Source organism: Diadema antillarum, unplaced genomic scaffold (genome assembly GCF_040938485.1).
Source record: "Diadema antillarum isolate AM-2024a unplaced genomic scaffold, OU_Dant_1.0 scf00000163, whole genome shotgun sequence".
Lineage (NCBI taxonomy): Eukaryota > Metazoa > Echinodermata > Echinoidea > Diadematoida > Diadematidae > Diadema > Diadema antillarum.
In genome coordinates, this window is record NW_027271052.1 from 1486277 (window position 1) to 1558365 (window position 72089).

Genomic DNA, 72089 nt, shown 5'->3' on the forward strand with positions numbered 1-72089 from the left:
GTGGATTACTGATGTACAATCGACTAACTGATGTTTTCAATAAAATATTTTAATCTCTATAAGATGTCCGTGTGAAATTTATGACTGCTCTCTGTTGCAGTGCATTTTAGGAAAATGCTGTCTTTGAAGGGAAGTTTAGGAGTAGAGATTATTTTGAAAAACTTGATCATTTGTTTTGGCATGAGAATACATTAATCCCAAAGGTCTTCCTCACAGAGCAAAGGGGAAACAAGTTCTCAAAGATTATAAACTCCAAGAGATACGAAACATCAGCAATCATAATCTCATAATTCCACAACCATGTATGTCTTCATCAACGTCTAACAGCGATTAATAATATTGCTAAATTCATGTAACACATGTAATACACGTACATGTATATGGCTGACATTTGCATGAGGCGATAGATTTTCTCTCCCTCTATGTAGCAAGGTTAACTGCGTGTGGAATGTTCATCATTTGATTATTAGCTTTTATGAAATTGTGGCGATGTACCCAGCACCAAAGAGTTTATTGCACAAGTTTTCTTTGCAACTGATTGACGTCGATGTAGGGCATTTTGTCAATCAGCTGCAATGAAAACATGTCGACGGAAGAATTTCATGAATTTTAATGAATTTGAACAAGTTTTCTTGTTATTACTGGGGGGGGGGGGGGATTGAGATATACATGTATGCACAGAGTAGCCACAACTCTGCATGATGGTCTCTTTACTTTGACTATTCTGATCAAAATTAATATGTGTAGTATTCTCATCAAAGTTAATGTCAAAATGTCAAGTTTTTTGTTTTTGTTTTGTTTGTTTTTTAGACGAACTTGTGGTTTTCAGTGTTAATGCAGGTGAACTTTCCACCACAGTCATGGCACAGACATAACATCAAGCCACCCACACTGACTGGCTGGTCTTGAAATCATTAAGCACATCACTGCAGAAATCATTCAACACAACAGCAAAGACCGACACCTGGGCCTTGTTGCATTAAAGGGGCATAGTCCCGGTAGTGTAGATGGCGCTGTTGATGCTACTGCCGATAACCGTTAGCATTGATACGAAGATTGCCGAAATTGAGCTGTCATCAAGAGTAAAGCGCGTAGGTGTTGCTAAGTAACGTTGCCTTCGTTGTCTTCTCCGCGCATCACGCAGTCTGTAGTAATGCCAGGGTGCGTGCATATGTGCTTCTTATTATGACATCACAAAAGAAGTTTGCTAAAAGCCGTCATCCCCCTGAGCCAAATCATGAGCCGAACTGTGATCGGACCACTGACACAGTGGATCGGACTTCTTCGGACTCGGGAAAGTGGGCCAAAGCGTAAGCGCCCAAGAGAAGTCAGTAGCATGGGTCTCTATAGGAAACTTGCGCCGTGCGCCCGCGTACGCATTTGACTAAAACACCGGGACCATGCACCTTTAAAGTCGAGACCTAACATAAGTCAGAAAATCAAGCATAAGTCTCCGAATACTCGATTCTGATTGGCTGATAATGGACTTACATTTGATTTTCTGACTTATGTTTGATTGCAGCTTGTTATGTAACAGGGCCCTGGTTGCATAACGCTTCTACAACATGTACTACGACATTGTAGTTGCAAAAACAGCCACTACCATAAATGCGTCCAATCACCATGAACAATTTGCACTCATTACCATGGCAATTTTTATCATAATTGATAACTATCAGAAGTTCATGACGCAACATAGCTAATAGTAACGAGTTAAAAGACATCGGGGAGCAAAAAAGATAAGGCATTCCTTCAATGTTTTGTTTGGGGATAAATATGTTTAATGTCACAAAGTCTTGTCACAATAAGCGAGAGCTATACAAAATTGTCAAATATAATACATCATTTCTTCAATGGTCTTTCATTCAGTCATAATCTCTGTCACTAGTCCCACATGAGTTGCAAACTAAAAAATTCATATTCTATACATCCCTTGCCTAACACACAAGCAAATTGGCAAATGTTGTGGAAGACAAAACTAAACAAAGACGTTCTACCAACACTTATGACAATAGTGCAGAGATAGATCCTGCTGTACACACATGCATACTAAATCAGTTCCTCTTGGACAGACTGTGGAAAGCCACAAAAATACTGCTTTGTAACATATAAGCCTGCTTTACAATATAGAAAGAAGGTCATTCAAACTCATATGAAACACATATGTAGATATTTTCTACAGGACAAGTTAAACAGTACATCACACTATTTTGGTATACTGCACAAGGGAAATGGCAAAGAATCAAGCAACATCAGTTATATCTTAGCAACTAAGGCAATGACTTTTTCATCTCGAGTCAAAATAAAATTTCATGTTTTCATTCTCCTGTTCCATCCCATTCACACAGACAAATCTGCCTCCAAACAGCAGCACCACTTAAAAACTTGAGATTATTGTTCGTGTCCATATGAGTTGAATGCCTTGAAAATGTTAACAGATTATACAGAGTTGTGTGTTTGCATTGAATGATTTCATGCACAGTGCTGAGGAGGAATCTGTGTGTGTGTGTTTATATATAAATTATATTGTAAATGTACACTATCTGTGGTCTACATTTGGAATACACACCTGCATGCCATAGACACACATTGGCTGTAACCAATGACATTTCTGCAGGTGTAAGAGTCACCATAATGGGATCCTTGTTGTCAGAATCAAACATTGGCCCATAGTTCTAATGTGCAATCATGTAATAGAAACGGGTATGTGTCTATCATGAGTCTCCTCGAAGGAGTCTGGCACCGGAGTCTACACTATGGTCAGGACACACCCAACCCCTACAGGGCATTAAAAGTATGAGAGTTTGTCTTTGTCTGTCTGTCTGTCTGTCTGTATATATGAATGAGTGTGTATGTGTGTGTGTGTGTGTGTGTGTGCATGAAGTAACAGAAAACACCTGTGCTGGAAGATTTGCTGTTCTTCATCAACCATGGAATATGTTTTCTAATAAAATACCCTGCTACATTTCACTCAGACATTCCTGAAAAATAACTAGCATTCCAATTCTAGAAATACAGTAGATGAGCAATGTTTCCATTTAATATCAATTGGCAGGAATCTGGCAAAGTAATCTACATCAAAGAATACACTTGATTTCATATGTCTAATGAGTCATCACATTGGATTACTGTATATATGCTGATTGTACCACAGAATATCATCTACATTGGTACTCCATCTCTAGTGTGTGTATATACCATTGCTTCATTCGGACCCTACGGCAGTCTGCTTACTAGGAAATAAATTTGTAAGTCAGAACTAATCATCATATTGTTGGTAAATATTCTTCACTACTACATCACTCAATCTGATGAAAAGGGGGAGAATGCATCAACTTGCAAGCTTCACATGTATCAAACATTAAAACACAAAAGGAAAATCTTGCAGATTTGCATATGAATTGGGCATACCTGCTATTCTACATATTACAAATAATCAGCCTAAGAAGGCATCAAAACGTCTCATAGCACACATGGAACATCATGACACAAAACTTCACTTCCATACACATTATATATTATTGCACTTGAAAGTTTTGCAAATTTCCTTATTTCATTGTCACCAACTTGGGAGCGTATCGATAAAAAAAAAGAAGAAAAAAAGTGCGTAGGATCAACACACTAACACAGGTGTGATGATACTGCGTAAGTATAGAAGTCAACATATAAGAGAATGTTCAGTTGTATTTTAACCAAAATGTAAAAGGTAAAGGATAAAAATAATCAATTGAAAGCCTCATGATAAGAAAGGAAGTATAAGGAGCCATGGGGTCATTCCTATTCATATTCAAGCATGGAGATAAATCATCTCACACATGCAATTAAAGGCACACATCAAGTTTATTTATAAGCAAATCGCCTTGCGTAATGCTCTTGCAGCTTCACAGAGTTGAGACACAATACTGAATATGGCTCTTTCCTACTCAGTCACTCGAGTTATATCAAGATCACAACAAAGTTACTCACACTGATTATTAATATCATATATTACTATATATATTTTATACATATATGATTCTATACACTGTACATTGAATAACAGTCACTATACATTGTACACACGGTAGAAACTAATATACAGATATTCTATGATAACATATCACAAAGTATGAAGGATGTTTATATTCACTGTCAATACAATCCAAATATTAGGAAAACTCAAAATATTCAAACATATTTTCATCCTCAGAAGAATGCTTCAACAGGCAACTTGAATGATGTAAAATATCTGCTGCAGAAAATCTCACCTTCACGAAAACCAAAACAAGTTAATTTGTTTCTGTCCTTCACTCCTTTAACTATTCATCTTTGAGTCCACTCTTCCCTTCATCAATGGTTCATCACTTCCAAACCTGGCCATACATAAACCACACCTTCCCACCATGCTGTGGGAAACACTCTTGTAGTGTGAGTGGTGTGACATATCATGACGACACAAGGTCACATGTCATCAGAGTCTTGTTGCCAAGCTTTGCTAATTAAAACATGATGAGAATAATCATCTGCTTAGATCTCCCAAATGATCCAGTGAAATTTGTAAGCCCACAGCTGGTTAGATAATGCCTACACAGCTAAAAGTTCAAATATACTGTGAGTTACACATTTGTTAATCAAAGTGGCACAATTGTTCTGGCATAACTTTATGTCCAATTCTCTGTTTTCCACTTAATGCCATGTGCAGAGGATGTATCGGAAATCAAAAAGTAGGGTGATCTAATTGTACAAACAAACAAGTTTTGAGTATCAATAAGATAATTACTATAATGTGTTCATTTGCATTTTTGCTCTAACCCAAAGAAGGCGAGACACTTTATTACATAACATCCATTGTGAGCACAACAGAGTATAGAAGAGCACTAAGGGGCCCACTCTACACCCCCATACTTCCTGGAGTGTACTTCCTGGCAGGTTTGAACTAAACTTCCTGTCATATCATCACAACAGACTAGCTGGAAAAAAAACTTGCTTGTCAAACAAACAGCCTGTAGAAACAATCATGGATGTTTCCCTAATCACAACCCTCCACTGATCTGACCTTGTCAGCCTTCTCTCCCTCCTTCACTGCCAAAATGATTCCCATCTACTTAGACTTCCAAATCTCTCTAACTTCTCCAAATACAGCAGGAAGCTGATAGAATTACTTCCTCTTTAAATGGTGACTGTCTTCATATTACACCCAAAACAGCAAATATTGAACATCCAAAGAGAAATTCATCACTTTCTCTTCATTCACGACTCCATTTTCTGTTAATACTGCAATAAACTAATTGGTCTCAAGAGGGGGCCTTTTAACCTCCTTGAATACAGTTGATTGTCCGCTATTCTTCAAGTACAATTCACTTCATGGTTTAGCATGTTGTAAAGGTGATGAATAATTACCACAGGAGAAAGAATGTAGTCTGTGACAACTATTCTTGAAAATCTTGGCAGCTCTTCATCAACACTAACTGACATTTGCATGCATACCTTCCAAAGACTTTGTATGGACATATCCATGGACATATCCATGTCTTTATGACAGAAAAAAAAAAATCTAGACTTACTGGCTCCCAGAGTCATGACAACTGGTGTGAATTGCTGAAAAAAACCTGCCCAGTGTCTGTATTCAGATGTAGAACTCGATCCTTTACAGAGTGCAATAAATCATGATAGTTTGACTCCTTCTTATCTAAACTGAATCACAACTTGTTCAGTGAACCAGCAGCAACGCCAAAGTTAGCTTTAGCAACATTCAGTCCCTGTTTATAAACCAGGGCTTCATGGTCACCATGAAAGAATTCCTACAACTCCACAGTTTGTTTCTCGTATTAGGCTATTCATCTCTACAGCTATACCTTAGCAATCAAGACAACGTCTGATGCATCTCTTGTGCTAACTTCAAGCTAGCACACTGTAAGCCTTGTTAGCATCATTAAGCTTTGAGAAGCTTCATGCTCAAGTCTGTCCATCGATGGCTTGCATAGACATCCTCACCCTAATAGTCTCCTACTGCAGCCCCTTTGATTACAGACCAGTTCAGCAGGTCAGCCTGTTTGCCACACAAGCACCTCAATGGTTGTAATGATGTCATAGTGTCCTCATACAATAGCGCCCTCTCTACTCAAGGTTGGCTGATAGTTTTGCTATCCCCTTTGCCTCCTCGTCCTCCTTCTCCTTCGTAGAGGGTTTGCGGATTTTTAACTTGACCATCCCTGTAGGGACAGCTTTGAGGAAAGTCCAAGCTTCAAAGTGCGTCAGTCCCAAAAGTTTCTTGCCGTTGACCTCCACAATCTCGTCACCAACATGGAGCAGTCCGCTGCGGTCTGCCACACCTCCCATAAAGATCTTCTTGACAGTGATTGGCAAGTCACCCTTGGGGGAGCCCTTCCCACCTTCCACGCTGAAACCAAGACCTGCTGGACCCTTGGCCATCTCAATGTCCTCTGTATCACCTTCTTCCTCTGTTAAAAAGACACAAGGGCAACAGACATGATTTTTTACTTCCTAAAAAATGATGCATGGGTTACATGCTAAAACTATGGCAGCTATTTATGGGAAATGTGTGTTAGAGCTAAATCAGCTCATCCTCAATGGGTTAAAATTCACAGCCAGATGCACCTGAACTGCTCATAGCATACTACATCACAAAAACATTCAATCTGATATATCACTTGAGCATTACAAGAAAAAACAAAAGAAAAGAAAAGAAATGTTTTTACTAGAACCAAAGCCCATGTTCTTTATGCACTGTACATTTGCAACCTGCAATAATTACAACAACACTGAAATGACCAATCACCTTTTAGTTAATTGTATAGCAATGCTTGGAAGTCATGGATATACCCTGGTACTGCATTTTGTCTATGAAATGGGGACCCTGACAATGCTATGCAGAATACATGCCCCTAATAAAAACAGCTCCCATCCCACCCCACCTCCATCCCTAACAAAATTCCGTCAAGGTCAACTACCTATTATTCTCTGAGACTGAGAAAATCTTTGATGAAGAATTTGAAATAGAAAATGTACAATTCAAACTACTGCTCATCTCATTGTGTTCCTGATGAGATCTCCATGGCAACCCTTCTTACCTGTTTCCTCTAGCTCCAGTGGTCTGGCCACCACCAGGACCACATCTCTCCTCTTGGTCTTAAGCAGGGCCAGGGCCTGGTTGTGGGTCACGTCCTTCAGGACTCTGCCGTTGACTGAGATGAGCCGGTCACCTCGCTGGATTCTACAATCCCTGTCAGCCAGTCCACTGGGAATCACTCTATGCACCTGTCATTCAATTGGCATAAAAATTCATCTTGATATATGGCAACTTGTCTCAAAGTGAACAAGTACAACCAGGTTTTGATAGTCTATTTATATGGGATATCATGCAATCACAAAAGTAGATGCAACAAGTTGATCTTTACATCATATACAAGGAAGTAGCACTTTTATGATAGACAATCAATCCCTAAAATGTTTCATGGTGTGGTCATCTCATTTCAAGGCATTCCTCACAGGCACGTCTTCATCACAAATGTTTATCAATTTAATGATCCTATTACTTGCAATAGTAAACGTATGAAAAAGTATGCAACAAAAGCAGGTATGATATTGAGGTTTGTTGAAAAAATCGGAAATCAAAAATTTCAGGTGATTTTGATACATGGAAAAAGCAAAATGTGTGTAGACTTGACAAAAAAAAATCTGAAATCAGATTTAAATCTATAGAATATCATGCCTAAAAAGTACACGATATCAGTTTTATGCCTGTATTACACCAGTAAGGCCTTTTCAAAACACTGTGGTAATTCGTGCAAATGCCAATATGTTGATTTATTTCATTTTTGCAATGTATTCAACGAGGAGCTGTCATGCAGAAATACAGCGAAACACTCACCGTGATTTCTCGAACCTCCTGGTCGACACCACCAGCCACAGTCAGCCCCAAGCCCTGGTTCTCGTCGTCTTTGTGGAGGACGATGACGGCGATGTCGCTGTCATCTGCCTCATCCAGGGATTGGTTGGCCTCCTCGATGAGTTTCTCCAGCTCTCCGGTTGAGAGGAGGATGGTAGAGTTTGAGCTCTCTGAGAAGGATCTTTCTAGGAGACCTCGCTGGGAGAAACTGGGCTTGGTATCATCTGGTAAGAAACAGAACAATCAAAATGATGTCAAAACTGAACACACTTTTAACAAGTTTGTTTGTTTCATCTCTCAAATCATGAATGTACAACCAATGAATACACTTTCATGGCACTTTATGAACATGAGGGAATTGCTGGGGATGGGGAGGAATTGACCATTTACTTTTTTGTATGACACTCAGTCTTTGTTGCTGTATTTGTGAGGCTGATGCTAAATTTTGGAATAGCTTGCACATCTTGGTTCGATTTATAGTTTGGTTTGCATTGTAAACCTCTATCCCAATAAAATCTAACAAACATTTTCATGAGTAATTTACTGGGGGGGGGGGGGGATTGCATCGACTAAGTTTTTTATGGTTCTTATGTCTCTTTCCATTACAAAATTGAGACAAAAACTTAATGTTCATAAATATACATATTAACATTTCTCTAAAGCTTGATAACGTAAAATCATGGCATGGAAGCATTAAAAAAAAGAATAAGAAGGCAACCAACAGAGACAAGTGCTCGCTGTTTCAACAGTCATCCAATGACATTGAACAGCTGACTGACTACATGTTGATACGAAGGGCTGTTCATCCTATGAGCTCTGTCCTACAATGAAGACTTCCTGTGTTTGTCCCACTACCAAGCTACTGACCAGACAATGGCTGACAGTGTGCCATCTTTCTCATTTCTTCACATTTCCTGTTTACCTACAAGCCACAAAGTTGATTGTTGCCATGGAAACACATCCTGGCAATATCTCAACATTAAATGAGACAGACTTACAAGGTAAGCACAAGCAGACAAACAATCTTCCAGACAATTTGTTCAATGGCAAGAAAAGGAACAAAACAAAAACATCTTCCTATAGACTGACTGTCTTTGGTCAGCAAGACCTACATTGTATTACATGACGTGATGAAATGTGAGTAAGATCTGCCTTACAGAAAAAAAGTTAATTGTCCTTATTGACTGCACACATGATGCATGCTACATGTACACATGGTATATAAACAATAGGAAGTCATGGCAATTGCAGCTACAACCGTGCATCACATTTTGAATCTACGTTAGACACTGCAAAGGTCAAAAGTTAAATTCTGTGATGGATGTAAGATTTGTTCTGCATACAACCTTGTCGCTCTACTCGTCTGAATCCTTTCCACATAAAACTTGGCAAATCAGGTCGACCACAAAGCTACCTTGACATTTAGGTGTCTCTGTCACCATTCAATTAAACATGCATGGCCCTGATGCTGTATCACTGGTTGGATCACGATGACAGGTAGTATTAGTAGTATCAGAGGAAACTTACTGATATGAAAATCCTTTGCATCGACATCTTATCATTACTATCCTCAGCATACTACTGGGTGGCTTTCACAAGATAAATCATGTTTGGGCTTATATAACTTTACATGAGGCAAAGAAGCACAATTTGTTAATGATTCAGCCAATATAAACCATTTCAAAGGATCTCTGTAGAAAATATAAAAATAAATAACAAAATAAATTACTAAATTAAACAAGAGACCCGCGGGTCTAGCGCTCACCTGAGTATCGCAAGTTCACCTTTCACGCAGTCACTAATCTAAATTAAAATTTGACCAGGCATTCTCAAGTAGAAGATGAAAATGTACAATAAGGGCCCAATTTTTTTAAGATTCCTTAATTTGGGGGGATTGGGGCCCCCTGGGGCCCTCTGGGTGGGGCATGGTGCCCATTTTGATAAATTGAGATCCTGACCCCCTAGGGATACTACCTGCCAAGTTTGACAAAAATCCATCATGAGGTTTTCAGGAAGAAGATGAAAATGTACAATTCAGGCCCCCATTTGGACCCTTCCAACCACCCCCCCCCCCCCCCTACCTAAGAGGGGCACCCCTGGATCTCCTATGAACAAACTTGAAACTACAGTCATTAATGTACTCACTCATGATATTATCTCAGCTCTATAACTTCTGATTCTAGAGATTTATAAAGATTCCTTCATTTGGGGGGTTTGGGACCCCTGGGGGCCCCCTGGGTTGGGCATGGTGCCCATTTTAACAAATTGAGATCCTAACCCCCTAGGGATGCTACCTGCCAAGTTTGGTGAAAATGGGTCATGGGGTTTTCAAGAAGAAGATAAAAATGTACAATTTAGGCCCCATTAGGACCCCTCCTCACCCCCTCCCCTGGGTCCCAAGGGGGGCACCCCTGATTCTGCCATGAACAAACTTGAAACTACAGTCATCAATGTACTAACTCATAGTATTAACTTAGCTCTATCACTTCTGGTTCTAGAGAAGAAGATTTTTGCGGATTCCTTAATTTTGGGGGGTTTGGGCCCCCTGGGGGCCCCCTAGGTGGGGCATGGTGCCCATTTTAACAAATTGAGTTCCTAACCCCCTAGGGATGCTACCTGCCAAGTTTGGTGAAAATGGGTCATGGGGTTCTCAAGAAGAAGATGAAAATGTACAATTTAGGCCCCATTAGAACCCTTCCCCACCCCCCTCCCCTGGGTCCCAAGGGGGGCACCCCTGATTCTGCCATGAACAAACTTGAAACTACAGTCATCAATGTACTAACTCATAGTATTAACTTAGCTCTATCACTTCTGGTTCTAGAGAAGAAGATTTTTACAGATTCCTTAATTTTGGGGGGTTTGGGCCCCCCTGGGGGCCCCCTGGGTGGGGCATGGTGTCCATTTTAACAAATTGAGTTCCTAACCCCCTAGGGATGCTACCTGCCAAGTTTGATGAAAATCGGTCTTGGGGTTTTCAAGAAGAAGATGAAAATGTAAAAAGTTTACGCACGACGCACGACGGACGACGGACGACGGACGACGGACGACGGACGACGGACGACGCACGACGCACGACGCACGACGCACGACGGACGCCGGACGAAGGGCGATCGCAATAGCTCACTTGAGCCTTTGGCTCAGGTGAGCTAAAAACAGAAGGGGTAAATAAATAAAAATAAATAACTGAATAAATGAACAAATAAAAATGATTTTATCACTATTGAAAAGCTGGTGTGAATATTGCGCATAGTGGGTGGCACCAAACCCTTTGGGCTTTACTTCCATTTTATCCAAATAAGAGACCTGGAATATGCTTGCTCTAGATACAAAGTGTACCTGCAAACATGCCCAGGATTTCATGTTACCCATGACTTGCCACAAACACCTGATAAAGCAAACACGTTGCAGCAGTGATGTTGTACTAGTCACAGTGGCTGAGCCAGCTGTTGGGATTTCAAGGGCAAAAAAGCTTGCAATTCATAATTTGTCACTTCTTCATACGCCCACACGAAGCTGGGCTATCAGTGATGGAAGATAAAAATGTAAATGATGTATTCGTTCTATTAGTGGTTAGCCCCTCCCTCGTATAGCACTAGAACAGTAACAAAAAAGAAAAGAATCTTAGACAATTGATTTTTTTTTTCTCTGCAGAAAACTTCATTGTGAATCATACTTGAATGCATTTCAAATATTGGACACTGCCCAGTGCACCAACATGAAGAAAGGGAAATCCCTCAAATCTTGCTTTAGACATTGAGAAAAAAAAGGCAACCTGATAAAAGTCTTTTAACCATTTCTGTGCAAGGGACTTTGGACAGAGCATGCAATGATGGGGTTTTCTGTGCTAATCAGCACTCATAGCACCCAGAGGGATAACATTCATCCCTTTTACAGCAAGGTCTCCAGCTTTGTTTTTCTTTAAAATCACATGTTATTGTAACAAAACTCTGACATATCCAACCTCCTCTTTTATTCCTAAACCCCAAAGTCCTGGGAGTATTAAATTCAACCATGTGGTGGTTTACTAGGTGACAGCAAATCTTTCCCACATGCCTGCCTTATCATGTTTCTTTCATGTGAGGTGTGATTACTAAAGTTTTCTACCCCCTCCCCCCCCCCCCCCCCCCATTCTCAGTAAGACAGTCAATGGTCCCCGTGCTGATCTCATGGGAGTTTACCCCTGTTCTTTGGAAATCATTTCAGTGTGAAGTACTGACTCACACAATGGTGGAATCCCTCATGATATCATCCCGCCCCCACATAACATGTGCACAAACTTCTTCCCTTGGAGCAGCCCCACCCATTGGTGGTAGCAATTCTATACGAAACTACTGAATAATTCTGCCCTAACTATGTCCACTGATAGTGGTCAATCTTAATCACATACAAGGCCCACTGGCTATTTGCTTTGTTTGGGCGCATGACTGCCTCGCAAGGTAACACATAATTGCTACTTGATAACAAAAGCTTCGCTAAATGGGCAAAGGTTTCTATTCCTTCTGCTACCCTCTGACTCACTGAGGCATAAAACCAATACCAGGGCGTCTCTAGGATTCGCACTGATGACAATTGGGTAGCATCCACTCATCGTAAGAGCTCTTACTCACAGCATTTCTAGAAGCATGACCTAGTAACTTGGTTTTTGTTTTGTGTGGCATTTTCTTTTAAACATACAGTGATGAATGACTGTTTTCTCATTCTTGTGTCCTTTTATAACTATTTAAAAAGATATTTTATTCGAGACAAATATTCAGTAACTATTTCATTTACAAACATGGGAACCTGTCTATTAAAACAAGTCTACAAAGGAGTGATGAAACATTTCATGAAATTTGTAAGATAAACAGTAGTTTCAGCTGTTGCTTTTGTCTGTGGTGGAATAGGCCTACATAGGGATGCATACATCAATTTAGTACAAATTACAGACGCCAGACTGCAGATGGTGTTGTTGTTACTGTCATTTCATGATCATTAAATCAGGAAAATAAACATAAATATGATGTTGTCTATGAAATGTCACTACTGCACACATTAATAATTCTAAACTGCTGTGATACCAACTGGTATAAAATATGTTCCTGTTATAACCAAACAACCTCAGCAAATGGTAAATATATCTGGAGCATCCTTTGGGCAGTATGTATGTGGCCCATCTATTTCAGTAAGATGGCTGGTTGACTAAAAACAAACAAAAACAAACAAAAAAATAAATGACAGTGAACTTCCTGCCTTACATCCAAGAATACTTTAAGACAAACTTGTTTTGCCTTATTACACCCTGTCACAAGAATCAGACATGGCTACCAAACACTGAAGTCTGAAGGCACAAACACTGTGTCTCTACCCCTCAATGATAATAATAAAATACCGGTATACAAATTTTGAGTGGGATAAAAATATTCATCTAGAGTTACAGGGTTTATTTGGGTTTTTTTCTTCTTCTTACATAGAGAAACTCTAAATAGTTTGAGTTCTATTCAGGGCAATGCTAAATTTATATTTGACTCTCAGGGTCTGTTATTGTTGTTGTTGTTGTTGTTATGGGGGTTTGCCACCCACTTCAAATAACCTACATGGTATATTCTAAAAATGGCAGTAGACAGTGGAGCATGCTGGCTAGTTATTAGTCAGGTGGTCTTCAGAACTTCAATATCACGCTATCAGTTTTATTATAACTGAAACTTTTGAGCTGCCACAAGCTGACCTGGTAGCTTTGGGAGTGGATCAAGGAATCTTGTTTGGAGCTGTCTGTCATCCCTGAGGTATTTATAACACAGCCAGTGACTGAAAGAAGCTTTTAATTGGAAAAAAAATAAAAATATATATGGAAAAGGATTCGGAGTCCCATGGGTTTTCACTTTCATGCATGAACACTTCCATGGTAACCAACTACAAAGCTAAGTTCATGGTGTAGGAGATGTGCAAGACTTATTCAGCTCATCTCATTTTGTATATTTATTTACATGATTATTCACTACATTTGAAAAATCAAAGGTTATTTTAGACTGTCGACTGTTGAATTCATCAATGGTTGAAGTCACCCTATTAAAACATGAAAACATGATTTACTTGGCATTCAGCCTTTGGCTGCCAGACATGATTTCTAATAAAACCTGTTCAATTCAATTCAATTCAAAAATTCTAAAATCTGGAGGCAATATAGTGACTAATTTGTAATAGTTTTTAGTTGTTGTTTTTTTCCCTCACCTACATGTATAGCAATGTTCATTTGACTGCACCACTGCCCATGAAAATTGAAGTCTTAAGGGCATTATTTACCATTTGCAGATGAAACAAAAATCCAGCTCTTGTGTTTCAAAATAGTTTTAAAATGTGAGTTAGGGATAGAAACTACCAATGTACACAATTTAATCTGTATAATCAATGTAAAGTATTATCAAATTTACAAAATGTGAACAACAGCTATGATAAAACTGTTTCTAGACTAAACCAATTGCAGTTATAGTTTACTCAGAAAAATAGTGATATCTCCTTACATTTTAGGCTTCATTGTAAAATTTTTACATGGTAGGATGTTTTGTGATACAACTGACCCACACATTAACATCAAATGTGATAACTCAAATATTTTTTAAATCGCTGCTCCCAAAGTTAAACAGTACCTTAAACATAGCTATGCAGATAACATGACATATCTGGTCTGTAATGGGTTTACAGAGAAACTTGTCTAATCATTATAATGTCTATCATATCATATTCTGTGTGTGTGTGTGTGTGTTTTTTTTTTTTTCAACATGACCAGAAATCTAAATGACTAGTCACAAGATTATGGTCTGTCTTTCTGAGTAAGCTCCTGAATGAACATTTAGCAATAGGCATATTAATAGGGCAAGGATATGAAAGAGGCAACTATTACAAGTTGCACACTGGATAAAGAGGTACTGTATGCTGATATGAGGTACTGGTATTCTTTCCACAAGCTGGAGAATAATGTTACCATGTGATAACTACCGACAGGTACACATGAGTGACATACAAAGTTGACCATTAGTGTCATTATATCTTTAGTCAAGAAGAAGAAGAGACCTATAGTAGCTAACCCTCTTTTGGTATAATTTGATGTCTCAACTGATTCCCTGGGAAACATTTTATGCACTATATCAAGATGAATAAAGAGAAGGCAAGTAGTGCAAGAAAGATTTTTGTAGAGGCAGTCAAAGGAAAATACAGGTAAATTAGAAGAAAGAGAAGCTTACAATAAAAGCCGTAGTCCCACCATGGGTTGATCTGCAGAGTAGCTGTCATGACGTCTTCAGTCAGAGTCCAGCAAATGTTCAGTGGTCAATGATTGCTGGACAACTCCTGGTCAAGCTTGACCAGATTCTTCTGCCACGGTGATATTGGTGTCTTTTAAGTCTCACTTCTTCCAAACAATCACGTAATCCCAATTTGATTTGATTTCTATGACGGTAATAGGTAATAACTTCACACCAGGAGGAACGTCAATTAGCAGGATTCAGCCAAGTTCCGCCAGTCTGGTTTGATCTCTGTCACACACTTTGAGAAGACTGCCACTGAATGGAAAACCTGACACTCTCTACCGGTAGACACTAACAAATCTGTGCTAATGTTGTACACCAGTGAACATTGAATGGGTAAAGAGACGACCTCAGCCAAAAGTAACCCAGGTTGGACAATGAGATGAGCACCCTTCAGCCCTGTGAACCTCCTCTCCCCTTCTCTACTAGCTCTGCATCAAAGCACACCTGTGCAGGCACTACCGGAGCTTCCTGTTCCAGCAACAAATCGGCTTTGAATCCCCCTACCACAGTCACCCTTCTTTATAACCATGGCAAACACGCTCCAATGGCAATCTATCAAAGTTCCTCGGTGTCACGCTTCACACGCTTGTGCTAGTCTCAACTCAAGCCAATCTTCTTACCAGAAGGGGCTCCTCTTCATTAGATGACTTTACAATCAGGCCATAGCAATTTTGTGAAGATATTAATACTCTGTAGTATGCATATTTCACAACTCCTTTTCATGTTTGCTTTTTGTTTTCATTGCCATCCATTATGGAAGAAAAGAGTGCAATTTCTTCTGTCAAAAGCAATCATTGTTATGATGCTGTGAACTTGATACGAATACTCAGTGGAAGAGACATTTTTATCACACACCAAACTAAGAACTACAGTGTATTGCCATGGAGACAGACTTGCATTCTTCAGCATTTTAAGTTTCATACAAAAATATTTTCTGCATGTTATCATTATTAAGTGTGATGTCGTGATATATATGCTATGTGATACATATGCCAAAGAATATTAATGTAAATTACAAACACAGCAAGATGATACATGTTCATGTCTTTAGAATACAAAATCTGTATTTAATTTTTTTTTCTTTTTCAAAGACCATACATGCCCATTATCTATCCATCTTGAATAATCAAACTTTGATCATATCACCTTTCTCTGTTTATTAATATATGTCCTCTGAGCTGCATAATATTTCATATATCATTACAGCCTGGAGATGAGACTAAGTTTCCCCTTCATGAAAATGAAGTACTTGGCAGTGGTAGGTGAATGACGTGGATTCGTTGAACAGACAGGCCCAAAGCACATGTGCTCACAGCCACTGCTGCCTATAACTCAAACAATCTGTCTAGCCAACCAGGTTATGTGCTAATGTTTGCCTTGTGGCTGCACACTTTGGTCACTAATCAGCACTGAACTTATAAGGAAATTCTACACGCAGGCATCACTAGTGTGGGACACATACATTGTACTGCTAATGATGCTCTGGTGGAATAAAGAAAAGAAAGAAAAAATTTGACATAAAAGATTTACCCTGCAGCAAACATATCTACATTTACTGCACAATGCTTCCTGACATTAATGGTAATTCATACTCGTTAGAAAATTCACAGAATTTCATGTCACACCTCAGTGAGTGCAAAGTATAACAACGCAATGGGATAGAAGAAACGGGACAAAACAGCAGACAGGAAAAGAAGAGTTTGACGAAAATAGAATGTACACCTGTACATCCTTTACGTTTTGTGTAGGTCAATTCCTGATTGCCATGAATGCAATTATCAGTGTATTTCACCTGCAGTAAGATGATGAGTAATCAGCAGTGTTTATACAAGTACAACAGAGTTTTTAATTGCTCTCTTCTCCCAATTACAGACTTCAAAGTCATGTTTACCAGGAGGGAAGTGGTCAGACAAGGTGAAGATAGAAGAATACTAAATGCAAATGACCGCTAGTGGTTTGAACTACGATGGACAATTTCCTGCCATGGAAACCAGATAACAAGGTTAACACTTTCTAGAAATTGCGGACAGGCTGAAAAGATAAAATACTGATGTATTTATATACAACGTAAGTTGTAGATATAGAAACAGAAACATGTCAGGACTTTTGACAGGAACTATTCAAATCTTTGTGAAATCTTTAAGGGTTGGATTTTCTTTTATTCTTTTTTTAAATTTCAATTTAGACTGTTGGTTTATTCCCTCCATATTGCATGTAAGTGACATAATTTTTCATCCGAAGACAATATTTCATGGTTTGGACGCTTTCCACTGACTTTGGTTTAAAAAAAAAAGAAGAAGTAACTTGTGCATTGGCTTTGTTTTCAACCTCAATGCTAGGCAAGAGATCAACTTGGCAAGGAGGGATGGACTGCTCTCGGAATTATTCATTTTTTTTTCTTGTAAACATAGTAGCCATAACAATGATAACTGACAATACAATGACCTAAACATTACTAATACATAAGGTATGCACATACCATAGTAGTAATACACAGTGAAGAACTTGAACACTATAAAAATTGAAACAATGACCAACTTATGGATAAACATAATTGCGGCTTCAATGAAACTACACTTTGTAAGTAAACAACAGTGGCCCAAGAGTCATCGACCCGGTTATCCATATAGTCCTGAAAAGAACTAAAAGAATCTGTAGAGTTTATGTTCTAATTGACTTTTGCTGAGAAAGATACGATATGGCATTAGAAAAAAAATAATAATTCAGAAAGAAAGGAAAGATTCAAAATGGCCCCAATCCTATTACTATCAAGAACCTATCTATGAGGGCACCCAAAGGGCATCAATGTAGAGAGAATGGCTATAATAACCTCAACACTCAATGGAATTACATCACCATCTCTAAAACACAGACTAGGTTGAAGGAAAGATATGTCCCATATGACATTGTTTCTAACCACAAACACATAACTTGTAATGTAAATGTATGTGGGTGTGTGTGTACAATTCTACGCTAGTGGTGGACTACACGTCACACAGCTAACCCGTGTGCATGCTGCAATTTCATCAAAAGGGGCAACTTGAGTGATGACATTTTTTTTTTTTCCTCGTAATTCTCTGCTTACTCATTCGTGATTTATGATTACACATACATGTTTGGTTTGTACACTGTAGAAACTATTGTAAAGTTGCGTATTTATAACGCTAAAGCTGACAAGAGGGTTACTGAAGGAATAAGATTAGGCGGTTGTCACACAAAGCAAGGTAAAATGAACGGTGTTATTGTGTCAACAGTCATGATGCTCTGATAGCTACCTAACAATGGCCTCATGTCATACCCCTGCCATCTTATCTCTCATACCCTCCCAATGTTGTGTTGACACTGATTCCAGGAACTACCAACATGTAGCAGGTTGGCACCAGAGCCGTAAAAAAATATAATACCAGTAGGTGTTTGTCTTGTAATTTTGAGGATTTTGACCCATTTGTGTCCATACACTGGTCACATGTCACTGCCCTGCTATTCTAGTATGTGTGTGTATGTGTGTGGGGGGGGGGGGGGGGGGGGGGGGAGATCAATGCCATAAAAAGGGTCCTCTCCATATGTTGAAACTGTCTCCTAACACTGGAGAGGCTAAAAAAAAAAATCATTTTACGAAATCTTGTTGAAAAGCTGTCTCGGATTTCTGCATTTTTATTCTCAAACTATTCTTCCATAAACAAAAATAAGTAAAACTTATGTTACACATAGGCCCTATTTGTCAATAAATAAAACATGACATATAAGGTGACAGTGTAATACACATACTCCATACATGCCACGCACATTAACTGGGTTAACGCAGCCAAAGTTTATGGAACTGACGAAAATGAAGATAAAATATCCTTTTGTGAAGATCATCTCCCTGCCCTATGTTTATGATAGGATGTTTCAGCTAACATAAGATTTTATATTACTCATTCATGTGATGATATCAGTTTATCTACAAAGTCTGAACTTTGACGTTATGCTGTTTTTCTCCCTGGCACTTAAGGAAATAAATTTTCTTTTGTGAAGCCCATCTCCCTGCCTTATATGTTAAGACAGGACGTTAACAGCAAACAAAAATATTTAACCCTAACCAGGCCGGGCTTTTTTGGGTGTTCTGTGGCCGGGAGGGGTTGATTCAACCCCCCCCCCCCCCCAGATCTCGGCCATCGATTGCGCAATCGCCATGAAATTTGGCACGTGCATTACCTGTGGCGTAATCTACCAAGCATACAAAGAGAAATGGAAATTTTCGTCATAATAATTATGCTAATATATGCATAAAATCATATATTTTGCTCTAAATCAGAAATTAAAGCTCCTAGAATCCTAATTTTTGGTGAAAACATTCTTTGTAGCATTCCTAACAATGTACTTGAAAAAAAATTGGTATCAAAATCAATTTCTTATATACTTTATTGTTTGTTAAATTTCTTATGTATTTCTATGTTTTTTCGACCTTTTGTTTTATCATCTTTTTTCCGCAAAATTTATGACAGAACCTATTTCAAGCATAATTATGCTAAAATTAATTAGTTTCAGCCTATAAAAGTGAAAATAATCATATCTCTATGAATAAGAAGAGAAAACTCCATTTGCATGGACTTTATACACAAAATCACGTTTTTGAGCCACTTTCGGTCTGACAGGCTTGTATAAAACGTTATGCAGCATTGTAACAGTATGCACGATTTTCACAAAAATGGTGTCAAAAGATGCGCGAGATTTGAAAGTAAAAAGTCGGCGAACGGCGCGGTCAAAAAATTTCGCGCCGCGGAGAAGTCGCGAAAAAATGTTGAGGGGGGGTTGATTCAACCCCCCCCAGCCTTTTTAGGGTTAATGTTCATTTATTCATGTGATGATATTAGTTTATCTACAAAGTTTGGACTTTGACTTTAAGCTGTTTTTCTCCATGCAAATGACACAGTTACATTTTGATAAGACTGCAAAAACAGAATCAACATAGAACAAGCATAGTCCAGAGTCTGAACACATGACTTAATTGCTTTGCGTCTAGAGACATGGTATGATGTCACAAGTGAGATATGACATAAAGTCTTGTGTCATAGTTCCAGTAACTTCCTCCGGAAGTCTTTTAATTTTAGACATCTGCTCCCACTTGGATCACTACAATGCGCAACACCGCTCTGAGAATGTTCATTGGAGGGTAACCATGACGTCACTTTCTGCCGCAGCAACTCCGTCATCGAAGCGAAACATCAAAGCTGTACTTGTCTCACATTACCTGGAGTCTTTGATGTTCAGCGCGGCAGTCTTTACACTATGGAAATTTGTGCAACTTCACATCAGAGGTTGCCATAGACATGAAATTAATTAGGCTCCTCATTGTTTTCTTTGATGAGTAATGGAGAGAGGGGTTCTATTATTATACACAGTCAACATTACATTGTTACTTCTCTTGAGCATTAGAGAGAAGAAATGACTTCTCAATTAAGAGAGTAACTTTGCTTTGAATTCCAAGAAAAACATTACTAAGTCCAAACTTGTAACATACTCTATTTTATTGTCTGCATTGGCAGACAACTAAGTCTCTTGATAAAACATTGAGATCAATCAATAATTTTCTATCACAGCTGCAAATATTCAAACTAGTTTCTACAAACTGGACTATATTCAGTATGAATAGGAGAACTGGACAGCATTGCTTTCTCAGTTTATTCCTTTGATGCAATACATCAGTCTATTGACAAATGTAATGGCAGTCTCAGATGATGGGAGAATATGGAGACGGGAAATGAGGAATAAAAGGAGAATGATGAGGAGAAAAAAATAGGAGGAGGAAAAGGAGGAGAAGGAAAATGTGGAAATAGAGAGAGAGAATGAGAAGACATATGCGACGTCAGGTGAGAAGTTTTTCTGCCCCATGGATGACTCTAAGCAGGCAGTCAACCATGAAGTCAGCCTTGCAGTGAACCTTCATCATCAATCCTAAACATCTGCCACTCTGAGAATCAATGACATCACACCTGGACACTCCTAGGCCGGACTGGAATTGACACCACAGAGCACAGAGGGAGGGTGGTGGGATGTAGAAGGGAGACCATGAAGGAGACATATGCAGCAGCAGCATCAAATCAATGTAGATCTAGTCTATGTAATACTGTGCATCAAACTTGAAAACTTCAACTCTCTGCACCTTCGTGCTATTCAGATTCAAACATAATCTGCACAAACATGCTGAAGGACCTGTTCTGTAGAAAACACTCATTTGTAAGATTTCTGCTCTGAAGTGAAATCATGGCCCTAATTCACTGTGGATTACAAAAATCTCCTAAGCTGCTTTGAGAAGTGACAAAACAAGAGACTCCTTCATACCACACAACCTTGCAACATGCCAACAACCAGATCCAGCTAGTTCACAGTGGAAACAGTACTATGCCCTGGTCATGTTTGTAATGCTAGGTTCCCACTGCCATACAATCCACTCGGCCATACATGCCACACTTTGCTATTAGTAGGAGATCAGGGAATTTTTGTTAAAATGTCTATCAAAATAAATTTGAGCCAACATTAAAATCGTGGTCTTATTTGTGAAGTAGAGTTGTGGTGATTATATCAGATCCTGAGGTCAGTTGTGGTAATTCAATGATTGTAGACAAGTTTTGAACAGTTCAAAAATAGTCTATGAACCCAATCCCATACTGATTATTGATTGCTAGCCCTGGACATATACGCTTTCTTGCATTAAACCAAATTAAATTTTCACTCAGAAAGACTTCATTAACTTGCCAATAAAGGGGAAATCCTATAAAAAATTCCCCAAAGTTTTACATTTAAGAATTTGGATCTCTATTTCTCTGCTTCTCTCATCAGCTCTTTCTCACAGAACTTGGTGTGATCTTGTGTGATTAGATCAATCTATTGATATGTGCAAAAATAGATTATAGCCTACCACTGGAATTTGAGACAATTCATTTCTCAGCTTTGACATCATGCCAGTGGGAGAAAAGTTGAGTCGCTGTGACTTACCTTTCATATGTCCCAATTTAGTCCTAGGGCTGAGGTTGGACCTGAATCGGAAAGGATCCCCCTCCACACCGTCTTCTGACAGAGTGGGGCTCCTCAGCAAAGGGCTATTGATGCCCGGAGACAGGTTTGCCAGCTTCTTCTTCCTCTTGTTAGAGTTATTGTTCTCTGACATCAAAAGATGTAGTCCATGCTGAGGAGTGGATTGTTTCACGCGAGAGAAACCAGCGCCATCTAATTCATCGGATGATCCGATTGGTGACAGTAGCTGACCGTCAGGGGATGTTGGGGGAATACTGCTGCACTCCAGATCAGAGCTTGCACCTGCTGGTTCCCCATCACTTCCAAAGCCAGCATTGGCTAGCTCCACTGCTAGGTTGTCTACGTAATCCTCCTCCTCCTCCTCCTCCTCCTCACTCTCATCATAGCTCTCCTCCGTCTCTGGCTTCTTGCGTGCCACCACCACATGCACAGTGTTGTTCTCCACTTGTCGTAGTACCTCCATGGCCTGGCCGTGAGTGATGCCTACCATGCAGTTCCCACTGACGTCAAGCAGCTGGTCCCCTGGCCGCACCCGACCGATGCGCTGGGCGGCCGTGTGGTCTGGTACCCTGCTGATGTAGATACAACCTTCTGGCGTATCCGCGCCTCCACTGATCTCCAGGCCCAATGGCTCGCCGGGAATACGATCAATCTAGAAGACAGCAAGAAATCAGAAATAAATCTTGTATCAGCTACGAGTCAGTATTTCCGGGAAAGGATTCTTTCACCCAGAGAAACTAGTAAATATTAATCACAGATTTGAAACATTCAACACATTTGCTATGACTACTTTACTTACCAGGCTGTTTGTGGTAAACCTGCATTTACAACTTTGTACATCTTGCTTGTAGTGCATGCTCTGCACATCATGTAGGAATCGACATAGAAGAGGATTTATCGGTGCTTCAATCATGGTGGTTACTAGGCAGTAAATCAATCTATACAGACAGTTCACGTCACATCTAACACTTCATGTCCGTCTGAAACTTGGCAGTCTAACTAAGTGAATGAGAGCAATCCAAACAGATACCGCTCTTAAAAACAGATCATATTTTGTTTTTCTTGCGCCAGCCACCCACATGAAGTGCGAGACAGGTATAAATATAGCCACATCTCCACAGTGAGGGGAAGTCCACCAGTGTGGTTGGCAGTCAGGATTGAAAAAGACGAAGCTGGACAAGGTTACACCAAATTGTCAGTCCATGCTTTCTGTTTTGGGAGCAAAACTTGCAAAACCTGAAATATAAGGAGACAATGATGAAGTAAAGTTCTAGGATTATTCCATTCAGCAGCAGGGTAGGCAACATTATTGATGTGGTCCTAAGTTTTCTCCAGCAAACAAAGTCTATTCTGTTGAGATATTAATCCCCCCAATGGGGATCTAAACATCTTGGATTACTGGGAAATTTAGTTTTTTTTTTCTCAATGAAGTGATTTAGGAGAGGTGGAAATGCTATCCCCAGTGAGCCATAGCTACGTGTGTCACTTGATATTTGGCAGGAATAGTTAGAATTGAATTTGCTTGCTACTTTCATTTCAGTCTGTATCACATGTCGTGCCCCCATGTCCCTCAACGTGACATGTTAGCCCTTCATTTTTCCTCTACATATACTGTACATTACTTCTACTTCCAGTATACATGATTGCTGCAGGCATTACAAAAATAAAATGAATAACTGTTTTTCATGGAACTATTTGGTTTCAACAGTCCAATATAACTTCTCCTCAAGAATATGATGTCTACCTATGTATTTCTATCTTTCTCTTTAATAGCAGACACGTGACAGAGCTTATCTTATCCCCAAGAAAATGATCTCAGAGCTTCCCAGAAAGCAATATGATCAACAAAGAGAGCATAAGCTATCGTGTATTATGTACTACATCTGGATCTGGACACACCATGTTTGGGGTTACTGTTGGGATACACACAATCCAGTGAAATGTACTAACTCTTCATGTAATATGTTGGGCCATTATTCTGTTTAATCCCCTCCACACCAATGTTTCAAAAGTACCACATCTATTGTATTAAAACAGGTTGCTTCTGGTAGTGGCAGGGTTAATTAACTACTCTATGATGCACCTCTTATATGCCTTTTTTTTTTCTCAAGCAGAGGCATTATTGTCATCATTAAGTGTAGCTTCATTTGGTACACAAACATTCATGAACTGTACAACCATTGGGGAATTTCATGCAAGTACCCCTTTCAGCTCCAAAAGCAATGCCCCCTACCCCCTCAAAAAAGAAAAAGAAAAAAAGAATGCAGTACAGAGTTGAGGTCAATAAACTTTACGGATTAAGAAAAAATATATGGTGTTTGTACACACACACACACACACACACACACACACACACACACACACACACACACACAGAATGTGTCGCTTGATGCAGTAGGGAACTTCCCTCCGTTTGAAGCCCTTACACATTGCAACATAGATTGATACAAGTAGGTTACAATGAGTTGCATAGAGATTAGCACACCATCAAATTTCCCAATCATTCTCCATGAAAACAGGAAGAGCCCAAACCTGCATTGTTTAGATGAGACCAAGTCAAAACATCGGTCCTATGATACCATTGTCACTATCACTATCACTGCCAGTTAGATTTCAATAAGATGTGTTTATTAAAACCTGATTTCTGCCTCCTTAAATCGAGTTTACTTCAAATCAAGTTTACCCCAAATCCAACAAAAGCCTATGTCTCAAAAAGGTGCTGACTGTCGTAAAAAGCTTTTTGCAGTTTCAGGACGCTGGTTTGTTTTCTCCACCTCCAATCATGTCTAGGATGGGGGTAGAATTGACTATTGGGGGATAATACTGACATACATTCCCTTAGCACAAACCTGAAATAAGTGTTTTTTTATTTTTATTTCTTTTTTTAAACATCCCTATTAAGTAATGTCTTACTAACCAAGCACAGGGGGAAAAAAGGTGATGAAGATATATTTTAATCATTTGATTTAATGAGAAGACAGATGTGGCATTACTTTAGGCCCTACATGTATATGTTACCTCATTTCTTTCACCTGCTCCACCACCAACAATCGACCATCTACCACCAACAATCGAGCATGTTGATCTGTTATTATTAATATTCACTACCAGTACGAATACGCCTTGATGTGTATCCACTGTTTTTTTCACTGAGGCATATTCTTCTGTATGCGATGCATCTATGAACAAAGAATCACAAAACTAGGTTTACTGAGAAAATTTGTTGATGTAAATGACATATATGCCATGTGCATGGAGATAGAGGCACATCAAAGGAATCACATGACATAGGATAGGCTTCTTCTGATCTAAACACATCAACCAACAAATAGTATTCCAGGATAAAAAGAGAAAACCCAAAGCCTGCTATATTACAATACATTGATCCCACACCATGATTTACCAAAAACTCACCCAGTTTTCGGGAAAGGGCTTGATCTTATACCTTGATTGCTCCTTATGTCACTTAACGATGTAAACTGCCAGGCCTTTCTGTTTAGTATCGACTGAGTGACCGCACAACAATAGCACAACTTTTGTACAGAGACCTTTGAGTTGGCATTACACTGAACCAAACTCCTTGTAAATATCACAAACAGTAATGGGGTATTCAAACTGTGGGAGGGGGTCAGCCATTGGTTTCTTACCTAACACTAGTAACAGGTGTGTCTTTGAATACCAAAAATGTATTTTGGCAACCCGAGTCTGGTCTGCCAGTCAGATTTTGAGTTATGACACAGAGCACAAATAAAAGTATCCCATGCCCCACAAGTATAAGTGCTGAAGCTCCAATGGAATGCATATCTTTGCAAACGTATAGCGATATACTACCAAACATAACGCTTTTTGTCCTCCTGTGAAATGTACATCATGGTGACCTAATCCGATAAAGTTTACTTGATAACCTAATGCATTGGCTACCACATTTTAAGCTCATGCACGTGGTAAGTTGTACTTCAGACTAAAAATAAACAAACGTAACTCTAAAAGATTGTGTGCTTCACTTCCGTACAGACTCAACTCTTCTAAGAACAGTCATGAGTAAACTGGGAAGGACTCTTTTCATCTATCAATCCATTCAATGATCAGAGGCCATAAAGGACTGCCACTAATCCAGACGAGGAATTCAAATGAAGACTGCCAACATTCCTTCATGCCTGCTCTTCAAGGATTTCCCTTTGTCTGAGTCAACTCATACAAAGTAATGAATGAAGATTTACTTTCGTTGATCACAAAAGGAAATGATGAACAAATAATACTCACATGGTCAATGGGCAGAAAAACAGGCAGATGGACAGACAGTAAAACAGACAGACAGACATACGAATAGAGATAGAAAACAAGGCAGAGAAGGGGAGAGAGAGTGAGAGAACAACTTATTCAGAGACAGAGAGAAAGAACATAATGATTCAAAGAACAGACTTATAAATGAAACAATTATTGGTTGAAAAACTTTGCAACATAGGGCCTACATAGAATAGCTAGTTTAATCAAGTTTGAAGGAAATACCAAATAAGGCCTTTATTTTGAGGAACAGTTGTATCTGCATAAATATCAAAAATTACATTCTGATGTCTTTTTATTAGTCAGACTTTGATCAGTAACAAAGTGATAATGACATTGAAACTATGTAATATAATGATGTGTTATGCTTGACTGTAAACCATCTAACATTGATTTTGATTTTCAAAAGCTCTAACCCAAAACAGGGTATCCTAATGTCTCTATAGAAACAGTAGGACTCTCATGTGAAGACATGTTGATTTTGTACTGAATCTCTCTTTTATTTCAAAATTTTGAATTCAGAAATGTCTCAGGCTGTCTACTGATTCACTATGTTGTCTAATTTTGTCTTGTTCATCCATTCTTTGCTTATAAGCATACTATCACACTCATATAGTCTTCTACATTGGTGCTGTTCTCATTGCCAAAATTTTGAAATTTATGTCTTGATTAGGGTCACGTCTTTTTGATTATCGTTCTCACTGTAAAAAATGTTGAAACTTGGGTCTCGGTTACTGCAAAGAGCTGGTCTTCGAATGTACAATGTACAAGATTAATGGTATTCTTTTCCAATTCAATAATTGTGACACACCACAGTTGGAGTTGGTACACATAGGATGGAGCGATATGAATGGTGCATTCATGGTGCATCTATCTGAAAAAAAAAAATTGTGTGATTCGGTTGGGATCCAATCTTGTGAAATAATACTTTACTTCTGTTCACACTGTGAAAATTTCGAAATTTGGGTCGCTATTGTGATCGCAAACCCAAAATAAAGCATTATTTTGAATGAAATGAAAACGGCACTATTGTTTCATGCTTTAATCACGGTTGGTCCCCGAGGATGTTTTGAGTAAATCAAACCTGTTCTACCCTTGTATGTTAAAAATCAGCCTCAATACACTCACAGCATGATGGGACAGGTGTATGCAAGGCATCACTTTTCCTTCATCAGACGGAATCTCCATTAGTGCGATTCTGAGCTTGGCTGGATATTAAAAATACTGTGAGATACGCCCGTATGGCATGACGGCAAGCTTCGCTGAGTATGAAACTACTGTGAAATATGGCTGTGTGCTATGTGCAGAGCTATAGGAGAAAATTAATTACTCAAGACCACATTTGTGTAGCCTCCATGCCAGTCTGACATTAAAAGATATAGATATTAATACAGTGGTAGTGAGATAGGCAAGTTCCAGGCAGGATTAATGGTTTGTTCTAGGATATATCTCAGGACATTATTCAAAAGTACACTTCAACAAATCAAATGCAATTGTTAGTCAGTTTAAATCATATTCACATTGTACAGACGTGACAGATTCATTACTGCACGACCAAGCTTGTTTAGTCCATACACATCATTTACAGTCAATAAATAAGAAAAACAGTTAGATATCATCTCTGAGATTGAGGATGTTAACTGTCTTTGTAAGGGACATTGGTGAGGACAGATTGCAAAATTCACCCAAATGTGTTTAATAGAGAGGCTAGCTCACAGCACACACTTACCTATGGTAACTTCTACACATCCATGATTGACGGATTGAGATAAAATGAAGACAGAAAAAAATGACAAGCTAAATTTGACAATGATTCTCTCGTCTAAACTTGAAACTATTGAGAAAAACATCAGTGGATCAAAGACTGGTTTACACGAGTATGATTTACAAGAATCAGCAACATATTCCGGATACCATGAAGGTCCCTCGGTTTGAACACAGTTCCATTAATGTGAAAAAAAAAAAAGTTGAATTGGACATTGTAATCTGAACACTCTCAAGAGACTGTTCTATTGCTAAAGGTGCATCTTTACACATGATGTGAAGATATAGTAAGCTATATGAATCAATGTCTTTGAAATCACTCATCTTCGCCCTCTTTCTCTCTCTCTCTCTCTCTCTATCTAAATCTATCTACCTCACTTATCTATCTATCCATTGATCAATCTATCATCCCCCTCTCTCTCTCAAACACACAGAGGGAAAAGTCCCATTTCTAGAGAAAACAGGTGTCTACACCACACAGAATTCTAACAGTAGATACCTCACGAGGACGAGTGGGATTGCACGATCGATGATGACATTTCACGCTGGACCAGGGGCAAGATTTAAATAGGTCAGGCACAAAAACTGCACGTGTCCAGTAATACTTCAGAGGAGAAATGTGACGCAGGAAGAATGGTATCAGAAAAATAGAACAGACATCACTCTATGCTAACACGTCTGCAACAAACTGACATTCCACAGATTGGAGTGCAGTTTCAAAAAAGTAGAGATGATTTGAAACTTTTGAATGCATTACAGAACTTCATCATAAGCCATAGAAATCATGACTTGAAACATGAATGTTACCATTAAATAAAAACAAACAGTATTCCCTTGGAAATACAGTTTGAATACGGTTTTTACCAAAAGAAAGTTGCTGGCATTTTGTAGCAACAGCAGTGATTATGAAAAAACAAACAAACAAACCAAATAAAAACCTTTTTGCAGCCAACAGTCCCATTTGGAGAAATCATGCCATCAGGGACACTGATTTCAAAATCATACTCACAGAAATAGATTGGCATCATATATGTTTTCTCTTTTACAGCAATTCACCGATGACCTACAACGTGTATGTGCTTTCAAAGAAAAAGAAAGGACAATCTCAGGAATTGCACTGGTTCCTGTTATGAAGTGATTATGATGGGGATAACATTAGTGTATACATCAATGACACTGATTTCAAAATGTGATTTCCAGTTTTATTTTATAGAAACATTTTTCTGTTTAGATTTTTCCACCTTCCATGGTGATTCCTATAGTTATCAGGAATACCTCAAGGTAATCAAGAGACCACAATGGATGGCTGATCTTTGTACATGAACATGTTAGTAGTTAACACGATGAAATGATAATTTATGGTATCACCATGGCTACCGCTATCATTACAATATCTCCTGGAAGAAGAACAAAATGAAAACCAAGTCATGACCTTCTATCATAGCACAGTAATAACCATGAAGCTAAGAGGTGAACATTCACACCTGAGCCCATAATGATAGCCATTATGACATGAAGGTTTGTGTGATATTCATGTCAGCCCTGACATTTGCAGGAGATGAGAGTTGACTCTCTTTCAAGGCAACTCAAGTCTGTTTTCTATTTAAAAAGGACTTGTTTGTGAACATATTCAGAAACATGTTTCATGGTAATCAAGTAACAGAGTTTATCTGGAGAGCAAACTTGAACATCAAGTTCTTCCAGTTGCAAACCAATTTTTGAGCTCACATACTTGTCTATGGAGGTGTGTTTTGAAAGAGTTTGCTCAATTCAGGATGCACCTCAGTCATCTGAACAGTTTGACGACCAAAATATAATTGAGGAATGGAATCTAGCTCAATATTGTTATTACTTTCACACAGTACATACATTATATGTGCATACCCTCCCACATAAGGGGTGAGCTGTTGGCTTGATAGACAGACCATCAAGTTTGTTACACAGCTCTTAGTATATGGGCTTTCACTTGCAGTTGGTGGCCAACAAAGTAACTCATTTCTACTGTCATTCTGTAACTCTGAACATGACTTGAAAATGCATTACAGGAACATGATTAGAAACAAGTTCTTTTTCAAATGTGAAACTCTCATCATGCAAACTGCAGTCCATTTCCCTTGAAAGAAAAATGGTCTCAACGGGCCATTAAAACTGAGAGGCTCAAAGTGAGGGAGGGACAAAACAAAATGTCATCTTTACTGTGCTGTTCATACAGTCATGCCATCCAATGGATGAGTGTTGGGTCAGACTTTGATACCTCTTAATGTGACAAACATGATAAGAAGCAGGAAGTATTACTGATTAACAGCCTCCCCAAAGGCAAGCTTCAATATTTGCTTCGATTTTTAAAGAAATTCATGATCTAACTTATTCTTTGCATTCTGAGTTGGATTTGAAGCTGTGTTTTCCATCATAATCTTGTATGGCACAACAAAGAGAGTCTGCCCCTTGGCTGGATGACATACAGGTGGGACCCCCAGAGTCTGCCCCTTGGCTGGATGACATACAGGTGGGAAAAATCATCGTAATATGACCTTTAATGTATTATCTTCAGAAAGGTAAAGCAACACTTTCTTGGGAGAAGAAGAAGAAATAAAGTTAATAGCCTGGCTGTAAGACTATGATTGAACATTCATTATGAACTGTATGAAGCAGACCCTATATCCAACACTGTTAAATTTCCAGATTGCGATTGTGAGTGTTTTCTGTGATACCTGTCAACTTTCTTCACAGAATAAATAGGCTGTACACAAAGGTAGGAGGCACCCCCATTTTGAACATAACACAGGTGGTTAGGGAAAATTTCCACATTCTCAGCCAAGAGATAAATGAAAAAGAAGAAAAAGGAGTACTGCTTCAAGGATGTGATACCTGATATCTCTCCCGCTGATCCCAAAAAGGTCAGAAGAGGGAGAAAAATCATATCAAAAGTGGAGACATACTCCGGAAACAGGATGCGGAGAGGATCATTTTTCTCTCTCTCCTCGACTCTCTACAGTCACACTGAAGTGATGTGAAGGGAATATTTCAGGATTCGACAAGGATTCTCAAAGGGATGGGAGGAGGGGAGTATTGATGATAGGGGTCATGTCCAGAGGGTAGTATGGTGGGGAAATCTTGCCAGCAAGATGGAAAGAAGACACTCAACATATGACAATGTCATCTGCCATCAAATATATCTGTATTACCCAAACATGTTAACCCTCTTATTTGTTCATAAAAATAGTCCATATTGCCGAATAAGGTACATGCATTAGCAGTTTATAAATCCCTCCCTTCCAGCCCCCTCCCAACAAAGAGCTGATTGTTATGTATCTAAGCCCATTCAACTGAGGTGTAACAACACAATATTTAAAGAGAACCGTATAAAGAAACACTCTAGAGGAGATGCCCAATGAAATACATTCAGGGATATGACACGTTAGCTCAAGCAAACACTTCCCTCAATGACAATTCTATGAGGAGCATTAAATCTTATAGATCCATTAGAGTTACAATGGTGGGCTATGATCAAATTAATCTTTTACATCTCATTAACACAAAGGTCTACAGGCTCGACACTTACATTTTGCTCTCGAGGCCTGCTCAGGCCATTAAAATCTCGGAATGTGAAGTTTTGGTGGCCAAAAAAAGAAATGTAGTGGCCTAAAATAAAAGGAAATATAACATTTCGTTTTGAATTCTAGCTGCCTGATAGGGTCACCGAAATATAAACTTTTTAATAATTTGATGGCCCGACATAAATTTTTAGTGGCACTGAGCCACTGGGCCACTGCTCATGTTGAGCCTCGACATAAATGAGTTTGCTCTATCGCTTTATATCTAAACAGGGCCCTGTTTCATAAAGCTGTTCGTAAAGTTACGAACGACTTAAGAACGACTGGTGATCAGTTCTGATGTGCTATACTTATCAAAATATCCATAATTCAGCACAAGAACTGATCACCAGTCGTTCTTAAGTCGTTTGTAACTTTACGAACAGCTTTATGAAACACTCCACTGATCCTGTGCTTATCTTCTAAAGGAATCTTCATGTGTACAGAAAAGATATTGTTATCATTATCCATTTACAATCACCCTTTTTACAATATGGGCCTTCAACATATTAATGTAAATCCACACTTTGTCTGTTCAAGCGTGCCGATACCAGACAAAAGGTTTTATACAGAGACTGTGATAACGGATAATGATTTATAGGACAGTTATGAATAGCATATCATAAGCACTATGATAAATTTAATGTAAGCACCATATTTCAAATGAAATGACATCCACATGACCAAAATGCAATAAATCTTAAATCTTAGTTCTCTCTCCCCCCCCCCCCCCCCCCCCCAGGCCAGAAAGAACTTTTACATGATGCTCCCAGGGTTCTGTGAATAAAGATATCTAATAAAATATAATTCCCTCATAACTCAAACTCCAGCACTCAGTCCTAGTGGAAAATGTTCCGGTACTGTTTGTTTGTTTACAAGTTTAATAAAATAGTAATAGCAGTAGTAATAGTAGTAGTAGTAGTAGTAGTAGTAGTAGTATTAGTAGTAGTAGTAGTAATAGTAGTAGTAGTAGTAGTAGTAGTAGTAGTAGTAGTAATAATAGTTATAATAATGATAATGATAATAATGATAATAACGATAATAATTATAATAATCATAATAATCATAATAATAATAATAATAATGATAAAAATAATAACAATAAATAACAACAACAACAACAACAACAATAATTAGAGAGGGGCCGTCAAAGGCGGCAGACCCACGCCTAAGTACAAAGTCGGGGTAAACATAATGTGCATTCGGTCATCTACCAGAATTCGGCCACTTAATTGCCAGTGTGCTTTATCACCAGCCAGTGAGTTCTACCAAAGATCGTACACTGAAGTGTACGATCTTCGGTTCTACAGTCACATCACACGCAAATCACATCATTACACATATGGTATTAACACTCATTCACGTACAGGAAAGTCCTTAAGTCTCCTCCAAAAATCCATCGAAAATCCCAAATTCCACCGTCAAAAGTGCAGAATCGGAACTTTTCCAAGCGCGCGCGAATTAAGTCCAGTTTTAAGAGTATTGTCTACGCGACGGGTCGCGGAAAAAGCGCTAAAAATCGAGAAATACGCCGTTTTCTTGCGGGATATTTTGATTATAGCAAGCCGAGAGTGTGATGATATCAAAGGTCGTATGAGTGTACGATCTTTGATGGTATCCACAAAAGCAAAAAAGAAAAACAAAATTTACGTACCCCCTAGGCAATTACCCCTATGATTAGTGTCTACGGGAATTATTCAATGCAAGGGTTGAATGCAAATGTCTACTGCACCAGTATTCGGCCACCAACGAGCGCCGCAACGTCCCCGGTGCAATTTTGCACCAACAGTGTAGAGCGCGATGCATTTTCAGCGGCCTTGCACACGCATTGACATTGAGCACGCATATCGTGCAGTGTGACTGCGACCGAGCAAAATGCTCCTCCAACGAAAAAAACAATCAATGTTAATTTGAAAAATCATCAAATATCAAAGGTCGTATGAGTGTACGATCTTTGATGGTATCCACAAAAGCAAAAAGAAAAACAAAATTTACGTACCCCCTAGGCAATTACCCCTATGATTAGTGTCTACGGGAATTATTCAATGCAAGGGTTGAATGCAAATGTCTACTGCACCAGTATTCGGCCACCAACGAGCGCCGCAACGTCCCCGGTGCAATTTTGCACCAACAGTGTAGAGCGCGATGCATTTTCAGCGGCCTTGCACACGCATTGACATTGAGCACGCATATCGTGCAGTGTGACTGCGACCGAGCAAAATGCTCTTCCAACGACAAAAAACAATCAATGTTAATTTGAAAAATCATCAAAATACGGGCCAGTTTGTGATGACGGAGAACGAACTTTCATAAATCTAGAAGGACATAGTCCCTCAAATAGGCCTAAACGTAAATTTCGGAATTCTTACGAACATTTGAGCAGCGAAGTCGGATCGTTGGGGAGTTTATGTTTTCGTATGGTAGCGGAAAATCGCAAAGTGAGAAACGGGAAATTTTCGGAATGGTCACTATACCATGGGGTCAAAACTTCAAGGTCACACAGAATTTGCAAGGGTCAACCGATTATCACCAAAATCTAATCGATTCTTTCCTGTCATTATCCAAACATTCCCTGAACATTTCGTGCAAATCTGTTTACCCGTTCTCTTGTTATCTTGTACACAAACAAACAAACAAACAAACAAACAAACAAACAAACATACAAACACACAAACAAACAAACAAACAAACAAAAAAACCAAACAAACAAACAAACAAACAAACAAACAAACATACGGAACCCTTTACATAACCCCCTGCCGATTTTCATCGGCGTGGGTAATAATAATAATAATAATAATAATAGACATAATTTATAATGCACCAAATCCACTCAGTGGAGTGCTCTAGGCAAAAATTGTTTTTACTGTTCTGGGCTACTGTTAAACAAAAATACCCAGCAACATGAATCAAATTTCCCCATCTTGAGGATTTCTCATTGCTCAATATTTTTAGGGGAAGTTTACATACTGGGTAAAGTATTATATGTCACTGCTTTGCTCAAACTCAAACTTTTCATTTTCAATCAGACAGGATGGTAAACTGAAAGTCTAGTGGCAGTGCTAATCACGAGATCTACGTGAAGACTAGTTTTCATGCCAAGCCTAGGTTTTGGTTTCATCCTCTACCTCTGACAAACATGTGACATGCAAAACGGCACGTTGACGCTGAAACTTAGACTGGTCATGACGAGTATTACATCCCTACAAGTGAGCCAGGCACATTTCATTTGCCATGAGCATGGAAAATGAATAAAGAGAAGTAAATTCCCTTTTTAGAATTTGCTCCGAAGGATAGTATGAAAAGGAAATCATTTCAAGTTCACATTTGGCACAAAGTCATTTGGCTTTATGCCCAATCAGAGGAATGCAGAGATTTACGTTTTGTACACATGGAAAAGTCCTAACAGAGGAATTCAGGATATACATGGAATTTATATGCAGTATTCAGTAAAGGGAAGTTTCACTGCACTCATTCCTAGTACCCACACGTCAATACTCATAAACCGTGTACCACAGGGAGCACCATAGGGCAAGCACTGAATCTTTCACTCACAAAGGCGTGGGCGTATCATAATCCAAAGCAATTAATTTTCATATTTCATATACATGGTGACCCCGAGGTCATTCGTGTCCAGTTTCAGCCAAGCATGAATGAAGGAAAGTATTGCTCCCTCCCACACACCTCCACCTTCTCATCACTCCATCCACCTTCTCCATCAGTGAATGCTCTGACAGCCTCTTCATTATTAGCCTTGGTTACCAGGCTCTACTCAAGACAATGACAGTCTCTTGAATCATTAGTCTTGGTTACCAGGCTCTACTCAAGACAATGTTGGTCTCACTTTTTCCCAGTTTCTGACAAAAAGTGAAAGTGGAGTTACAAATGTAAATTTTGTTTTCTCTCCACCCTGACTCAAAACATACACTGAAAGGAGGAAAGAGAAAATGGCAGCTTCGCACCTTGTTAGAAATTGTAAATAATCATGATACTATTTCAACTGGTTAGCCATGTACTAGTATCTAAACTTACAATTGTCCCATTTTGTCATACAATGTCCACAATCAATTGTAATTTTGGTGTAAGATATTACACATCTTTGCTGATGAACACATGTGTAGATAGACCCAACCTCACATTTGTCTTACACATGTTCTCAAGTCTGGTCCACCTCTAGAAATTCCATCTCAAAGTTCTCCCAATACGACCGTGGTATTGATTACTTTCGAGAACGAGATGGCAACAAACCCAACCCAACATACAGGGGCAATGAAAACCCTGGTCTTGTGTGACACATGAGCCTACTTATTGTGTTATCAGGGAATAGTCTTTCCATACACAAATGGATACGGAGGAGAAATGGAGGGCAGATGGAGAATGAGGAACAGCGACGGGGGATGCTGTATTAATGCATGATTACCTAGTATGACTCATCGCTATGGAAACATTCATCTGATAGTCTGAGTTACTGCCACAATGTAACAGTCTAGACATACACTGTACTCAGAAAGTGCTTCACACTAGTCTATGACATGCCCAGCAAATAACAGTGTACATTGTATATACTGATTGCTCAGTAACAGCACAATATCTACCTTTCATATTACTGAGGAGTGAATTGGAAACTTTGCCGGCATTTTCACTTCATACAAAGTTGATTTACACATTTATGGCAGGAAACATAAGTCACACTGCTGTAGTAATGGAATCTATGATGCACAGACTAGGGGTATTAGTTGTTGCTATGTTGTTCTGAGGAGCAGTCATTTTGGCTGTAATGACTACGTTTCAACTTGGACCCCCTACCATTAAACAGAAATGAGGCCCTAAACCACAATGTGAACAGAAGACATATTGTAAGGTCTCATGTAAACATGTTTAAATGTGTGACATCTTTATCAAGTTTATTTCTATCATACTAAAAATCATATTTTTCTTCTTATAAGCATGTGATAACCACCCACACACAATACCTCTCGGTTTAGGGATAAGATTTGTTCAGTGTCTGACGTACTTATCTTTCAAGGGATGCAAACCTTATACTGCAAGTCTTGGATCACTTCATTATTCTGAAAGTTTTTCCTTTACTAAAAAATGCAAGACACTGTGCGTCATAAGAGGACTTGAATGTTAGTTTCCTCTCAATAATACTAGGACAGAAATGGAAAGTGCTCTCATAGACACTTGTTTTTCTACCTTTTACAAATCTTGCCTACACAGCCAACTTCAAGCAAATTTTCCGCCTTTTACCACTGTGCTTAGGCAGTCTGAGTAATGAGGCTGCAGGTATCGGTTTCACACCAATCATTTATTACAGGGAAATCTTTATAAATGTCAAAACATGTCAAACATGAAGGCTGATAGATCTCATAATTCATAGAAATGATCTCTAGTTGAGGATAACGCTGAAACCTGAGACCTGAAACTTCATTGTACTGTACTTAAATGTTTAACACATCGTTAGAGAAATACATAACTGGCACAATAAATAGTTTTCAATCATGTATCTACACGTAAGACTGATTTGAGATATCTGTGTCATCATTCTGATTGATCATGTGACAATTCATTGAAGTATGGCAATCATGAGATCTACCTCCTTAATCTTACGGCTGTGAGGTTAGCTATTCACAAGATGAAATAACCAGAAATACAGGGCTGCCAACAATGGAAACTAGTTGAGAGTGAGACTCCCATAGGCCAATGCTATAATTTAGGAGTCAAAATGAGTGAGATCAATAGAAATGCATGCAAATGAAATAAAGTTTTAGAGTGAGAAAGGACCATAATGCTTGAGTCTCACGCTCAATGCGTGAGAGTTGGCAGCCCTGGAAATGTTCTTAAACTTTCATGAACAAATTTAATGCAGTAAAGGCTGTGTAGCCCCTTTAAACCTGAATGTGTTCATTAGGTATGCCCCATTGCCTACAGGTATAACTGATCCAGTGTCTGTCTGCTGTAGTGGATGGCTACACTACACTTGAGACAGCCAAGTTACTATTCTCCCCACACCACAGTATCTTGCTCTCCCCTGTAATTTATGTTTTAGAATGTAGCTCCTAATGCCATGCACGCTACGCATGCTGGCAAACATACCCGCGGCACATTCTGCATTTCCTGCTGAAAATCTCAGCGCTCCCGCTGGAATTCAATTTCACGGCAAACCGTGCGTGGGCCCCAAGTGGCAGTGTGTTGCTGCAGACACTTCTCACATACAAACACTGTAGTCTCCTGCTGAGAGGAAACCAGATGTGTGTGCCAGCTGTGTGTCTGATGTGGTCGATATTACTTACAAAGCCTCTGTGTGTTTTACTATCCTTTCTTAGCTACATACTATGGTACATCTTTGATGAAAAAAATATTGCTTCCCACTCTTAGAAGATATAAGCATACAAATAATGTAACCAAACAGGACATACATTCTCAGTCACAGTTCTCACAATCAATAGGACCTAGTATATCTCCTATATTCTGACTTCTCGAAATTTAGGTCAACAGCAACCTTAAATGTTCTGTGGCTACTCACACTCAATTCAAAAGTGCTCAGAATTGTGCAACTGTCACTGAACTTTGAGCACACAGATGCAACAAACAAACAAATAAACATACTCACATTGTGGGCCTAGTTCTAAATGGATATTTGCTCTAAAAATGTCACAGTATGCTCTGATCAATAGTAGATCTTGCCTACTGTGTGTCAACACTCTCTCGATACAAGAAATCAGTTACTGAAACGTAACAATCTCTTGATCAACCAATCTATCTCTGAGCTAGGATCACAGGTAAGATGTGTCACATGACATATGAATCCTTTCAAGGCCATGACATCATAATTCCATCTACAGAAACAAACTTAAGAGTTGGTAAAGGTGATGGGGTTCACCCCCTGTGTGCCCTCTGCACACACTCACTATACTTCACCCCTTCTCTTATCCCTCTCTGCTCAATACTATCACACTGCTCAGCTCTCATACACAAACACTGCCATAGCTCTAGCAGGGATTCATGGAAAACAATGACGCATCTAGAGCTGCAGCCAAATACCTGTAGCTTGAGCCAGCAATCCTAGAGAAGAAGGCTGGTTTGATCCACAACAGAGCACCCTGCTCTCCTCTGCACTGCCACTAGTCCAGGGAGAGTCAACGTGAGCATCTCTGCTTGTCTCAGTCTTCAGCAGCAGCTCAATAAATTCAGATTGGATTCCTCCTTTTCATCCACCTCCAATATACCCCCAGGGTTTTAATTGGTGGAAATGTCAAGAATTATGCTGGATTATAATTAGCCACACACACATTGTGGATGGAGCGGGAAGGAGGAAGGGAAAAAAATTGTCCTAGCAACAATAGGAAGCGGAAACATACAGTTATGGATTGCCTGCCAAGCAACCAGCCAGCGCTGTACGCTCAGCATGCATTACTGGCAGGGAATACACAGCTCCCATACACACGTACAATCTACACACACAATGAAGTGAGGCTGGGGAAGGGAACTTTAGCACATTGGGGGAAAGATCAAGGAGAGAGGGAGAGGGAGAGAGAAAATCTACAGATGGTCTGAAGATGAATATACACATGTATCACAAGTAGAAATGCACAATGTAAACAGACACATACATCAAGAAGAGAGAGAGAGAGAGAGAGAGGAAGATAGTGAGCCTTTTTATGTGAACATATGTACCAGTTGAATGCATCTTACATATCTATTTACAAATACTACCAGCATTTCCACCCATTGTGCTTCAGAACGTCCACTGTGTATTCTTAGAATAAGGGTACAAAAGAAAAAAAAAAACAACATCTGATCTTCGCACAGTGACCCTTGAAGTGACCCAGGCTATTTCTATAGATTGACTGGTCAGTGAAAGCAGTCAGGGATGTGCTAGTATCACTTGTAGTGACCACTGTTTTGAAGAGTCTACTGGCCATAGAGCTCTCATATAGCTAGAGATCTATCTTTATATAACACCTAAACATATCCTGGTCATTTGATTGGTTGTTTAAGATCGATCATTTGTTCTATTTTACTATGGCCCCATTTACCTTGCAAACTTGGATCAATGTACTTTTCTGAGAGCCATGGCACACTATGTACATGTACGTAAAACACTTGCATTCGCAGTGTGCATGCAATTAAGCATATTGATGGACAGCGCACTAGTGTATAGCGTGTGGCACTCTCTCGATCTCAGATCTCGCACATTCTCTCTTGTTTCTAAATTCATAAAACATCAAATGACAAAGATCTATTCTTAGGTGTTATATTAAACAAATAATCAACATTTTTCACTCGTGCAATGGACAAATTTTTCATTCAGTAAAAGATGAAATCACTGATCCATTAAACTCGGCTGCACCACGTTAACTGCATCATTTCATATTTCACCCCATGAAATATTCTGTCCATTGCACTCATAAACATTTATTATTTGGATACTAGTGTAGCATTCAGGTGGTATAACATGCTTCTGGGACTACATGTAACTCAAAGACAGTTCCTCTCTTTGGTCAACTTGACTTATTCTATCTACCACATGAATGATAAAAGTTCATTGAAATTGGACATAAAATAACAAAGTTATAGAATTTTCAAATTTTACATACTTTCTTGAAATAGCAACGGTTACTCCAAAATGAACATGAAAATTACACAAAGGGGTGATGCCAACAGTCTACAAGTCACCCACTGATTTGCTCACAAATCTTCACTAATTCTCTTTATATGAAATGAAAATCTTACTCTTAATTAATGGACTGTTTTAACAACCAAATGTGGTGAAAATATGTGTAACACTAAAATGCTATAACTTCTTAATTTAGGTGTCATTTTCATGAGACCTCTACTCCACTGTTTTATCATTTTCTTTATTTATCAAAGGCCATGTGGACATGGGTATTGCACTGCACTTTGATACATACTTATAGTTAGTGAGGATTCAAGCATCTAATTCAGTCTTCCAGACAAGACCCATCTTACTGCACATACACATATATATAAAGGTTTCTGTCATTTCTCCTTTCCAGGAGCCAAACTTGATAGTTTCTGTAGCACTTTCCTCTATTCTACTAAATCAAGAGGATTGACAAAACAGAATGAAGAAACTTTGCAGTCACAATTTTTGTAAGAATGATATATTTGCTAGTATTACTGACAAGAATATCAATGATAATAAACATTAGGCCTTTATCATTTTAACTATCATTGCTATTCTTGTTGTCGATAATATCAGTAATACAATCATATGAAGAACAAAGAAGGATAAAGTTAATACAACTGTAACAACTGCTGGAAACAGCCTAGCCTTCCTTTACCCCAATCTAACTGTAATCAAAAACTTAAGAGGACAGACATCTGAGAGATGATTCTTTTCAATGAAATGAAAGTAAAAAAATGTGGAGTGACCGTAAATTTGGCATTTAATGGAAGACATGATAAGGTGTATTATACTGTATGCTCATCCATATATAAACTGCATGCTTTTAGTGGTTAATTGGAGAAGGTCATGACACTCTGGCAATGAGTGCTACAGCCTTTTAGTGGCATGTGCCCCATCAGCTGTAACAGGCTCTAATGGTCTGATACTGATAAGAAGCCAATTAATACTGGCTACAATTAATGCTTGGCATTGTTGGTAATCATCTGAGCTTCAAAGGAGCCTCTATGGGTACTTTTGTCAACTCGCTTTTTCCAAGCAACTTTCAGGGCAATTCGGACAGATGATAAACGTAAAGCTGTTTTGATTTGGGGGTTAGAAATGCCTTTCTGAAATGCCAAAAAAAGTGCGATCTCAAACACATTTGAGCCAGAAATGCGTTTCTGTGAAGATGATAAATGCAAAAGCATTTTGATACATGTTTACAGGCTGGACCTACTCACGCCAACTACATGATCCCTGCTCCTCGAGTCAAACAGTGCAATGGAGGTGTGCAATGACAAGGCCTTCCTCTTGACTAGTGATAGAGATGACAAATGCAACAACTCAAAGAGAGGCAATCTGAAAGGCTTTTGCAAACATGTTTTAATAATGGGTATTGAAAATTGTTTCAAACATGGGAAAGATGATATCTAACGCAGCCTAAGACAGCATGCAAAACCAGGTAGAAGTTTTGAACTGAGGGATATATGGAGGGAGCAAGGGAGGGGTTTCTTGGAATGCACTCACCAGTAAACCTGTATGCATGATGTCACAATCTGTGCCTTTAGGGTGATGTACTCATCCAGATAATCTCAAAGATTTATTTCTTGACAAGAGACACACCTTCCTGGGACGTGTAATCTGCCTCCACATTAGTCTTAACACAGGATGGAGAGCTAGCTTCAGGTATTGCTACATGAGATGTATACTAGGGGTTTCTCTCAAGAATTAATTCAATATAGGGAAATTAGCATCCTCTATCTGTACTTTGATGGACAGTAATGGTAGCCTCTCTTCAAGACTTCCTGTTATCACATTTTCAAGTTTGACTTGTGAAGTCTACCAACACAAGAGCATATTAAATAACATCCTTGTATCTTCTGTGAAGTTTCACAATTGATGCCTGATTCATTTGTATCCACAAAAGGCAATTTTTTCCCCATCACATCTCTAGACTGTAGAAGGGATGTTTGCTACATACACGATAAAGATATTCTTCCTGGCAGCAATGAATAAAAAGGTATATTCACAAAGCAGGGAAGGCATCAATGGTGATGGAAATATTTTTCACGAGTGCATATTCTCCACGCGTTGCAGCAAACGACTAACTCCCAAGCATTACCAGGATGACTTGAAGACATGAACATAGAGGGCACAGGTCACACATTGACTTCGGTGATGCAGATATGATCCCCTATATGCTAAGCACGTACTCCAGCAAAATGACATTAAACATCCAGTCTTCTCATGGAGAATCTATTTTACCAGCAATGATTCCATGAAGAAACTAGACATCAAGTTTCATCTCAGTCTGTCTCTGAGCCAACATCTCAAACCATGACAGCATACACAAGAAATTCTCCATCTCTCTTCTTCATCTCCATCCATGGCTTGGTATCAAGTGATGCAAGCACTATTCCTGGAGGATGTTATTGCATTGCTAGGGGATGATGTAGGAGGATGCCATGTAACATTCCATTCCCCTGGAAGAGACCAACCCCACCCTACCCCCTTCTCATCCATTCATAGAGTTCTGCAGTATAAGAGATCGTATTCCTAGTTGATGACTGTATCAATCAACACTTGAGCAAACATGTGTGACATGTACGAATCTCATCTCCCACAGTCAAAGCTATATCTATCCCATTTCATCCTATTGGTGGCTGGAGGATGGGATACCAGTCTGGGAATGTCTTTATGAGACTGGCCGAGCCTTCTGAGGGTTGGTAGGAATACCAGATGTGATGAGGTCATCACCTTTATCTTCAACCCTCTCATCATGTGATGAGAAGAGATAGAGAGAGAAAGTTGTCTCTATAACATAGTAAAGGGGGGGGGGGACTTTCTCCAGTTTTTTTGGTATAGCTAGCACAAGGGTAGCAATTGCAAGGAGCAACTGCATATTAGTTTCCCCTAGGTGTAAGCTATGCTCAATCATTTCTTTTTTCTTAATGTGAAAGTGACATGACATCCTTACAGTGGTGACCATATAATAATCATTGGTATTTTCAGATGGTTACTATTACCTTTATTTTGGAAATTAAAAAAAAACTAAAACAGTACTCTTCTTGATTACCCCCCCCCCCCCAATCCGAGTGTGAAACAACCATAGATGTTCATTCACTTAGATTTTAAAAAGTCAGTAAGATATTACCACAATTTTATTCCTTTAAAGCACTCACTCATGTAAGATTATGAGTGGAATGAATGTACACTGTACACAAGGTTTATGCCCTTCTTGCTGTCATTCAAATACTAGTATCAAGGTACATGTATACAACTTGCACACCCAAACAACATGCGACAAGTCCAGACTTACTTCACAAGGAAGATTCAGTTTTGTGGTGATAAGATTGCAATTGAAAGCATTGTGGTTTTAATATTCTGTTGATTTCTATGGCCCATTAGACACTCCACTTATAATGGATGAAAGACACACATGTATTGCTTTATTAACAGTGAACTGAGTTACATTCGAAAACCAAGACTACCAAAGGCCTGCTAGAAAAGAATTGCCCACCAGCGAATATGTGCATCAAAGCATATCCTCATTAGTAATAATAATAATAATAATAATACAATACATTTATAAGGCGCACAGTTTACCAGAAAAATTAATATCTATACCAGAATAATACCAAAATACCAAAATACAAGTACAAACATACAAAAAAAAAATAGATACAGTGTATAATTACGGTAAATAATGAAAATCAAAATCAAAATCAAAATCAGTGTGCACCTCCATTAGTAATGTTCAACTCTAATTGAGGTTCTTCCGCTGTGTTTGTACTTTCATAGAGATCAGTGATAAAAGCTGTACACAATTCGTTATGGGGATTTTCTAATAAACCGGAGCTGGGCCAACCTTTCTATTGTGTGATATCCCTGTGCTACCTATCTATCAAACGATATAATCGATTATGAATTCCCTTACCACACAGGCTATCACAGACTTATAATGGAAATCAACTACACAATCAATTGCAACTCTTCATATAACAGGGCCCAGGTCTTTCAAATTCAACTGAGGTGTATTTGTCCCTGTTAATGTTGTAAGATTGTATCAGCCTTTTCAACCTAATGTATCTCCTACTCTACATGTATATTGTAATCCCATAGGATTATTACATGACTCTTCCAATTCCATAAAGTAAGGGATTTAAGGTGCAAATATGACTTCTGGTGTTTATACCTGTACGCATTCTCTCCATAGAATTGCAGCTGAACATTTTGTTTTTCCAATATCATTTCACATATATCTAAAATAGTATATTTGCTTGTTACTTTAAAATCATCTGTTCTTATTTCTTATGAAATTGCACTGTGCCCAAAACTGAAACACCTCTGTCAAAACAAGTTACAAATGAATCAAATGCATTATAAACAAAACTATCTGATGATAGATGACTTCATTTGACATAACAGCATCGACCACAAAATTGAGAATTTTCTGAAAGGTCTGAAAACATGTTTAGCCAGGATGATTAAATCCCTGCCGCATCCTGATGACAAATGATCATAATAATAAATGTCTCTTGGAAATAATCACACAATGGAAAAGAATATGAATACAGAAGCTATTCATGTCATGTTTTGTACAACTTATCAAGTACAGGAAATGAATGAATAAAATACCAACCCGCGAAGGTCAGCAACAACAATAAATATCACAGCCTCCACCACATTGTTTCTATCATGACAGTGTATGCCCCCCCCAAAAAAAAAAAAAAAAAAAAAAACCTAACAAAATTACAATCTAACTTTTGGCAAAAGTAACTTCAGAAACAGCAAATCAATCAAATTGGCAAAAAGGAATTTCAGGGTATGAAGCTACAACTTCTTATTTACATCTTACAGAAAACCCAACCTGATTTGCATCAGTGGTCACAGAGAAATAGGGTCTTTGTATCTAGAGCATGTCAGAAGTCCCTTCATTCCAAGTTTTGTAATGAGATGTGCTGTCCATTGTGTTTACGCCTTAAAACTGTGAAGTTGTCAATTGTGTTCTTGCACAAAAATATCTTCTTTGAAAAAGTGACTGTTTCTTTTCATTTGCAACTAATACTTCCTAAAATTAGAAATGAAATATATAAAAAGGAAGCAGATTTCTGAGTTTAGCAAACATTGGTAGGGTGTGAAAATGAATGAATAAAGAAAGATATCACATTATTAACTCTTGAAAGATTGTTATCTTTTTCTTTCTTTTTTCATCAAGATGATTATTAACAATAATATTACATATTTACACATTTACTTATCTACATGTTGGTATACAACATTATGCAAAGAATTTGAATTCATTAGTTAATTGCCCTGTCAGTTGTGAGCAAAAGATTTTCATTCATATGGATGCCAAAAGTATCCAAATACTTAACTTGGAAGAAACAGACCCATGACACGGTTTACAAAGATCCACATTTCTCTGTGATCACTGACCTAAATTGAATGGACTCTTCTGCAAGATGTAGGTAATAAGTTGGAGGTTCATGTCCTGAAACAGCATTTAGATTGTTTATTTTGAAAGTTATCAATGCAAAAAGTTCAATTGTATTCTTGTTTTTTGACAAGCAGTGTGTATGTGTGTGTGTGTGTGTGTGTGTGTGCGTGTGCGCTGTATAAAACTATTTGAAGGTGTAAGCTTAAAAAGAAAAGGAGAGAATATAGAAAAAGGCTTTCTGGTTTAGAAGTATCACAGTTTGAGTCTATTTAGTCTTAGTTCAAGGTATAATGCAATTCCAGGCTCATGACTAATACAGTGTGTACATCAAATGTTGATATCAAATCATGTCGAGTTATAACGATTTTCCAAGTTGAACTTGTTACTTTCTAAAGTTGAATTGTGGTATTCATTCCAAAGAAAGAAGTTACACATGTGTTTTATAATTGGCCTTTTCCCATCATACCACTTTTGATGCCCATATTCAGAATATCTGGGTGGGAAGAAACTATCCATGGGACAAAGGGAAGTGACATTCCTCTTGCTTGTTTGACAAACTGTGCACTATGTCATCATTGTTTGATCAAACAAACAAACAGACAAACAAACAGACAGACAGACAAACCAACATACGTAACAACCACAAAGATTACAAAGCAGAACAATACCTTATGAATGCTTGTGTCCATAGTATTTCATACTTAATGTTGTTTTGTCTTGTAGATGGCATAGAGAGCCATTTTAAAATTCTGCCTACAGAGGGCTCACTGCCCTTATGTCTACATCAGTAATCAAGGAGACTATTGCTTACTCCTACGTACAACTTCTATCCACAAGCATGATCCCAATCTCTCTTTCCTCCCACTCCTCATCCTCTGATTGCCACTCCCTTTCTCTCCATTGACAGTCTTTGAAACTTTTTCACGTGCATGAAACTTTCACAAATTGGGGGGGGGGGGTTTGCAAGGAGCCAAGATTCACAGAAGTAAAATGCACGCAAAAGGTTTGTCTACACAATGCATCGAATTGCCCGTGGGAAAAGCTTCATGCCACAAATTTAGTTTCATGACTCACATTTGGCATCCACATCAACTAGCCAACAGAGGGCTCACTGATAATTTAATCCAGGTCAACAATTGAGGCACACCACGGATTTCTCTTTCTATTGAGTGTATCTCAAAAGCTCCATGGGGGCACACACACACACTCTCTCTCTCTCTCTTGTTTTCTTTGCTCAGTTTTCAAAACATTTTTGTTTTGCTTTGTGTTCCTGAGGATTAGACAGAAAATTTCTGACAATATTTGAGAATCTATTCTCAGAGAAGTTGCTATGGCAAAGACAATGACAGAAAAGTATCATATCATTGAAAGTGCATGAAATTCAATAAATCATCCAGCATGGGTCCCTTGGTACTTCAAAACATCTTCATCAAATGACCGGCATCAAGTCAGTACTCCTAATATTGCTATGGCATAGAAGACAATGAGAACTATTTTTGAATCTACAAACGGACTGTGATCATTCTATCATGTATTACACAGCTTTTCATTGAAAATCAGTTATACTTCAGATTTTTTTTAAGAATGTCATTTGCTGTAATTGCTGCAAAAATGTAGTAAAGAGACATTTTTTGGGGTGAATATTGTAAGACTTTGCGACAGATTATGCACTGAAATTTTAAGTAGTAATGTCTTTTGAAAACAAGTGTCCAGTTTCTTTCGGAAAGTTGTCTTTATTTTGTTACTTTTATTGAAAATGCCACATCTTGAAGGGAAAACAATCCCTCCTGACTCCATGCATGCCATCTCCAAAGAGATAAGCTTCATGTATAATGTAAGAAGACCTCATGAATACAAAGGCAAAGAAAGACATGAAAATGATGAGGAACATAAACTCACCCTTATCTCCAGTACACCCTCCTCTGGATCAAGGCTACTGAGGATATCTGCTGAGACATCATGATAGACAGGACTCTTCATCCTTGATGGTGATGGTGGTGGTGGTGGCATCTTGGGCAAAGCAGGAGGAGACACAACCTCATCATCACTGTCCCTGTCATTAAGAGTCTCCTCTTCATCATCATCATCATCATCATCATCCTCGATGTCAGCATCACTTACAAATATTGGGGTTGTAGGTTTGGCCAAGGTGGTTCTTGGTGAGCGGGTGACCAGCGGAGGCCTGGTACTTGGCACTGGTGGCTTCACAGAAGTCTGCACAGTATGGCCAGAGGTGTTGGAGGACAGTTTCAGAGGTAGAGAGTCTGGCTTACTGAGGAGGGTACTTTTCACTGGTGCTTCCGGTTTATGAGGACTTGAAGAAGGTATTGAAGGAGCATTTTTGTCATCCTTACTCTTGCCTGAAGATGCTCCTGATGTCTTGGGCATGGATACAGAACTTGCTTTTTGAGGTATGATGACATCTTCACCTGGGTCTTTAGTCTTGCCTTGCTTTGAAATATCTGACTTGGAGCCTGGGACAATGTTTAGAGCATCATCACCCTCAAACGATACTCTTTTACTGATCTTTGACACTGTTTTATCCATTGGGTTCCTGCGTGTTAGCACAGGTTTGGTTGGCAATTTAGGCTTTGACATACTCTCTTTCACATTGCTATTGATGTCCGCCTTCTCTTGACTGGCAGCACCAGAGCTTGTAATAGGCTGCGTGCCTGAGTTTTCCTTTCTTGACGCAGCAGACTTCAGCTCTTCTCTGAGTCTTGAAAGTGATGTTGACATGGCTGCCCGGCTAGTAGTGTTATACTGTCCAGTGGTCTTCTTTGGGCTAGTTTCCAAACTTGACTTTAGGTCAGCTGTTGTTCTGCTCACATTTGGCGAAACCAGCCCAGTTGGTTTCTGATCATTTGTGGCTCCTTTTTCCTTCCCCGTTTCCCACGAGAACTTTTTAGCCACTAATTTTGACCTGAGCTCACTTCCAGCAGAGGTTGTATTGTTGGCTGCTCCTGGGGCAGCTTTGGTAGAAAGAAGCATTGGTGCTGTCTTGGTGCTAGACAACAAAGGAATACCAAATTTTGATGTGCTAGCAGGTGCCGCTGCACCTACTGGTGAGGTAGAAGCTGAGAGTTTCTTTGGGACCGACAGACCTTTCAGTCTTTGAGAAGAAGAGGATACTGTATTCATAGTATCCAGAATCGATGGTTTCATTGTAGGGCTTGGTTTTAATGGAGGGGCTGCGCTCCTTGTTCGTCCAGTACTTTCCACACTACCAAGTCCCAGAACCTTGGTCTTTTGTACATTAACACTTTTTTCATTCAGTGAAGCTGGTCCTTCAGACTTTGCAGGCATAAAAACATCATCCCCACTTCCTTCTGATTCAGTGGTCATTGAACATGCATAAGAGGCTTGATCCTGGCCTTCTGTACTTGGATCCTCACTGCCATCCAGCTCATTGTCTGATCCATCATTGAAGGAGTCTGTATTAGCATACTTGGACCGGCTTGTCTTCCTAAGACTGACTGATGGTTCATCTGAGGGCGAAGTCTCAGTGTTCTCCTTGTCTGATTTAACTTTACCCTCCTTCAGCTGCATGTCAATGTCATCAAATGTCACCTTATCTGGTTGAAGTAACCTTTTGCTGTGAGGTTTCTCAGCAGCAGGTGGAATCCTTGATTCCTCCCTCACTGATGAGTCTTTGGCCTTACTGGAGTCTGTTTTGTTTGGCTTTTGAACAAATCTTTCCAAATCAGCTTTTTTGACTGGCTCTACCCTGCTGCGAGGAGCATGGATGGGTGAGGGGGTTCTCTGTGGTGTGGGTGGTGGTGATGAGGCAGTAGACGACGATGAAGATGATGTCCTTCTCTTAATGACTTCCCCAAACATTGCTCCTCTCTTGGCCACAATATCATCATCACCATCTGATTTGTCTCGTGAGCCCCACCTAGACAAACCTAATTTTGGACTTCCGAGCTTTGGACTAGTACGTGGTGATGTGAATACATCATCGTTATTCTTCTTTGGAGTAGATTTCAATTTCACATCTTTGAAAAACGTAGGTTGAGGCTTGCTCTGAGTCTGGGATGACAAGGACGCAAGGGACATTTTTGCTGTTGGAGAAACTGGTGATACTGGAGGACTTTGTGATTTGGAAGACAGATTCAGCTTGGTCAAATTTGGCTTTTTGGGGAGGGATGGCTTTCCACCTGAAACTGAGTTGCCTGCACCAGCTGTAACAGATGAATCTGTACTGACTGTCAGACTTTTCAGCTTTTCAACAGCTGGAATCAATGTTTTGTCTATGCTATCTTTAGTTGAAATGTCAGCATTATTTTGGGATGATGAACTTGGACAATTTGGAATCTGTTCAGGAAATTCATCTCCATCTGGAGGTAGCCTCGGGGACATTGGGGTTTCATCACTGGCTACAGAATCAGTGTGTTCTCCATTGCTCCTTGGACTGTCACTTGCTTCGGACCCTGAATAACCCTGACCCTGGAAAGCTTGTTCACTGGATGTGACTGAAGAGGTGACCTCCTTGACAGTCTCTGGCTGCATCCTAGATGACATCACCACTGATGCTGAAAGCTTCCTTTGCCCATTCTCCGTCTCATCTGCACTGGAATCATCAGAAGTAAAGGAGAGTGCTTCAGCTTTTATCAGTTTCTTCTGACCAGACAGATTTTGGCTAATTTTACTCCTAGCTACAACTGGAGACACAACTTTGATGACAGTTCCCTTTCTATGATCCCAGTTAGGTTGGCAATCCATATTGTCCCTGCTCCCTGTATCTCTGCTTGGGCTTGGTGTCTCTTCCTCTGTGTCACTGACACAAGCCATGTCAGGACAGTCATCACCCTCCTCATCGCTGTCAAGTTCTGGCAGTTGAGACTGGGAAGGCTCAATGAATGAGTCATCTCTGAATCCAGTAGGTGGTCTCATCACCGGCATATCCATCTTGGAGTCGTTGCTGACGTTAAACTCTGCATGACTAGCCTCAGAACCAAGACAGACAACCTCAGAAGATGTGTCCTGCAGAGCATCATTCATAGCAGATGCAAAGATATCGTCTACAGTGGAAGCCAGAGGATTTGAAGAATCAGTGGTTGACTTTGTTTCATTTAGATGTTCCATGCTAGAAGCAAGACTAGACATGGCACGAATGTCTGCTCCAAACTCCTCATGCTCTTTCCCACCTTTAGGGCTGTCAGGTTTTGGAAGATTTGGTTTCACCTGCAAAGCCTCCTGCTTAGAAGATGATGTCTCATTTTGCTTTGGAATCACTGATGTAGATGAGTTGATATCAGAGGACTTATTGCCATTTGTTTGCTCTTTGTGTGTCTTTGATTGATGGGCACTGGAATTAGCTTTTGATACCCATCTAGATGCTGTTTCAGGCTTGGTGGGAAGTTTTGGTTTTGTTTGCACAGATGGTAGTGGGGAAGCATCTTTGCTTGCTGCTTCAAACATATTTCTTCTCTGCTTGAAAACGTCTTTGTCGACCCTTGAAGACCTGAATCTGCGGGAAACAGGAGTCAAATGAGCCTTGTCTCTCTTGACCACAGAGACTGCTGGAGTGGTTAACTGATCAGGTGAGCTCCTAGGGCTGCTCTCAGCTGATGATGGTGAAGAAGATGATGAATCACTAGGGTATGACTTTGGAGAGGTGGTCTTCAAGGTAGGTGGGCTTGTAGACAAAACTGGAGCTGTGACTTTAGAAACAATATTTTCACTCTTTGGCTTTGATGATGAGATCACAGGTGATGACTTTACTATCCCTTTTGCTTCATTTACAAAAGGATCTCTGTCAGCCTTTTTCACAGTTTGTTCTACTTTGGAATCCTTTTTCAGGCTGATTGATTCAGATTTTGGCAAGATTTCTGACTTGTTTGGCAACTCGGATTCTTCGGTTTCCATGTAACCATCATCTGATGCTATCAAGTCATCAATATCTGTAACAGGAGGATCGTTTGCCTCAAGGCCTTCATCAACAGTATCCTTAGATCCAAAATTCTCACTTGGTGTCTGATACAAGCTATCATCAAGATCCACTTTCAATGACTTCATGTACTTAAGATTAGTTGTGATTGGTGTCTCTTGAGGTGTGTAGTAAACAGACTTCTGGGTATCCCCCTCCCTTGCATCAATATCTTCTCCTTCTTGTTCACTCAGTGGTTCCGTTTCCAACATCAGCAAGTCCTCCAAGTCCTCTTCATTTTCATCAGTGAGATCGAGAGAGAATGAGACTGTTGGGGAACTATCTCTGGACAATGTGTCATCAGCCATGGCAGGAGTACGAGGACTTGGGCTCCTACTGCTGAATCTTAAGTGTGATTTGTGCTTTTTGGAATTTGGAGAGAGATGTGAAGCTGGGAGACTTTTGACATCACTCACAAAGTTCACCTTAATGTTCTCCTTTTTGTTTAAAGCATCAACATTTTGCTTTCCTTCTACTTTTTGCCAGATTTCCTCACTTTTATCACTCCAAGTATGCCCATTTTTATCATTGATCTGCAAGCTGGCACTTCTAGGACTGAGATAGACTCCGAGAACTGAATCCATGTTTGTATTCTCTATCCTCTTCCAGATGTCCTCTTCCCCCCATTTTGTCTCCTCATAGCTGGATCTTCCACTGGAGTTGGACTCAGACACCGGTGAGTTTTGTCCCATGGAATCGTCATCCTCAGACTCTTCCTCTGCTCTGGCAACTACAACTTTCACTTTCAGGGGCAGATTGGACAGGATTTGGACAGTGTCTAGATAAGGCCTATTGTTGAGGATCTGGTTGGAGACAGCCAATATCTCATCTCCTGCTGCCAACCCACCAGACCCTCCCGTAGCTCTCTCTGCAACCCCACCCTCATGGACACTCTTGATCTGCACATTTTGTGTCACACTATCCTCACACTGTGTGCGTTGGATGTTCAGCCTCATTCCAAGCTTCTCCCCAAACTGCCTCTCTATGGTCAGCACCTCCACACGCCTCCCACCAGCATAATGTTTGAGGGCAGCTAACTCCTCCTGTGTGAAGGTCTCCTGCAGCCCCATGAGTTCACTAGACACCTTCTGTTGTTCTGCCCATGGCATGGAGTCATTGTCTAATGTCTGTGTGCTGACAAATGCTTCAAATTCTGCAGCCAGCTCTGAGCCCACTCTACCAAGTCTCTTGTGCTCTGTTCTGGCTACTCTCATGACAGGATTCTGGGACTCTGATGGATCTTTGTCATCATCATTGCCATGACTGTATCCATTCACCTTCTCCACCCCCAAACCATTCTCATCGCTGTTGTTCTCTTGTTCCTGATCCTGGGTGGCAAACACATCATCAGAACTGGTTGCAGACATGGTTCTCTCAACTTCTGCCTCAACGATTGGACTGGACTGGTCCATAGTCAGCTCTTCTCTCTGCAATCATGGGACAAAAGGTAAAACAAATTGGTTTATAATCAAATCACTTGGGTTATTGTCACTCTTGGTCATAAAGGTGGATAAGGAGCAGGAAACAAAATAATTTCACACAGAATAACATCTTTGTTAATATCACTTTGACATTCTTGTGCAGATCACTGATTACGTCTGATGACTACTCAATACTGTAAAGATAATATGATTCCAAATGACACTGCTGTAATTCTATTTGGTTCAGAAAAAGATTTGTTTTTACATGAGACACTGAAAAGATAACTTCAAAAATTCAAATTGCTCTATGAGCTTATCTCTAAAAACTTTAAAACCATGTCACTCTATAATTTGAAGGCAAAATGAACAATACTATTACAAATTCTATCTCAGTATTTCAAATTTCAGATAAAAAAAAAAAGGAAAAATGTCCTGACATATTTCTAATAATGACCCCCTCGAGGATGGTAGTTAAACAAAACAGATATCATTTTCAGCATCGCTGCCAGTAGTAATAAGGAGTAGAAGACCAAGCATATCATTAAAATGAAATAAGTGGTCATTTTGACAATATCCATTGAGTTCAGATAAAGTACAATGCAATGCTTCAGCAAGGATACCAGAGAGAGAGAGATAGCATATGTTCCTAAACCAATTACCAAATGCAGCAGATATGATATGAAAAGACAGGAAATGCTAAAGCAACTCAGTAAATTAGAACATTAACAATTTATTGCTTTATGAACACTGAGTTAGCATCAAGATACAATGTATGACATACACTTCAAGCAGAGTGACAGATTTTTCTTTAAATTATAGAACTGTGGAGCTACAAATCTGTATGATAGAGGGAATGAACAGGACGAATTCTTGATTGTGCAAAATAAGGATGAGCACATGTATTACAGGGGCTGCAGTGAACACATGATCAAAGGAAATTATATTTTGATCTAAGAGAAAATATATTTACTTTGAAACGATGATGTGAATACAAGAAGGTTTAATAGTGTGAAATAATCAAATAGAAGTATTGAAAAATGAAACAGAAATGAGATTCTGTACAATATAGAATAGAAGATAAACTGTAAGATCTACCAAAACAACCTTTGCTAATCTTGAGCAAGATGGTCTTATCACCTGAGTACAATGTATTTGATTTACTTTATACAATAGACATGTAGGCAAAACTTCATAGCATTGGCTATAAATAGAAAAAAATATTGAAAAGAGAAGGATTACAGTAATACTCTTGATAATCAACTTTTAAAAATCTTGCACCTTACGTATATTTAAAAGATACTGACATCTAACAAAATTATTTGAAAAAATTTTCGGGAGGAAATTCTCTTTTTGGAAATCTTTATACACATAACAGGAAACTTAAATGGTCTTGTAACATATGTATATATATCTCTAAAGGGAACTGCTAGGAAAATTAAGGGCAGATATCAAGCTCCAAAAACAGCCTACAGTAGTCAAAATGTCAAGGCTAATCACTTGTGTAAACTATCTGGAACATCCTTTGTACATCATTCTATGCCCTTGCAAGTACATACCACAGATTGGGCATATAAAAATTTTGTCAAAATAGTCGCTAATCTTTCAACATATAGTAAATTATATCACTCATCATCCCTTTATCGCTTTTGAATCAAAGAAGTGATCATTCAAGGAACTCTATCTCGATGTTGTTAAAAATACTCGGGGTTACCACTAAATGATTTTCTCTTTGGTGTTCTTGTTTTTTTCTTTACAAAAGATTCTGATAAAATGATAGAAAACATTATTACAGTTTGTTTAATAGAATCTGCATAAATAAAAGAAGTTCACTGAAGAGAAGGACTACCAGATGAAGTGACAAACACAAAGTCAAGCATAGTGAAATGCTGAATGCATATTTAATGGACTTTAAGAAAGGTTGGCAGACCTTTGTGGTTACGGTGGGATCATATCAGGTCTTCTGACCCAAATTGGCCTAAAAACAGTCAGCGTGACATCATAACTGTCATCCAAGTTTTCATGTCTCTTCACAACCTAATCACCAGCGCATGTTGTCATGTGCGTCCTATTTTCTGGTTCCTGCGTGGAGCCAGAGCAATTGAATTATCACCAACACACAGCCTTCATCTACCCTCAAGCAGCCCCCCCCCCCCCCCCCAGCTCAAAATTACTCCCTCCATTTGCTCTTGAAAGTCTTTAATGATGATTGAATACATGTAGCATGAACAAAGTTCTAATCAAAAGAATATTTCCTGCTTCCATATTTCCCGTTTATAATTGATGTACAGTGACAACATAGTGTGGTCAATTGAACTCTGGATACTTGACCCACTGAAGATAGTCCCTAGTATACTTGGGCAGATGTCTGTGTGAAACGTGTGTTATAGAAAATTCATTTTGTTCTCAATGGGTTAACACACAACATTACGATCAATATTTAGCTGTGTGACAACTGCAATTCAGGCAATGTTAGAATCACATTGATGATTATCCTTGATACTAGATAGAAGGAAAAGATCTCTTGGTCCAATGAGAACTAGTGTAGCTGAAGAACGAATATTTTGTAGAGGTATTTCTGGCAAGCCCTTTTCAACTGACGCGGTCTATCAACCCTTAAGTGCCCTCTGACTTTTTTTTTAATACAGCACAAAGGTACTAACCCTCTTACCACATCAATTTAGAGACTTTGGATGAATGACAGTAGCTACTGTACACCAAGAGACTCATTCATAGGATATACAAATATAACTGGGTCTCTGGGAGATTACCTACACAATGGAATCAGCCACACATACAATCAAAATTCAATATATACAAACACAGTGACTGTATGTCAATTGCCAATGGAAAATGAATATGGCATTCCACAGTGTGCTAGTAAGATAAATGTGGCTGTCAAGCAGAAGTGAAAGAGAATAATGTGGCAGACTAAGAGGTAATGACTGCATTGGATCAGGCTCTTATTGAAACCCTCTACTCAAAGTTCCTTTTCTGTTTTATCTTTTGGCTTGTCAACAACCATTCACAAAACAATCTGTATCCTGCAGAACACTTGATATATCTGATGTAGAGATTCAAGAAGTAAAGAAAAAGTATGCAGAGAATAACAGCACTGAAATTTTTGAAGTGCTGACACACATTTACGTGTAGAAAAGACAGCAGAAATTTGAACATTCAACACTTAAATCTATCTGTTTCAGTGAAATGAAGATAAAGATAGGAGTTCAGCATAGTAGAAGTAAAGCTTGGCAAAAATCAACATGGATTGTAGGTGGAGAGATGAGAAAGCTGCGACATTGAAAAGCTCTGATGAGACATACCCACGTAGCCCAGGACACTCGTTTGACAGACTAATCATGTGACATGTTTTTGGTGAGAAGAAATGTTAATGAATGCATTCCAAAGAAATGAAACACCGCACATCTTGTAGCTTTCACAAACTGGCAACGTACGGCAAGCTTTGATATCTTATCAAAGGTTTACAATGTACTCAATCTAGAATCTAGTAATGATTACTGAAGAGGAATCTTGTGTGCAATGAATGGGATTTTAGTTAGAATAACAGCTCAACTAATGATTTATTAGTACAGTCAAACTGGACCTCATAAAAGTCAGGAAATTGGCTAAGTCAAAGAAAAATTCTACCCCAAACAGATATAAACATGTTTTAATTTCAAGGTGTAAGTCAAAATTCACAGCAGTCGAATGATATTCTCTGGTCTCTTTGGATTCAACTTGGGCAAGGTTGACTGTATTTCAAAACACACTAAAATCGATAATAAATGGAGTCATGTTTGCTTTGAACAATGATGATGATGATAATTAGGGCTAAGCAAAATAGAGTGTGAAATGGAGAAAAGGATTTAAAGACACAAATGATGACAGTGATATGAGTGACAGGGTTAATGGTTAGTAATGCATTCTGCATCTTGGTCATTAGGATGTTTATATACAGTATTACAACTTGACAATGAATGAACGTAAGATTCATATAAGTCCATCAGTATCTATGGAGACCAAGGTATTAGACTCCTTTTGTTCTGATAAGGCCTGCTTGACTAGTTCTATTATGATATCACATCACACTCCACGACAATTTAACAGAAGGAATGTCCACATGATAATCCAATACTGTATGCAGGGTATATTTTATGGTGTTTTTACTTTATATAGCCACAGTCCAACTCAGGAATAATATTTCCTCTTGTTAAAAGAGTGCACTGTATATCATCTCTACTTAAAGAGATTGCTAATATTTCTCCTATCCAAAGAATAATACTTCTTTCGAATTCCGTTAATGTGGTTCTCGAAATCAACTACTCGCAAAATTGTTGCAACAGTCCCAATGTGCAATATATCACACTCATGAAATATATGGCATATGTGACACATAATGCTACAGTGATGTGTTGCTATGATTCACAAGTTCAAGATAATTGCCTACATTTTTTTTAAGGTACAACTTACACAGTAAGTAACTTTGTCTAGGTTACTGCCATCTCTGTGACTTCTTTCCAAAACATACGCGGTTGGGCTTTGCCACAAACACAATCTTTCTAAACAATGCCATAAAACATAAAAAACCTGATGCTGCAACACAAACTATTCCAGCATTACATACCTTGTTTCCTTTCTTCATGTCAATACTAGTGCACTGTGGATCTGGCATGGAAAACTCTGTGGACCAAGACATGAAGAAGGAAAGACATGGGTAAACACACTGTTAATACCACATGTATCTACCTCACATAAGCCATGACATGACTAAAACTTGTTTTGGAACACTTGTACATGATAAAGAGACACGAAGAAAACTTACCATCCAGAACATGATGAAATGATGAGAAGATGGCACGTTAGATTCACTCTCTACTTTCAAACATTCAACTTTTATCACAGTTTTCTAGAGAGAAAAAAACAAAAAATAAATAAAGAAGCTCGAACACCGCCCCCTATGTTTTCTTGCCATTGAAGCAAGTATTCCACGGAAGATCACCTGGAACTTTTCCTGCTAGATACGGCACTCGACATCCTACCCATAATACCTTCCAAGTACGGGGCTATTTTGAGGCAATGACCTTTAATGCGTCAAAGCCTGCTGAGAGATAATTGTTACAAACTCAAATTATGGCATTATAACCCCATGTGCTGAGCTACACCGACACAGTAAGTACCTCATCCAAGCAACAACATGATAGAAATAAATGAAAATATTTTGGGTGCATGTTTTTCCTGCAGGTAGTACTGTCTTTGAATCTTTTCATTATTGCATTCTTTTTTTCAGCAGATAATTTGAGGTAAAACATTCAAGTCAGGAACCACTGGGGAGTGACAGTAAGAACTTTGAATCACAAATGTTCTTTAACATTCATGTCATTTGGATCCCCCAGTTCATAATTTAAAAAAGAAGAGCTTATTTTTCAAATCCCTGATTTATGTACCAGCAATAAAACAACCCTTCTACACGTATATAATCATGTCCCTATTGTAAAGTGTCGATGTCAACCACTCACATACTCTTGCATTTCTCATGATACATTACATGTTAAAACCCAATCACCTTTTGGAAAGATAATTTGAATTGTCATCAGTTTACATCCATCCCAAATTAACATCTTTTCATCAGTCTTATGAAGGTATGATTTACTGTGACCAGTGTTTTATCAATTTCTGTCTTTACCCCAATATACATGTGAGTCCCTGCTTTTTCAATTTAGATATTTTTAACAGCAATCATAACTGAAACCACCTCTGTCTAGTACGTCTATTCTCTTCTGTCAAATCCTTGTGAAAGCCTTCACATCTACAGTGTAAGTTGAATATAAGGGTGAGATAGACAGTGACTGATATACTTCTGATGATGTAGCATTACTCCTGCCAATTCTAACCTGACCGAGAAAGATTGTCCTTCAGTTTGCTTATATACCCTTCTGGAAAGGAGATTTTAGTTTCTAGCCAGGACCTCTTTTCAGTGACATGCAAACAGCAACCCACATTTGCTGACAAAGCAAGGTCCCCAGAAAGTAACAACAACAACAACAACAACAACAACAAAAGCCCTTGTGTGTAGCTACAATTAAAACATCAGGGAAGTATAGCTAAATTCATGATAATAAGCACAAATATCATTTGAGCTAAACTGCCTTCCTGTGCAATCTATTTTATATCATTACTGAACCCACGTTTAAATTAAATATTGATGAAGAGGAGAAGTGGGATTTCTACACAGTATTCAATCAATTGACACAGAGTCAATTCAAGCCATATTGGCTGTTTATCTTATAACTGTTGCATTTGACAACATCTCCAAACATACCCTGACAAAACTGGTATAATTTCTTTGTCCCTGCATATGCAAAGGGTCATACACATCTCTTTCTCCTCTGTTAGTTGTATTCTAAAGTACATGGTACTGGATTTTCACAGTGTTTGATGATCTACATTGTAGATATACTGGGACTTTGTGTTGTATTTTATAGAGACATGAATCAGAAGGTGAAATATAAATCATTAATTTAAATAAGAGTTCTTGAACCTGATATTTTATTTCTATAAAATGCGTAAATGAACAGTAGCCCATGAGGAACAAAAAAAAATATATATATATGAATAAAAAAAGGTAGCATAGGCAGCAGTGCACTGCTAGAGTTATCCCTATGTCCTAATCAGTGGTTAATAGCAACCAACTAACTGTTGCAAGTTGCTTTTCTGCTTGTAACCAATTATAACTTTGATGGAACAAAAATAGGAAAGCTATCTAGTTCCAAAGTGTGACAGAGACTGAAAACTTGAAATCACCTTTACTGGATGTATTAGAGCTGCAGGACATGGATGAGGGTGACATCGAACCAGCGCCGTCTTTCTCTGCCGCCTCATCTTCCCCATCATCATCCTCCCCTTCTTGATGGGTGTGCTCAGGCACCATCTCATAGCGAGGCTCATGCTGGGAGGCGGCTGCCAGCTGTTTGGACCTCAGGTACTGCATCTCTGCCTCACAGTCCTGGAGGAAAGAGAGATGAGATATGGGGGCTGTGAGATGGACTGGGCAGTACAGAGGTGAGATACGGGAGTGTGAAGCGGACTGAATGGTACATGGAGTCTTGGCAAGCTTTACTACTTCATCTCCTCTATTCCAAGCACAATTAATAGGATGTGCCCTAAATCTTTTGTTTCACAAGACATTTTCTCTGATGAATAGGAATTGACTCAACTTTGATCTTTACCAACTTTCAGAGAGTCAAACCTACGGATGGAGGTAGGTAATACTACATGTGGGTTATTTCAAAATCCTGATTCATGACTAACCAACAGGAATTTGATAGACCTTGGCTTGTCAAATAGCCATACCAAAATACATGCAAATTAGATTAGTGTGTGTATGTGCGTTTCGTTGTCACCCTTTGGGAAAGACTCTACATTATGCCAACACACTGAAATATATTTGGCATTGTAGAAGCATGATGTCATTGGCATATTGTGTGGTTTCATTGGTCAAATCTAAATTCATCCAATGTCACTGAAAATAAAATTTGATAACAAAAGAGGATATACAGAATTCTTTTAATTCCCCAAACTTGCAAACATTTACCATCATGAAAAGAGTAATATAACATAAGAAAAAAAGTGGAATTTCATTACAAATACTGCTTCTGAATTCTTACACTGGTAAGACTGACAAATTTTATACATCAAAAGCTAATACCTGGGGTACTGACAAATAGTGGTTAAAGTTGGGTTACTATGGACAAAAACAACAATGCACCAAGTACGTGTATTCATATTTCTGCATGTACCACAAGGATGGAAATACATATATGGATGACATTTAATTCTACATGCACAGAGGGAAAAAATCCTACAAAAAGCTAAATTTTGAGATGAAGGAGTAGTGATGTGGGGATTGTATCATCATCACCATGACTACACACATTCTCTAAGTATGCAAGGAGTTCTTCAGGGGTGGGGTCAGGTTTGTTCATATGATCTGTATCTTAAGGTACAATTGTAGGAGTTGCTGTTGAGTTCAAGATGACATCATGGCCTATATCAACTTTCTGATTTGATTACGTACACAAGAAGTAAAATACATGTAATGCTTCTTGAATCTATTGTCAAAAGATGTCTATGTACATATGTAACACAAGCATCTACATGTATATCATATAATCTGTGTGCCTTAAGGTACAAAAAAAAAAATGCATTCCACATAAACGTTGATATTACACCTACGTACACGTTGTACAAACGTGTACATTTACATTATCTCAGGGCTTACAAAGTGCACTAAACATTTATAAGTTATGAGTATAAGAAATATACAACATAATGGTCACATGCAATACACATACATTATGTACATGTAGGATGTTATATAAACATCACCATGTATTTGATGTGGATACATCTAACTTTCCACAAAAACACACATAAGGAATTGTTGTTTTTATCTACCATGCATATTAATATAATAAGAGATTAATTCACAAAGTGTACTGGGTAAATCTTAAAACAAGCCTGTGATTACTACACAAATAGGAGCTTGTACACAGGTTTTTACATGGAATCATTCTCATGAACTTCACTTACCAATTTGGTAAACTAGGAAATAGGAAGAAAATCAGTGGGTAACAGCATACAATTTAGGTGGGTGATTTAGGCATGGACACTCTGCTTCAAACTATAATGTCTATAGGATTCACACTGGATGATCAAACTCCCATCATCTCATCTGAAATGTCATAATTTGCTATAATCACCTGAACATCCCAGCAGCAACTTACACAAACATAAATCTCTGTGGTGATGCTTTAACTTAAGGCTGGTATATCCTCAATTAAAACAATACAACTTAAATGCCTATATTTAATTCTTTACCATTCTGATACTGAAAAGTAACAATGCTTCATGTATCTACTGCCCTTGCTTTGGACAAGCGCAAACCCCTCCCCCCCCCCCCCATAAAAACATAAAAAACACACACAAAAAAACAAACAAACAAACAAAAAAAACAGATTTAACTAAGACACAAGATTCAATTATAGAATATCATAGAAAGCCTGTGACCGAAAAGTTACAAATTTGCTTCCAGAAACAATGATACAAAGACATTCCAATCAAGGTTACATCATTATCACATCAATAGATACAAGAATAAGCATAGCAAGTGACAGAGAAAAGCATAGTTACCATAATATCGCCTGTTTCTCTGTAAAACTCCACAAGCACAAGAAAGTCAAACTCATCCATGGTGTCACAGGTTAAGTTTAAATTTGCACAAAGAAAATAAATCCTGATGAGATACTGCTACATGTATATGAGCTACTGCATCATTTCCAACCTCTGAGAGTGAGGTCTATGGAACCTCTTACACTCCATTTTTGCTTCCCTTAAAGAGTTTTTAATCCCTTCTCACACCCCTCTTTACACACCAGGAAATAATATTGATTTTTGACCACCCCTTCAGTGAATTGACAGACTAAAATCTTTGAAAGGGCCAGTAGAAAGACGCCCCACAAAAACCAATGAGGCAGAACTGAGCTTCATCAAGAAAACACAATACTCTATGTGAAGTTAACTCATTGATCAGTTCTCCGGCTTGATAATCATTCTCCATCTCAAATTCTTCTTGAATTTTTATTCTCTCTGATAAGAGCAATATACCCAAAGGTATATCATTCCTTTTTCTTCAAGTTTTCAAGTCAATATCTCCAACAGGATATTGACAAAGCAACTTGAGTGCACCCTGGTCTCTCAGGAATGGATGGCTTAAACTGGAACAATGGCACTCATGCTTCCTAACCCAGATCAATTTATGTTCAGCAGACTGAGTAGACATTGTTTCAGCATTAGACTAACTCAAAGAATTGATTAGCAAAACCCTCCTTTCCAATACATTTTTCCTGCCTACAGAAAAATTCCTATTTATATCCTTGCCTGCATAACATACCGACGTCATAGGTCATTTTATATAATTAGAATGGAAACAATTGATGTACACTGTGTAACTGCTGACTTACCTATGATATGAAGCCAATGAATATTCACACTTAGTCAATACAACCATAGCTACATCTCAGTCGAATGCAGCTAGTTGTGTTAACTCAAGTTTTGAATGTGAAATGGGTTGATTTGAAGGGAATACTACATGTATTTTAAAGGTTGCAAGTAACAGGGTCTACCTGTGTGGCATAAACCTCAGCAATCTGTATTTCTTCCTTTAGACGACTGTAACTTTTTTTGCATTTTATGAATGATGTGTCAAACTGACACAAAAATACAGGTGTTGTAATAAGGTGAAATCATTGACTTCTTGCAATGAGCATCTTTCTGAAGTCAACATTGTAATATAAATCAACATACAGTCAAACCTGTTATAGTCTAGAGGCCAACCAAGGGAGATGAAAAAGGTGGCCACTATGGACAAGGTCTTTAACATGGATTTTCTCTGAAGGATTTTTAGAAAAAATTTTTTGTTGCTATATAAGGTAGGTACATGTACATTTGTACATATGTAGTTGCTATAGACAGGGGGCCGCCGAGGCAGGTTTGACTGTATATGAATTATTATATGACTTTATATGTGTGCACCTGCTTGTATGAGTATTGAGAATGAGGACTAGAGAGAGAAAGAGAGAAAGTAAGGTCAGAGGCATCAATGAATGTTAATAGCAAAAGCCAACCTGTTTCCAAAGATTGCCTTATAATGCTTAGCAAAGTGTGCGTCTGAAAAGTTTGGTGCCTCACAATATCTAACTTGTCATTCATTGTCAGTGTAAATATTTGTTAAGAAGGAAGTGTGCCTGAGAATCAAGAACTTACCAGTGCATTTGAGTAGCGAGCAATCTTGAGGGTGACAGGACCAAACTGGAGATTTCCCAGGATTTTCTGGGCTTCCTGGAGTCCAACGTTCTTCAAACTTTGACCATTGACAGCAAGAATCTGAGCTCCGACGCTGAGTGATGAAGGAAAGACAAATCAGTGCATCAGAAGTCAAAAACAGTTTACAGAAAACTATGAAGAAATGCATTGATTCTTATAGCTCCTTCTGTATCTGCTACTTTTATTCTGTGTATCAGCTATGTCTTCATATCCCTGGGTGTTTAGTAATGATCATGAAGGGATATGTCATGGTACCCTTGACATGTTAAGGATTCATAATCAATCCACGCATGAAGAATTTTCAGAGTCTGAAGTAAGATGTATGATTGTCATATATTCATAATGTCCATTATATACACTCATTGTCTTGTAGGTAACTGACAGGTTAGTGATTGACATTGTCACTCAATCTCCAACGAATTGACTTTAATGATGAAAGTGCTGAATTCTTCCATTGTAATGGCTAGAATGTTTTCACCTCATAAAACCACCATTAGCCTGTATAATCCTGCCCCAAATCACAAATACCAGCAGTCTGGTGGGAGAAAAGAGGTACTTCATGACGTCACTGGAACTTCATGGTTTGCTGCATTTCAGTTTATTCCATTACCACAAAAAACAAACAAACAAACATGAAATGTTCGTACAATGTGGAGCTTGTCAAATATCTTAAACAATGTAAAAAAATCAAAACATGCACATATTTTGTTTACCATGTTTTGCCCATATGAATTCATATTGTCACTAGTAATGCATCAACAGGGAGCAAGATAAACACAGAAATGTTAGCTCACTATAATGAAAGTGAAAAAAACAAGAATGACTGCACAAAATAGACAAAAATACATCTTTTAGCTAAATGTATTCTTGAATACAGTGTCCAAAGAGACTACAAAGTTCTGTCATTCCATATACCATACTGCGCTAACAAGAATGTGAACATTTCACTGTATGTTCAGATGTCAAGCATTTTGCAGTAAATCTGCACAAGCAACGCTTGCCATATAAAATTGTGTAAAAGCAAACATGCTGGAGGAAAGGCTCATGATCCCATATGAACCCAACACACTTAGAGACTTTCATGAGGGGATATCAAGAATTCTTTCATGCACAAATCAAAATGTAAAAGACAGAAAAGGAAAGCGGGAAATAAAACAAACTGGAAAATAAATGCATCTCACCATGTGACATAGGAATATTATTTGAATGGTCTTCCATTCATCCACCTTAGCCTATTTCTACTAAGAATTCTAGAGAGAAATACTCGGACTTACTTTCTCCTTCATTCTCTGAGTCAATGCTATAAATAAGAGATAGGGATCAATTGTCCTCACACTGAAAGGTACAGAGAATGATGGGAGTGGTGGGATTCCAGTCACCATGTGGCTGTAGTCAGTGGTAGTAATAATCCAAGTCAAAGACTGAGCAAATATGAAGCTGACAGCCTAGTGAGCATGTTTTTGAAGGACTGAGTTCAGTGTGAATATTATACACCCCAGTCTCATATTTGAGTCATCCCTGCTCAAACATCGAAGATCAATAAAACATGTTTGAAACCACCGTTTGATCCTTTAAATCCTTCACTAAAGTGTGAGCCCCACTCTTTTTCTAATACAGTTTCAAGCATGTGTTATGAAATGATGGGGGAAAATATTGAAATCATGCAGAAGTTCCCAATTACTGGGATTTGAGGGTGTATGAGCTATTTTTAGGAGATAGATAGAACCTTAGCTAACATGTTTGGGTTAGGCAGGATGATATTGTGCTATTTAAAGGGGACCGCTTTTGACTGTGAAAGGGAGGAGCAAAACATCACAGAATTCATGAAATACCAGCACTCAATTACCACAAGGCAAATATTTGTGGTTCAATTACAGTACCACAACAGCTGGAGAGCCAGGGACAGCCTCCTCACATTAGATTTGTAAACTTTGCTCAGGATAGACATCAGTTCCTCAAATGTGATGAGTCTATCATAAACCGACTGCTAGTGGTTTGGTAACCAGTTTCATACTGAATTCTGAAATCCCCATAGACTTAACTCACAGGCCTCCAGGTTCCCGTATGGAATGGGTTAATGGACAACACCAGTAAGGAATATACTGGGTGGGAATGAAAAAATGTTCTTGATTTTTGATCATTTTTTTTTTTCTTGTCTTTACTTTCACAAGCTCTGACAAGAAGTGCAGGCACAGCTTTGAGCATACTTTATCAGCATGCATGAACACTATTAGGTTAGAATGAATTCTGTAATCAACAGACAAGCTCACGGAAATAATTTTCTACATTCCTACTTGACAAAGTTTGCTGCTAACATTCATACACTGTGTATCAGCAAACCATCCTATTGATTTTGTACAACATCCAAAACTCACACACAAGTGCAATGAAACATGAAGAAAACTAGTTCTCACCATAGTCTTCCATTCATGTCGGCTGGTGAGTTAGCAGCAAGGTGCTGGATGTAGATCCTACGTTCATTATTACAGTCAGGAGTAGGTAGACTAACCACTCCAAGGCCCAGACTCACACCAGGGGCTGCATTCACAAGGTGAAGGAAACAACAAGAGTGAGACCATTACAAACATGTGATATTTAGTGATGAATTATATAAAATAGAATAAGGAGACAAAAAAGAAAATAAAAGAATGTATAACAGTAACAACACAAGAAAATGATGCTATCCTGGGGCAAATGGTTGAAATGACATGAGAAGAAAAACAACAAGGAGAGAAGAAGTGAATAATGGCACAATACAGTAAGAAAGAGAAGATATTTATATGTAAAATGTCACTTTATTAATAAAGTTCATCAGGGGATGTGACAGACATTGTAAACACACAGGAGAAAAGTGAGAGAATAAAACAAACTTTTTCATGCAATGTTGCTATACAGAAAAAAAATTAATAACAACATCAAAATGTGATGTTTGTATTTCGACCTATGAAGTGAAAAAAAAAGTACAACTTAACAGAGAGGTCAGAATGACGTACCTAAAAAAACTTTTAATCTGGCATACAGTCTGTTGCGAGGCATGACTGTGTCAAACAAAATAGCTAATATCACTCCTCCAAGAAAGTTGCTCGAGAGAGAACGTAGAATATTTCTGTGTATATATCCAAGATAATCCAAGACTCCTGGCAACGTTCAAGATTATGTCAAACGAACTGAATGACATACTGATGTTGTGTGAGGAGTAGGACGTCATACATCCATCATTCAGTGCTAAGCAAGATGGGCCAGATCTGTGTTTACCCATCCCTACAATCTGTTAAGGAACCAATTTCCTCTTGATTGTGAGCTCTCGTTAACACACCCCACTCGTTGTCTCCTTTCATCTCAAACACTGGCTTTGTTCTACCACACTCAGATCAGTTGATATACTGTAGCTAATTATCACTTTGAGGAAGGGAACAGACAATTAAAGCTCTTTGCTGTAATCAGGATTATGATCAGTCTGTGGGTTGGAGATGCTGGCCTTGTGAGAAGAGATTGAGCCACTTGTAGACTGCAGTGACAGGTGTCTATCATCCCACTCATCTCAAACTAAACCTATGGTCACAATAGGATCAGCAAAACATTCTCAAAACAAGTAGCAAGACTGTAGCCAGAATGTGTGGGTTTCATGTGATGATCAACTTCGACCAATGCGAAAATTCAGTGATTACAGATGAGAAAAGCTTCTACAAAATGTTTGTGAGTTGTGGGATATTGACTTATTCACAACACATCTTATAAATTCACAATCTCTCCTTGTTTAGTAAATCATCAAACCAAGACTCCATTAACACTGAATTTAGCCCTCAATTGCTTCTGAGAAGCAATCAACAGCTTTTTCAAACTGAATGATGAAAAATTAAGGATTGTAATTGACTTATATGCTCAGCTGAACTGACTTCCTACTTTTATGTTACAAAACCCAGATATGGTGAATATAGCAGGTTGGAAATAATAAATGCCAAATGCTACATACACTACAGAAATGTCCAATGATCACTGGTAAAGGTGTATGATATAAAGTGAAAGTTTGAGGCAACCCTCATCACAGGACCAAAAACCTAACATCTTGCTGATATTAATGGCCACATGGTGACCAAGTTACTGAAAGAATAAACATGTTCATAGTCTGGAGTCAGACAAGTTGAAGGTTATTGAACAATTATTTCACTTTTCACCTTACACCACTGACTTTGATCCCATAACTTCAACAAAAATGAAATCTCTATACATGTAATCCAGGACACTTGTAGGCTTTACTGAACATTCACAGAGTCACGGTACCAGTAGAAGAATCTACAAAACGTATTAAAACTTGATGCGTACCTTTATTGAGGACCACAGTGATGGTCAGTTTCCTCTGGCCTCCAGCCTTTCTCTGTGCTGACCCTTCTGTCTCTCCTTCCTCCTCCTCCTTGACCGTTGGAGGAGGTGTTAGGGATTCCTCAGGCACAGCCTCATAGGCTCGCTCCCTGGACTTCTTCCTGGAGGATAAACAATAATGACATGAATGAAAGATGTCAGTCTTGATACATCAACCAAATACTGTATTGGCTGTCCTTTTCGCGAGGGTTTAATTTTCACGAATTTTGCGAATCACTGTTGGACCGCGAACTGAACAACACATGAAAATGTCACCATGTGCTAGGGTAATAGTGCATTTACGATAGCATTGGTGTGAATTCGTGAAAACAACATCTCGCAAAAATGTCTGTGATCTCCTCAATCGTGAAAATATATGTATGCAAAAATAACAGCTTATATAGTAAACTTCTAACGAAAGGAAAAGAGCTCTGTGTGTGCTTGGATACAAGGTTCTTGGAAAGCAGTTACTTTCTCTCTCATATCCTTCCCTGGCTCTAAGTAATTTCTGAAACTAGCAATTTGTGGAGTTCATTGTGAGCTGATGTGTTTCTTTACCTTTTTACCTCAGAAATGAAAGCACAGAAAACAGTTCTCAACATTCTATGGTAAAGCACAGGAATGTAGCTCTTATTGTGAAGCTTCCCATTATATCAAATTTTTTAATTTACCCTCTAAAATTGCCACATACAATTTGTACGTGTAGTAGGATATTGTCAGCCTTTTGCTCTTGAACTCAATGGTGTATTTCTTGGTCGATTAAAATGATATTTTCACAAAGCCCTATAAAAGTTTGTTCAGTTTCTCTTGTTACAGCAATATTAAAACTATGAATTGAGGGTATTATTACCTATAGCGTGCAAATATAAATCAAGCCACTTTTCACATTTTCAATCACTAGCCGTTTCAGAACAATGACAAAGGTAATAAATTATATCCTTGGATGCTTGATACCTCCATCATACAAAAAAAAAAATTGCATGTAGTGATCATGAATGAAGGTTCTTAAGAATTTTATAACAAGACTGATATAACCATTTCATGTAGAAATTTTAAATATTTCTTGCCATAATGGAGGAAAAATCTATCAATAAGTGAAAATCATGATAAAGGATTACAGAATGAGAGAACTGAGACACAAACTTAATTTGGTATGGGCATAAAGCAATGTCAATGCAAATATTCATTAAAGAGAATATATAATGCAGATATGAAATTCAAAAGAAAATCTATAAAAGCTTAATTTGTGGAAAAGTTGATAGCCAATGGAAGTAGACAACTGAGTAGAGGAGATTGCATTTTATCTAGGAGCCTTTACACCCTGCACAAAGTTAGCATTTAATGGCTCAAATGCAGAGAAGCCCGAGAATGGGCATATGAAAATAATGATGATGAATTTGAAAGCAAAAGGTGAAAGGTAAGTGAAACCGAGCCTCTTGATAGAAAGAAACTGCTGACATGATGCAAAATAAAATGATTCCTTGATAAAAGCAAAAACAAAAGACAAACTACGTGGAAAATGTAATGAAATGTGTATGAAAGATATTAGCAATGATAGATACAAAGTGAAAGTGCTTGCTGATTATCTTTGAAGTCTGCTAGAAAAACAAAGGTATCTCACTTACAATTCAAGATCCAAACTTGTTAGAGAGGAGAGAATCACAAAAAGTCAATCATTATGTACAACGGAAAATCATTAATCCAGGAGTGCATTTAAAGCATATCCAGAAAATAATGCACAACTAAACTTGTGAACTATTCTATCTTCTTGGTTGTCATTACTTCCTTTACAAACACACATTGACTACTTCTATACACCCAATTTGCAAATATGTTTGCTGTTACATTAAATTACAAACAAACAATACAATAATTGTAGCTACCAGGGCAATGAGTTCAATTCTCACAGTTGATTGGTTGCTATATGACTGTTGCTATAGAAACTGCAACCATTGTATATAGAAAATGATGCCTTGTTACACGGGTGTGAAAACCCTCAGGGTCAGGGAAACAGAAAGGAAATGCAGATAAGAAACTCTCTCAGCACTCAATTGATTTGACTTAAATGATCATAACTCAAGAGCCTAATAAATAAGGCATAATCACGCATCAACTAAACACTATGCTATAGCATTTACATTAACCCATTGTGGACTGGCTGATTTTGCTACAACATGCATCTCCCATAGCCACCCGCCTCAGTATACTTGGGTCTCATCCTCAATGGGTTGACTGATGTGCACATGCATCCAATATGTCAGCACTTAACTTGCTCAGCAAAGGAGCTTCACAGTATGTTATGAAAAGAGAAGACTAATAAAGAAAGGAAAGCATGGGGGTGAGAAGAAGTCAGAGTACTTCCTAAAACAATTACAAAGTAGACATACTGGGCAGGGATGGGAGAAGACTGTCAACTCAGACATAAATCAACAGAAGAGATAGTAAACTAGTGAAAGAAAGAAAGAAATCAAATGCCCTGAAAAAAAAAAATTCTATGCTCCCAAGTGCCTTACAAACGAATCACAACTCATCATACTTTTTCTTTAATAGAATCATAAATAAATCATAACCTACAGGATAAATATCGTAGGTGCACAATACAACTGTCTTAATTTATGCTTTCTAGAGCACGTATAAATGAATTGATTAAATATGAAAAAATACACTGATTTCCAAACAGAATTTCATACCCTGAATGACACTTGACTTCCAAAATGACTTAATATCTTGACTATTCAAATATGGAATTATGTTTAAAATTGTGACAGTCTGATTGAACAGTTGTAGTTCAATAAATCTATGTATTTACACTTTATGTATTTACACTAATGTTCTACTCAAGGGTTCATCAGAGCAGGGGGATGTATCTCCCTGATCAGAATTAGTGTATTGAACTCCATAACAGGCATATTGTTTCTTTGGATCTTTAAAAAAGGTAGAAATTCACTCTGCAATGCTCGTGATTCATGGCACCTCCTGCAGTGACTTCCTGATTGCGTGTCAATTGAGGTCTAGTGTAGGCAAGTGAGCTGGCCGTCTTCTCAGGGCTAATTAACAAGAAATGCACGCAACCCACAGGATGTGTATCATACAGTGTGTGATAGTGGCCGGCTGGAATGCTTTGTCTAAAAGCTTTGACAATCTTTGACAAAACTTGCCAAATTTCCTCATAAATTTATTGGTTGAAAGTTAACAGATGTATAAAAGTATAGAATATCACATCACTGCTAACCATTGGGTTCTAAACACAAAAACATATGGCTAGGATATTCTTTGCAGCACATGCTGCATAAAGCACTTGACTCCAAAATATCTGTTGTCATCTTTTGATTGACGCTGATATTCTCAGTCGACAAATCAAATATTGAGACATATTTTCCATTGTGACATCACTTCCTGCTCATTCCACTAAACATCTTTAGACTCCATTACCCAAAATGCTTTGTGACTACTACATGGCATAGAAAGTATACAGAGTTCTTCTTCATGAATGAATTGCATCCTGCATAAAGACACAACTGTAGAACAAGTCAGAAATGTACTAAAAATGTAATACAACCAGTTCACACAGTTTACACTTGTGATTCAAAATTAAATC

The 72089-nt window shown here is 38.5% G+C and overlaps 1 protein-coding gene across 2 annotated transcripts; it reads right to left on the minus strand.

The window, feature by feature from the left end:
* Positions 1 to 5807: 5807 nt before the first annotated feature.
* Positions 5808 to 48621, minus strand: LOC139722357 (multiple PDZ domain protein-like). Of its 2 annotated transcripts, none has more exons than XM_071633665.1 (5): positions 47801 to 48621; positions 22150 to 22840; positions 7871 to 8112; positions 7071 to 7257; positions 5808 to 6440 (listed from the first exon to the last, which is right to left on the minus strand). In XM_071633665.1, the coding sequence occupies exons 1-5, from the start codon at positions 48497 to 48499 to the stop codon at positions 6097 to 6099; spliced, it is 2163 nt and encodes a 720-aa protein (XP_071489766.1). In that variant the 5' UTR covers positions 48500 to 48621; the 3' UTR covers positions 5808 to 6096. The 2 variants fall into 2 exon arrangements, with proteins under 2 accessions (XP_071489766.1, XP_071489767.1); XM_071633666.1 differs by lacking the exon at positions 47801 to 48621 and adding an exon at positions 22988 to 23097.
* Between the last annotated feature and the right edge of the window lie 23468 nt (positions 48622 to 72089).

Excerpts from the sequence above, each read along its gene's own strand:
- LOC139722357 (XM_071633665.1), bottom strand. The coding sequence starts at position 48,499 with ATGTCAAAGCCTAAATTGCCAACCAAACCTGTGCTAACACGCAGGAAC. Across the intron at positions 22,841-47,800 it reads AGGGTGTACTGGAGATAAGG|ATTGATCGTATTCCCGGCGA; the intron begins GTGAGTTTATGT and ends GCTGTCTTCTAG. Across the intron at positions 8,113-22,149 it reads TAAATTGGGACATATGAAAG|ATGATACCAAGCCCAGTTTC; the intron begins GTAAGTCACAGC and ends GTTTCTTACCAG.